Source organism: Pagrus pagrus, assembly GCF_965226575.1.
Source record: "Pagrus pagrus genome assembly, contig: HAP1_SCAFFOLD_43, whole genome shotgun sequence".
NCBI classification, from domain to species: domain Eukaryota; kingdom Metazoa; phylum Chordata; class Actinopteri; order Spariformes; family Sparidae; genus Pagrus; species Pagrus pagrus.
In genome coordinates, this window is record NW_028175420.1 from 46,553 (window position 1) to 107,500 (window position 60,948).

The 60,948-nt window shown below is 41.9% G+C and overlaps 2 protein-coding genes and 2 long non-coding RNA genes across 5 annotated transcripts in view; all 4 read left to right on the top strand.

Annotated features, from left to right (window-relative positions):
- LOC311253775 overlaps window positions 1–8,998 on the top strand; it is a 19,087-nt gene extending 10,089 nt beyond the window's left edge. Inside the window, exon 4 of the long non-coding RNA XR_014621891.1 lies at window positions 8,171–8,998. This is a non-coding gene — a long non-coding RNA (uncharacterized lncRNA). The remainder of the gene's footprint in view (window positions 1–8,170) is intronic.
- Window positions 8,999–19,244: 10,246 nt separating this feature from the next.
- On the top strand, window positions 19,245–30,649 carry LOC311253776. The gene is made up of 2 exons (XR_014621892.1): window positions 19,245–19,643; window positions 24,842–30,649. It is a non-coding gene; the product is annotated as an uncharacterized lncRNA (long non-coding RNA).
- A 5,234-nt stretch (window positions 30,650–35,883) lies between these two features.
- On the top strand, window positions 35,884–38,586 carry LOC311253772 (uncharacterized protein; the record flags this gene model as incomplete). Its single annotated transcript, XM_084384250.1, has 5 exons — window positions 35,884–36,080; window positions 36,183–36,533; window positions 36,614–36,702; window positions 37,029–37,081; window positions 37,717–38,586. The coding sequence occupies 5 exons, from the start codon at window positions 35,884–35,886 to the stop codon at window positions 37,906–37,908; spliced, it is 882 nt and encodes a 293-aa protein (XP_084240376.1). The 3' UTR covers window positions 37,909–38,586.
- Window positions 38,587–39,751: 1,165 nt separating this feature from the next.
- Window positions 39,752–41,553, top strand: LOC311253774 (uncharacterized protein). 2 transcript variants are annotated; one of them, XR_014621890.1, is made up of 3 exons: window positions 39,752–39,792; window positions 40,388–40,998; window positions 41,085–41,553. XR_014621890.1 is itself a non-coding variant. In XM_084384251.1 (2 exons), the coding sequence occupies exons 1-2, from the start codon at window positions 40,971–40,973 to the stop codon at window positions 41,438–41,440; spliced, it is 384 nt and encodes a 127-aa protein (XP_084240377.1). In that variant the 5' UTR covers window positions 40,338–40,970; the 3' UTR covers window positions 41,441–41,553. The 2 variants fall into 2 exon arrangements, 1 of the variants encoding a protein (XP_084240377.1); XM_084384251.1 differs by lacking the exon at window positions 39,752–39,792 and having other exon boundaries at window positions 40,338–40,998.
- The last annotated feature ends 19,395 nt before the right edge of the window (window positions 41,554–60,948 follow it).

A 60,948-nucleotide genomic window follows, 5' to 3' on the forward strand; every position in this document is an offset into this window, starting at 1 on the left:
TTAAGTCTGGACCTTGGAGGAGCTCCTTATTCAGAGACGTTCCTTGAAATGAGGATGTACAGTCAAACACCACCCTCAGTTTGAGTTTTCGCTTGTGGTAGATGCCATCATGTGGGATATACCAGACCCGTCCATCCCCTCTGCGAAGCTGCTGAGGTGGAACCTTCTCTCCATAACCCTTTTTGAGAATGTCCTCCATGAAGGAGGTGTATTCCTCGGCATACGTCTTATCCTTCTTAAATTTTTTCATAAGGTGCAGTGTGCGTTCCTTTACCGTATCATAGTTATCAGGCATGACCTTGTCTTTATCCCTGAAAGGCAGTGGTAAATGACAGTGGCCATCTTTAAGGAATGCTGAGCTGGAATCAATCTCCATAAAACGTTTATCCTCAACTGACATCTCAATTTTCTCCTCATACATGTTCTCAGAGAAATCCTGGTTATATTGTCTGATGAGTAGATCCTTCAACTCAACAACAGAGATTCTGTTACTTGACACTGCAATGGGCCCAGCACGTTCTGCAGGACTATTAACACTGAGTGGTCCAGTTACCACCCATCCCAGTAAGGTTTGGACTGCATATGGTCCATTATCATGACTGTTTATTATTTTCCATGGCTCCATTGCTCGAGGAACATCAGTCCCAATGAGGAGTTCAATGTCTGCCTCAATTTCCTTTAACTGAGATAAGGCCACCTCTCCAAATCAGCTTCTGTGATTATGTTTTCCTTTGAGACAGGGATTTTGTTCTGCGTGTAAACTTTCGGCAGGTCCAGATATGTGCAGCCCTCCAAGTCTCCCACCTCCAGTCCTCTGACCTCATAGGTCCCTGCAGGGTTTTCCTGTCCCATTGTTCGCAAAAGTATCTCTGTTTTGCGTCCTTTCGCATTCAACAGGTTCATTAGATTTTCTGTGCAAAATGTTGCTGTGCTGCCTGGATCGAGGAAAGGCATAGGTCTGAATATACCTGCTCCCTTTTGCCACCTTAACTCTGACTGGAACAATCGCAAGTGCACAGTCTCTCCCGGCCCCAGTTCCATCACCTGCTGAAACGAGCACTGCTTATGGGGTTATCTTCTGTCTCGGCAGTGGCTTTTGGTTGATTTTCCTGTTTTGGGCCTTTTGCACTTTGAATATGAAGTACAGTAGGATGTTTCATTTGACAAACTTGACACATTAATCTTCTTTTTTGCTTAGATGACCTTTTAGTAGGCAACCAAAGCAGTATCCATGGCTTCTTAAGAATTCAACCTTGTTGTCATGTGACTGTGTTTTGAATTGTGGGCGGTCGATCAGAGTGCGTTTTACAGCGCATCCTGCTTTCTCTGTATTCACTGCTACTGAAGTAGCGAAGCTGCTGTTTTTGCCTCTTATTAATTTTGGTTCATTTTTACTTCTTGGGATAGACTTTTTTGTTGTCATTTGGTCTTGAATGTCCCCGAACAACGGATCCAAAAGCATCTTAGAATGTTTTTCCACAAAATCCACAAGGTGCTGAAATCTGATTCTCCTGCCAGTTCTCTGTTGTGTCTCATAGGCTGTGGTTCGCCACCTTTCCCGGAGTTTGTAGGGTAGTTTGGATGCTATTCGCCTTAGGTTTGATGGGATCTCGAGTTCCTCTAAATACTGTAAATCTTGCATTACATTACAACATGCTCTCAAATACATTGCATATGCATGCAGCGTTTTCCCATCCTCGGCTTTAATCGCTGTCCAGTTCAAGGCTTTTTCCAGGTAAGCTCCAGAAACTTTCATTTCATTCCCAAAGTGCTCTTTTAAGAGGTGTCTTGCTTCACTATAGCCCCTGCTCCCATCCATGTGCAAGTCTCTTGGTAAACCAGAGATAAACTGCTCAAGATAGTAGAGTCTGTCCTGATTATTTTTAGTCTTGTCTTCAATCCAAGTGTTCAAATGCATGGATAAAAGACTGATATGCCAATGGGTTACCATCAAACACAGAAATCTCTCTTGCAGGTAACAGACAGGTTTTGCTGTGAGACAATGAGTTCTGCTAAGTCATTTGTCTTTGTCTTTGAATAACCACATCCAAGTTATCATGAGCAGCATTAGTTATGGTGTGATTATGATTTGCAGTTTCGTTTTTATGTTTTTCAGTTAAATTCTTGTTTTGAGGTTTATTTTCTGGTGTGTTGGTACCCCTTGTAGGTGGAGGTCTGTGGAGACTTAAGATGGTTTGGTGAAGTGGAGTTTTGGGTATTGCACCTAACTGTGCAAATTCTACATTGCTCTCCATTGTTTCTGGTTCATGGTGAGAGTCATAATACTCCTTCATGCCATCACCCAGAGCTTCCTGATCCACCTCATCACTTTGAAGGATTTTTATTTTAGCAGTTGATGCTGCGAGGTCTGCTTCCAGCTCCATTTGCTCCATCTTTGATTTCAGTTTTGTTTCCTCCAGTTGCAAAGTGTGTTTTTCTTTCAATGCAGCAGCTCGAGCCATCACAGCAGCTTGTTCCGCTTTGGCCTTTTTTAACTCTGAGGAGACTGAGGAAGATCTGGAGGTTGATGATCCAGTGGAAGTGGAAGACTTTGATTTGTGTGACACATTTGATATGCTGTCCAGTGGTCCAACTTTTGATTGTGCAATTTCTCTTTTCCATGTTTCAACATCTTTCATGAAGTAATTCAGGTTAGTTATTCTGGGTTCATACCAGTCATAATAATCATTTTCCTTTTCCTCCTCTGATAAGAGCTCTTGCACAGATTTGTGAGCATTTTTAAATTCATCCACAGCTCCTTTAAACGCTTCAAATGTGTCATTGACTTTATCAACATTTCCAACGTCAGTCATCAAAGCCTTTATTTCATTTGTCCTCCTCGTGCATGCTCCCAATCTGCCTCTGCGCGAAGCAATGCGCGATTTCAACATGTCCTCAGACTCAGTTGCGGTCTCAGGTGTGTCAGACATCATCACAAATAACCACACAAATTCCTTTAATTTCCGTTAAGTTCATTCTTAAACATCATTCCAACGTCCCCGTTTTATTGCAATCCACAATCCACAACTTTGCCTTCCATAGTGTTCGATTGTTTCTTTGTAGCGCAACGGCGCATTCGTTCATAGAGTCGATCAGCTGATTTTAGTCACGGCCCGCCGGCTGCTTTCTTCATCTGTCGGCGAGTGATCCGCCGACTTTCCACTTTCCTTCCTTGCATTCAAAAAAGGTAAAAAAAACCCTAGTTTCTGAGGAGGAGGTCCACGACTCACTTAATAATAAGCACTCGCGGAGATGTTTCCAGTTTCAACAAAAAGTTTTGAATTTATTTACATAAACAGAAATATTCTCCGGGTTGACTTCAGACAATGAGCAAATAAAAAACGTAATTTAGTGGTTGATAAACTGTTTCACTCCTCACTCCTTCAACACAAAAAACAGACAAAAGCACAAACCAGCTGTCCTCTCTCCCTAATCACAGGAGGAGGATGGCCTGACTAGGAGGAGGGACCTGAGCAGCAAAACGATCATAAATAATAGTTCATGTACAATATATATCCTGAATAGTCATCCTTATCATTAGCATTATTTTATACCATTACCATATACCATTTTCCAAATAATTAATACAAAGAATCAATAGGCTCCAACATATGCTTTCTAATGAGGCCAAACGCAGTGAGACAGTTAAGCCCACATGCATTTCTGTTTTGCAGACTGTGTTAAGAGTTTTGAACATGTCGCTTCAGTTTCGACCAATGCATCTTAGCAATCGAAAAAAACTAACAGTTTTTGTTTTCAGCAGGACGACATTTGCGCATGGAGAAGATGAGCGCCGCGCTCTTCTCAAGTCCTCCGCAGCCTATTCTACACAGCAGCTGTCTTGCCTTTAAGTGGTCTCGCTGGTCTGAAAAACACAAATAGCTGTGGCCGCGGGTTTTTTTTATATATCACAGAACATTGTGCCCTATGCATCTATTGTGTATGCGGATAACTGCACTAGTGGGAACATTTAATTGTATAGTTAGTTAATGTTTTTATCTGAAGCTTTTAGGCAACATTATCACCCCTAAAAATACTATAGGCCTATATATTGGTGAGAAATAAACGAGGAGGAAAAATGACGCGTAAACTTTTCTAAACGGTTATGATTTATTATCCGCGTACCCGTTTACACGTGTAGATGTTGACACCCCTATAAACCACAATAATTTAATCTTGATCTCCACCTCTGACAGTGGGGAAATGTCTTAGCAAGCACCTTACACAGTCTCGCATAATAAAATACCAAAGCTAATCACAATGGCATCCCGGCATCCCGTCATCCCTACCTGCATAGGCAGCCAAATCTAACTACTAAAAGGTACCTTGTTCCAATTCCTTGGCTTTATTAATATTAGATCACTGTCAACCAAAGCCTTACTGATTAATGATTTGATTACTGATCATAAGCTGGACATGATTGGCTTATGTGAAACATGGCTGAAATCTAATACTTTTCTGCCATTAAATGAAGCCTCCCCTCCTGATTATAACTATGCCCATGTTGCTCGGGCCTCTAAACAGGGAGGAGGCGTTGCTCTAATCTACATCTATCTATTTTCAGTTTAAGCTCCAACCAGGAAATTAAATTTACTTCTTTTGAGGCCCTGGTGTTAAAACCATCTCCATCAAGTAGTAACAGGCTTTCCCCTGGTGGTAATCTACAGACCTCCAGGGCCTTATTCCCAGTTCCTAGAAGAATTCGGTGAATTTATTGCAGATCTTGTAACTAGTTCAGATAAGATCCTAATTATTGGGGATTTCAATATCCACTTAAATAAGCCTTCTGACTCTCCTAGTCAGTACTTCTCAAATGGTGGGGGGCGCGGTGAGGTGTCGGGGGGGCGTGAGAGGCAGGTCAGGACTTTCATTTCATTTTCATTTTCCACTGTCATTATTAGTAGCCCCATTCACACTGCTGTTTGCATGCGGGGATCCTGCGCCAATTCTCCCCATCTGCCTCTGTGTGAAAGTTTCAGATGCGGCGAGGGGTGAAATTTCCCTCTGCCTCTGATGCTCCTACGGAGGTATCAGAGGCACAGTATTGGCGAACCGAACCAGTGTGAGCAGATAAGCCGACGGTGGGGAGCGGGGGGTTGTCGATCTGATGGTGTTCACTGTGTGATAACTAAACAGGTCCGACACTCAATAAAATATAGAGAAATGTCCCACAAAGCAATGTTACAGGACCAAACAACAGTAACGTGGTAACTGGTCGTGTCTTTGGCAACTTATGAGGAAAAAAATACAGCAATTATATGTGGAAAAGTGTCTGTCAGCCTGTCGGTCCAACCGACTCTTCGTCACATTTCTGCCCGAAAAACGGCGTCTGTCCCCGGCAAAAAACTTTAACTCGGCAAGTGTTTGTCGCGGTGAAAAACATCACTGCTAAGTCAGCCCTACTGACCGAGACTTCAGTGATCTTTCCTCCATAAAACAGCCTCCCTCCCTGCGAGTGACAGACGGCGTCCCGTTTACTGATGGTGATTATGTAATTAAGAGAAAAATGTAACTTTGTCATTTTCCAGGATGTTTGGTGGGTCAGGATCCCACATTAACTGCATCCATATGATGATAAGTGTGTACATGTTTAGATTTGTCAGTGCGTAGTAAAATAACGTTTAAAAAAAAGCAATATTGTTGCAAATGTTGCACAAAAAAAATTAAAAAGTCCTTTTTGAAAAGGAATAAGCTGATGAAGCTGACAAGTGACCAATGTTTACAGTTTAAAGTTTTGAATGTTAATGTGTTAAGTCTATAAAAATGCACATCCCAGTGAATCATTTGCGCTTTTTTCTCTGTTTTGAGAATCACAGTCTTGTTTAAATGTTACAAATTGAGTTAATAAACTAAACTTGGAAATTGTTTGAAGTTGTTGCAGATGTTAACAGATGAGATGAGATGCAGATGTTTTTAATCTATTTTGATAATCAGGTGATTGTATGCAGAATGCTGGTGCCAGCAACTCATACAGTGGTTTATACAGATAAATGAATAATTATTATCAGGTTCTCAATAATATTTCAATTCAGGGGGGGTGTGAAAAAATTTCTGTCCTCTAGGGGGGGCATGACAGAAAATAGTTGAGAACCACTGCTCTAAGTAAAGCTTTTTTGGGTCTGCTCGATATGTCTAGCTTTACTCAGCTCGTTCATGAACCTACTCATTCCAGTGGTAACACTCTGGATTTGATTCTTTCCCATGGATTAGATGCGTCAGCCCTGAATGTTGCTTCCGTCTCCTCTGCTGTGTCGGACCACTCTCTTATTACATTTGAAGCGTCATTAGCCTGTCCCTGTATCAATGACACAAATGTTTCCACCTCTCGTCATATCAGCCCGGCAATCATAGCGACACTCTGTGATAAATTGGCTGGGGTCCTGGCCCCTTTTGCGATTGCGACAAAGCCTGTGGAAAAATTCACCAATTAAGTTAACTCGGTAATCGTTTCTCTCCTCGATTCTGTGGCACCGGTCTCTACCAAGACAAGACGACCAAAGAAATCTTCTCCCTGGTTTACTAATGAAACCCGAGATCTCAAACAGGCCTGCAGGAAAATGGAACGTGCATGGCGAAAATCTAAATTAGTCGTTTTTCATCTTGCATGCTGTCATAGTGTACTTAATTACAAGCGTGCTCTTAATGCCACTAGAACAGCATATTTATCTGGCCTAATAAACAATAATAAACACAATCCTAGATTTCTCTTTGACACTGTGGCTAAACTTAATCAAAAAACCACAGTCTGTGAGCTGTACATCCTTTAATGCAAATGATTTCTTAGATTTCTTTTGCAATAAAATTGATGATATTAGAGCCAAAATTAATTCATCATCTCTGGCTTCCTCGTCAAAGTTGATTATAAAACAGCCTTCTGCCGATTCTCAGTTAGCCCCGGCTCTAAACAATTTTGAAGATATCTCCCCTGAGATATTGTCTAAAATTGTCTCATCCTCAAAGCCAACTACCTGCATCCTGGACACCCTTCTGGCAAAACTGTTTAAGGATCTATGGCCAGCACTGGGACCTACAATGTTAAATATTGTTAACTTATCGCTCATGACAGGTGTTGTCCCTGCTAGTTTTAAGTCTGCTGTGGTTAAGCCTCTACTTAAGAAACCCCACCTTGACCCAGGATCTCTAAATAATTATAGGCCAGTATCCAACCTTCCCTTCTTCTCCAAAATCTTAGAAAGAGTTGTGTCCCAGCAACTTTCAGGCTACCTAACTAATAACAATCTCCTGGAACCTTTTCAATCAGCTTTCAGAGCCTGTCACTCCACCGAAACTGCCCTTACTAAAGTGGTAAAGGACATCTTACTTACTTAATTTAGATTTAGACTCTACCTCAGTGCTTCTGTTACTAGATCTCAGTGCTGCATTTGACACCACAGGTCACGGCATATTGTTATATTGTATATATAAAAGTACTACATCGATATTTACTGATGTGAAGTATGGTGTTCCATACTCGGAGTTTGGGAATACAGAGTTAGGGAATACATTTCCACTATGTGGAACTATGTGGACGACACTCAGCTGTATGTGCCCATCAAAGCTGATGATAAATCTCAAATCGCCAAATTGGAGACCTGCCTGTGTGCCGTGAAGAGCTGGATGTCAGAAAATTTCCTGCTCCTAAATTCGGATAAAACTGAGATGCTGGTCATTGCTCCCCCTCGACAGAGACACCCCTTTGAGAAATAACACAACTGTCGAGAGTTACTGTCACGTGATCAAAGTTCAACTGTTAAGAATTTAGGTGTTACTTTTGACTCTAGCCTCTCTTTCCATCAGCACATAAAAGAAATTACCAAGATCGCTTTTTACCACCTGCGCAATATGGCCAAAATTAGGTCCTTCCTGTCCACGGCCTTTGTTTCGTCTAGGCTGGATTACTGCAATGCCTTATTTTCGGGTCTTCAACATGGGAGCACTAAAGGTCTTCAGATGGTTCAAAATGCTGCAGCTAGAGTCTTAACATGTACAAGAAAATTTGATCATATTACACCAATCTTAGCCTCACTGCACTGGCTCCCAATACATATGAGATCAGACTTTAAGGTGCTGCTGATGACATACAAAACTGTACACAGCCTTGCCCCGTCGTACATGTCAGATCTTATTATACTGTATTCTCCAACTCGTGCACTACGCTCTCAAAATTCAGGGCTCCTGATGGTTCCCAGGGTTAAGAAGAAGTCAGCTGGCTGCAGGGCTTTCTCCTATCAGGCCCCCTTCCTCTGGAATAAACTCCCAGCTGATATTAGACAATCTGGCTCTATTGACGCCTTTAAATCTAAACTCAAAACTCACTTTTTCTGACTTGGCCTTTAATTAGTCCTTGACATCGACTGCTAGCTTCTTCGGTGGGTCAACTCAGTCTCAGTGAGTAAGCTATAGTATTAGACGCCACATTGTCCTGCCGACGAGTAATAATCTGCTTATTCTGATTAACATTGCATTTCTATAACCTTGTTTTTCTTTCTGTTCCCACAAGGTGCAAGCTGTGTCACTTTCTCCCCCTCTTTCTCCTCCTACTCTCTTTTCATTCAGGCTCCCTTCTGATGAACTCAGGCCCCAGAGACCATCTACCTCTCCTGGCTCCTACAGCCCCACATACTGTCAGATCTGGATTGTCACACCCGGGCTCCGTTGGATCGTTCCTCTCCTTGTTTCGCTATCTCCTTATAACTGTATTCCTGTAAATTTTGAGGCCTCCTCATTCTGATCTCTCTCTCTACTACTAATTATCCTGTGTGGCCTGCCCTCTTCCAGGTCACCACGGTGGACAGGAGGTCGTGTGGCTCGGGCACCCCCTGACGATGCCTTGTCCTGCTCAGTCGTCTCCTGGATCCACATACTTTACATATATAATTTTTATCAGATTTTCTGTCAATGCAACCTGTAAACTGTGATTGCTGTTCTTTCTGTACATGCGACATCTATTGCATGACTGTCCGTCCTGGAAGAGAGATCCCTCCTCTGTGGCTCTCCCTGAGGTTTCTTCCGTCGTCTTTTTTTTCTGGTTAAAAGGGTCTTTTTTTTTTTTTTTTCCCCCATCAAGATGGCAAGTTTTTCCTCACTCGAATCGAGGGTCTAAGGACAGAGGATGTCGTTCACTTTACAGACTGTAAAGCCCATTGAGGCAATGTGATAACTTGGAACAAAACTTAATAGAATATGAACAGGTTATAGATCCGGAACATAATCTTTTTAAAAACAAACACCAGTTGCTGTTGTTATACAGAAAACAGTTTAACAATATTACTGTTGAACATGGGATAAATATTATTCATTTTAACAGTAGAATTTATATGCAAACTTCCAAAGTATAAAAGAATATCTAATGCAGTTCAAAAAGCCTTTTAACATTATAGCCATCTTAGAAACATGGCTTGACGAAGAGAGAGGTACAGATTTTGTTTTGCAGGGATAGGAACTTAATTGCATTAATAGAGGGAGCAAAACTGGAGGAGACGTGGCTCTATTTGTTGACAAAGGCCTCACAAGGTTGTGGACAATATGTCAGTAATCATGGATGATGTAATGGAGTGTGTTACTATTGAAATATGTATTGGAAAAAAAGAAAAATGTCATTGTCAGTTGTGTGTATAGGAAACCTGGTTCAAACATTGAAATCTTTATAGAAAATATGGAAAGGGTATTCGCTAAAGAAAAGCAAAAAAGTCAATTATGTCTGTGGGGATTTTAACATAGCCTTGTTGAATCCCAACAACCATAAAATGACGGATGCATTTGTGGAAGCAATGTATAGTATGAGTTTATTTCCAACGATTACAAAACCAACCAGAATAACATCTCACTGTCACTCTGATTGACAATATTTTTACAAACAATATGGAGAGTAGTACTGTTAGTGCATTATTATTTAATGACATTAGTGATCACCTGCCTGTCTTTGCGATTCATGAATGTAACTACAATAGGAACTGGGGGTGTAATGAAGTTAAATACAGGAGAGTAAGATCTGAGGAAACTATTGCTGCATTTAGGAATGATTTAATTAATTATGATTGGAAAGTTTGTGAAGACACTGATAATTATTTTTAGACATATTCAAAAATGAGTATGACAAAAGCTGTCATATGTATATATATATGCAAACAATGTAACAAGAATAAGTATTCTGAAAACCCCTGGATGACTAAGGGACTGCAAAATGCCTGTAAGAAAAAGAATACTCTGTATAGGCACTTCATAAAATATAGAACAAAAGAGGCGGAGATTAAATATAAGAAATACAAAAAGGCATTAACTAATATTATGAGAGTATGTAAGAAGGGTTATTATAATAAAATATTAGAGAATAATAAAAACAATGTAAAAAGTATATGGAATATATTAAAGGTATAGTTGGTAATCCTGTTCAGAAACACTTTTTGTTATACTGGGTGAAATGGCCTTTCCATCCTGAGAGTAGTCCATACATAATGTGTTCAGAAAAATAAACAAAATAAATCATACCTCTGTGGCAGCTGCAGGCCTGTAAAATCTCTGACCAATCCCTCCCTCTCAGTCAGAGTTTAAAGAACCGTTGCCGGATATATTCAACACAGTCCACATGAGCTGTGTCCAAATTCAGGGGCAGCATCCTTCAAAGTGCGGATTTGAAGACCAATCACAACGCTGCGCGAAGGATGTCCAAATTCGAAGGCTCCTCCAAATGCAGCCCACAAATGCAGCCTGCTTCTCCCGCTTTTTGGAGGACGGACCGCTACTATCCTTCGCGGCCTCCCATATCCCAAGATCCTTTGTGCGCCGCTGCTCAGTCACGAAAAAGAAGAGGGAAAACTGAACAATGGCGACATCAAGTGGCGCGGACTTGACATTTAAATGTAAGTTCTGGGTTTATACTCGGTTTTTACTCATTTGATCATCCATTGCCAGATATGTTAAACTTCAGCGGACTTTCAGTTAAAATACGTGACCCTGGTAATGCATTAGCATACGGCATAAATTAGCATTATGCCGTTGGAAGTAAAGCTATAAAAGCCTTCGCTTTCAAAATGTTAGACGTTCAGAAAACCATAAAATCCATTCAGTCAAAACTCTTTCGCGGGCCTGGGCGGCATCAATCATGACATAACCGTAAGGGCGGGAACATCTGGTGACGCAAACCAGGAAATACGCCGAAGGCTGGACCGTCCAATTTAACTATGGTTGACGCAACCGTCAAAGGACTCTCCGGAGGACCCGGCCTTCGAAGGATGCGGCCCCTGAATTTGGACACAGCTATGGAGTTAGCAGGAGATCCACACTCCAGTTCAGAAGGTGGCGGTAATGCACACCTAAAGTTGTTTGCCAACAGCCATAAAACAGCAGCAGAAGAAGAAGCAGCAGAGTTACCAAGAGAGAACAATGGCAGAGAAAATGCAGCCAAAAGTAGCACTTCCAGAAGTGATGCAGAGGTTGCTGTCTTTCTGTTGGACAGGTAATTAGTTGTTTTGCTTCGGGGATTTGTTATTTTCATGAAATATGTAACGTTAGCCAAATTAGCTACTTTTGTCGCTTGTCTTAGCCCAATGCTAATGGCTCTCCTCTGCCCTGCTGATGGACTGGACAACTATTCCCTTAAATAATATAATTAGAAAAAGACAAACCAAACCAGATTACCCTGAATTGTTTACGGACAATGGCATAACAATTACTGATAGGAATGAAGTGGTTGACAAATTTAACAGTTTTTTTGTTAATGGATGGGTCCTAATCTGGCCAAAGAAATAAATCCGAGAAGAAATGTGTTGAGAGAAATCCAAATTCAATCATATTGGGAACTGAAAAGTAAGGAAATTATTGATATTGTAAATAAGTGTATAAGTAAAATGTCAAAAGATTAGAATGATATCGATATGAGTCTTCTAAAGAAAATAATAAATGGAATTGTGGGTCTGTTAACACATATATGTAATTTATCATTCATAACGGGAACATTTCCAGATAAAATTAAAGTTGCTAAAGTAATTGTATAAAGATGGTGATAAACACCTTTTCACCAACTATAGACCTGTATCCTTGCTTTCTCAGTTCTCAAAAATTATTGAAAAACTTTTTGTTACAAGACTGGATAATTTCATTAAAAAAAATAATATATTCATGGACAGTCAGTATGGGTTCAGATCAGGCAGATTAACTTCTATATATTTGTTGACCTAAAAAAAGCATTCGACACAATTGATCATGGGATGCTACTTAAAAAACTGGAGAGGTATGGCATCAGAGGGGTTGCATTGGATTGGATAAAGAGTTACATTAAAAACAGGCTTCAATTTGTGCAGATGGGTCTTCACAAGTCAAAGAACCTGAACATTACCTGTGGTGTCCCACAGGGGTCAGTCTTGGGGCCGAAGCTAGTTATTTTGTACATTAATGACATTTGTAGAGTTTCAAATGTACTGAAGTTTGTTGTCTTTGCGGATGACACAAATATTTTTTGTTCTGGGGAAGACTTGCAGCAGCTCTTGGAAGTGGTCACGGAAGAAATGTATAAATTAAAAAGTTGGTTTGATATAAATAAATTATCATTGAACCCAGGGCCGCCCCTGGCAAAATTGGGGCCCTAAGCAGAATTTTATTTTGAGGCCCCCCCCCCCTTTACAAAATGACTGTATCACGGAATGCCATTTAGGTTTACAACCTTTTATAAGTAGGAACAAATCAAATGAACAGCCTCTTTCAACAATGGAACAAGCCTTTTACAGATGCAGGCTGCTTCAGTAGACATGGTGCCTGATGGCCCTTGTGACATACTGGGTGCTGGCTCCGTGTCACCCTTAGTAACAAACTTCAGCATTGACCCTGTTATGACAAGAAATCCACCATACAAGCAGATTATTAATTTTTGTTTTGGTCTTAATGGTAAATTACACAATGAAATTAATGTAAATACTAGCCTCACAAAGATTAAAATGCAATTAATGCAAATACGACTACAGCTAATAATATTCATTATGATTTGATTTGATGATATTTCTATATCTAAATATTTTTAAATACTTATTTTTACATTTAGTGCTTAGGTTCTATATTCCTACACTGCTGTTTGCTGCTGTAACGCTTTACATTTCTCCATTGTGGGTCAAGGATTATCTTAATTTTTCTTATCTAATCTTATATGACTGTTATAAATTAAATTCACCAAGAGATGGCGACATTTTACCTCCATAAAAATAGCCCAAAACTTCTATTGATAGCATAGATTGATAGGCTATAAACCTGAGCCAACATACGACCACCAACTGGTCAATTAACCGCTCCTTTTTCAACAGAGCTGAATGTATATGCAGTTAACAAGACATTCAATAAATGATAATCAGGGCCGCTGGAAAATTTCATCTCCAGTCCACATCTAGACAGAATTATCCTCTCTTCTGTCTCATGATTAGCATGCTAGCAGCTGGGGTGTTTATGCCACAAAGTTTTCTTTTTTATTTCAACAACATACCCACCTTCAAGTGAAGCACGAGCCTCCTCTTGTTTAGACTTTGTCTTTCTTTTGCTTGCTCCCGATTCATATTGCCGTTGGGAGGCCATCTCTCCACCTGCATCCAACTGCCTGTCGGCGCATCTGACCGCTGATTGGTCAGATGCTGCGTGCTGTCAATCATTGCGGCAACGTGTGCGGCGTCAGATTACTCGTCTCTTTTTTTTTCTCTCCTGCCTTTGGCTGACTTGGTGCTCTAAGCGTGCCTCACGGCAGCGATGCGCATCCTTTGCGCATTTGCGGAGAATGCGTCCCCTTGTGCAAAATGGGGCCCCCCACGGATCGTGGGGCCCTACGCACAGCGCGTGTTCTGCGTCTAAGGAGGGGCAGCGCTGATTGAACCTGAACAAAACTAAATTTATAAATTTTGGACATCGTAAAATGAATGAAGATGTTCACGTAGAAATGAATAATGTTGCAATAGAAAGAGTTTATGAAAACAAATTTTGGAGTGTTTTAATTTTTAATTTATTAATTTAGTTTTGCTGGAAGGCCCACATTAAGTATCTGTGTAGTAAGATGGCAAAGAGCATTGGAGTGCTGAGTACATGTAGATATATCTTGAATCAAGCAACACTACACTTTCTGTACTGTGCACTCATTACAATATCTTTTTTTTTTTTTTTTTTATTATATCTTTATTTGGAATGGACATAAATACACCAGCATATCAACATTGGTAAGAGTGAAAACAAGTGTCCTTCCGGTTTTGTTTGTTTGAGTCCAGGAAAAACGCATCACCAGCCGTCCAGGCATGCGAGTCCAAAAAAGGTATAGTCATGGGTCGTGGATTAAACTACGTTCGGCCTTTGTAGTACCCACTTTCCTCTAATAACTTAAATTACACAGCAATTGTAATGGAATAATATCAGTGGATACAGGTTATCCTCTTAAAAGACAGTACTGATAATTTGCGTGAGGTACACAAAGCCAGATGAGATTTACATGCTCACTTAGAGAGAACTCTGGTACAACTTACTTGTAGATCTCATCTCTCATCTCACAGTTTAAATGGAACTATGTACAGGAACCAGGGTGGTCGCCCGCTGCTGCTGTCATAGAAATAATTAACAATAACCAGTCAGAAATTAAGTAAGTAATCTAGGAAGTAATATTACCAGTGAGATCAAATGAAATCTGCTCTCGTGGGGGTTATGAATGAAATCCAGTTGTTCCAGATTTGGTAAAATTTGTCCTTTTGGATTCTTAATTGATAGCTCAATTTTTCCATCCTAAATATCTCTAGGGTAATTCCAATCCAATCATCCAGGGTAGGCTGAATCGGGCTTAACCATCTCCTTGTAATTGTTTTCTTACTAGCCACCAAAAGTAATTGCAGCAGCTTTATCTCGGTCCTGCATTTCAAAAAAGAGACAAGACCCAGGTACAGAACATCAAAAACCAGAGGTATTTGAGTGTTAAAAAACGTGCTTAAGGAAGCCTGGATACCCCTCCAGAAATCATTTAACTTGGGACAATCCCAGAAGATATGATAGTGGTTAGCAACAGTTGAACCACATTGTCTCCAGCATGCCATATGTGTGGAAAAATTCTGATTCACGTTCTGTAAGGTCGGTCAATTTACATTCATAAGCAATATATGATCGTAATTGCAGGTATCTATGAAATTTGTTTCGTGCCAAGCCGTGATTATCCCGCAAGGTCTCAAAGCTGTGCACAGGCTTTCTTCGAGTAAGTGAAAGGAGTGTTGTGAGACCATACAATGTCCATGATTTAAAACTAGAGTTGTGCCTATTGGGAATAAAATCTGAGTCATAGGCAAACCATCTGAAAATTCTCAACATTCTATGCATCTCACAAATATTAATTACCTTCTGCCAGACTCTGAGTGTGTGGGATACCCAGGGGTTCGCCGACTTTTCCAAATGAGACGTTAGACCTTATCCGCTATTACACATATTACCATATCTGATCTATTGTGTTGAAATCTGGGGTAATACTTACAAGAGTACCTTAAAAAGGATATGCACATTGCAAAAAAGAGCAGTAAGGATAATAAATCATGCTGGGTATCTTGATCATACGAATCCTCTATTTTTTAAATTACAGACTTTGAAATTTATGGACTTAGTGAAAGTTAGAACAGCAATAATAATGTTTAAAGCAAGAAATAATGCACTGCCTGAAAACATTTAAAAAAATGTTTCAAGATAGAGAAGGTAAATATCATCTAAGAGGAAAATTAAATTTTAAAAAACCTTGTGTACGTACTGCTTTTAAAAGCATGTGCATATCAGTCTATGGGGTAACATTGTGGAATGGTCTTGAAGAAGAAATCAAAGTACTAGCTCTATACAGTTTAAAAACAGATACAAGAAAGCAATTCTTGACAAATATAATAAAAAAATAAGACCTCAAAACAACTATCTATTTTCTGGATGTAATTATTCTATTACATTTCTGTTCCTTATACGAAGCAATATGTATAATATAAATATAACTAATTGCAATCACGGCTGGGTTATGGAATACAGTACTTCACTTTGGTGGTATATGGGGAGTGACTGGGGAATTAACTTTTTCGAGTTTAGGATATTGTAGGAGGCTAGTTTAAGTATGCCTTGATTTTTTGTTAATTGTTTTGTTGTATTTATCATTTTGTCATTACTTTGTATTTTACTTTTATATATTTCTTTTTTGTTGTATTTATTTTATGATGTGAGGAAGTTGTGAAGAAGGGACAGGACTAAATAAGCTTTCTGCTTCCTCCTGTTCCCTCTCGAACAGATTATTTTGTTTGTCTGACATATCATTTTGATGGCTACTTGTTGTTCAAGATAAAATGAAGAATAAAGAATGAATTGTGATTTTGGGCTATATAAATAAAATTTGATTTGATTTGATTTGATAAACCCCCCCCCACTCGCTGTTTACTACGCACAAGTTTATCTAGAGGCTGCTCTTTTAATGGTTGAAGATGGCCACCCTGTTCGGAGATAACACAGTGCCTAACCTGGAGGTATTTGAAATAATGGGTGTGGAGTAGTCCATACTGAGATGAGAGCTCTTCAAAAGTCTGAAGGGTTCCATCTTTGAACAAATTCCCAAAAGTTGTAATACCTCTTGTAAACCATAGGTTTGTAATACCATCTCTAAGGGCTTTAGGTAAAGAGGGATTGGAGTGGAAAGGGGATTTGTCATAAATAGGTTGAATACAGCCCGTTTTCTTCCAAATTTGCTGCCATATCTTATAAGTATGGACAATAACTGGGTTTGTTGTTGTAACCAAAAGAGAGCTAAGCGAGCTGTTATATTGAACTGATTCCAGTTTGAACTCTGTTAAATGGTTCTGTTCAATTTGTTTCCACTTAGGTGAATGGGATTTGCACTGTTTGCCAGACCCACATTGCTGTAATTTGTGCTGCCCAATAGAAATGCTCAAAATTGGGGACTTTTCAGTCCACCTTTTTCTAGAGGGTTTTGCAATATTAACATCTTTATCCTGGGTGGTTTGTTTCTCCATATAAACTGTGTGATGCAAAGGTTGAGTTGTTGAAAATTGCTTTGGGACCAGAACTGGTAACATCTGGAAACCTGTACGCCTACAGGTGAGAGATTGACCATTTGGTGACCTGGTGCAGCCAGAACAACCTGGAGCTTAATGCTCTAAAGACAGTGGAGATAGTAGTGGACTTCAGAAAGAACCCAGCCCCATCCGCCTCCTTCAACCTGTGTGGCTCCCCAGTCAACTCTGTGGAGTCCTGCCGTTTCCTGGGCACCATTATCACCCAGGACCTAAAATGGGAGCCGAACATCAGATCCCTCACCATAAAAGCCTGGAATGGGAAATTGCATTACTATACCATTTTTATTCATTATGTCGTCTTACATTGTCTTCACTGTGTTCTTCCCACATCCTCGAATGTTTGTACTGTCAGCACAAAGAGAGATATGTGCTTCTTGTTATGGGAACGGAGCCTGGTACAGACATGAGAAGGACACAGGGCATTCCTTTCCTTTAACAAAAAGGGTTCTCAACTGTCTCATCTTGTTCTTCTTTCTGCAGACCGCATGCCACTCTGTTGATTGATGAACCTTTTTTATAAAGAATAAAATCCTTAAAAGACAACTGGTATTTCTTACAAGTTTGTTTCAGATATCTCACAAATAAGACAAATTTCCACAACAATTTGGTGTCAGAAGTGGGATTCCTTGTGTGACAGGATCTGGAGCCTGCAGCGGACTGTGACCGGCCAGCCTGGAGGAAAACTTCGTCCAGCCTCTACCTCGAGAAAAAATCTTAAGAGACGAGAGGACTGACCGCTGCGGCCCCGGACCGTCATCACTGGAATCCTTATTGAGGGAAAAAGGACCACGTTGCTTAACAAACGGTGAGATACTGAAAGAAACGAAACTTCTTTAAGAGGGAAAATAAATGAATAAATAATTATAATTATGTTTTGGAAAAAAAAAAAAAAAATTAAGTAAATTAGTAATTTTTGCTGGATTTCTGTTGATCATTGTGATAGTTGGGCGACTCGAACCAATTCAGGGCAGAGTAATACCGGGTTCTGGGAACACCGGCGCTAATAGGAAGAAAAGGTGTTTATCCTATTAAGCTGTTTTACCGCTGGATTGGGGGCCAAATCAGGGCCGAGTGAAACCAAGCAGAGACAAGGGGTCTCTTAAGGTTATCACCGCTGGTTGGCTGCTTTTTTTCAGAATTTGTAGCGTAATTAAACTGAATTCATGGTAATGACCGGGTCTTAAGGATAAATATAAAGTGCACTGGGACAAGTGACAAGTAGAACAATGGGAGGCAAATCCAGCAAAAAAACAGGAAGCTGGCGTAGGACCAGACCTGGCTGCCCCAAACATAAATTACATAAAGGTTAATGATGGTAATGAGGCTATAGAGCCTTTACATGTCTGGGTGAGAGAGTTTGGTTTTCCCTGCGGAGGGACATTCAGCATGAGACAGCTGAATCTGTTGGAGGAGAAGATTAATTTTAGAATAAAAGAGATAAAAGCAAAAAGAAAAGTGTCACATAAAAAAACTTGGGGAGGTTGAAAGGCATTTGAAAGCCTTTAGGATGTGGAAAGTGGATGCAGGGAGAGACGTAAATGTGCTAGTCAAAATGAGAAGGAAAAGAAGAGTGCAAGTGATGAGAAAAGAACAGAGTTGTCTTCTCAGAATCGGGTTTCTTCTCTGTATCCCCCACTTCCAGGTCCTATGCCTCAGTGTCTCAGAGTGGACTATGACCTCGACGCGTCCCTCCTGTTCAACCCATAGCACCGCCGAGACCACCACCGCCACTACGGTCTCCAGCACCACCGCCATACCCGGACGACCAGAAACCGTCATCTTCTGCTTCCCAACCAGATATGAGCGCAGCGGGACACAAACAAGGGGATGCGAAGCTCAGTGCCAACAAAGGACAGCTAACCAAAACCACATCTGTTGCTGCAAACTTTGGAGAACATTCCCCTCTTACTCCTCGACCTTACACCAGAAGCAAGGCCAACAAGGAAGATAATACAGGAGCCACCGGCACCTATCCCATGGTGGAGGTGGCAGGAGCCCGGGGCGTCCAAATGGTTTTCCGCCCCAGGTCTGATACTGATGTGAAAGAGGCCATGGCACACCTGCCACAGCCGAGTACATGTGGAAAGAAATTTGATGAGGACTTAGAACTTTTCTGTCGAGAATTCAGCCCAACCCTTCCTGAACTGAAACGCCTGCTAATCCTGAAAATGGGAGCAGCAGACTGGTCAAAGCTTTCAGAAAAGTTTCCAAGTGGCGACACGTGCTGCTCACATCATGACTGGGACGACGTGGAAAATGAAGACTATAGACATGCTGTTACCGCGCTGTATACAGTAATTACAGCTGCCTTCCCACCTCGGATGAACTCTGCTAAGATCTCTGACTGCGTACAGGCGAAAGGTGAAACTGAGGCTGCATATCGAGGACGAGGTCACAGAGGATACGGTGACTGGAGACGCTCTTATTGTGATCCAGAAGTGTGTCTCCGATGTGAACAAAAAGGACATTGGGCCAAGGATTGCACCAAGACTCTAGCTGCGACCTCCAGCCAGGCGGACTGAGAGAAGGGAAGGGGGGTGCGGCCGGACAGCTCATTCTCTACTCTGACTCACCCGACGCATCTGGAGCCTGGTAACACACCCACATCGCACACTACAGATCACACGTTTGAATTGTTATGTGATGCAATAACCTTCCTTGAAACAAAATGTTCACCTCCAGCTGGTACATATGTGAAATATGAAAACAATGCCTTTAAGAAAATGCCAACATATTCTCTATCTGTGAATGACAGAATGGTTTCTTTCCTTGTTGTCTCTGGTGCCACACACTCAGTGATCAAAGGAAAGGAGTTTCTGAGCTCTCCTAAAATGTGAGTCTGCTTTGTCAACTCTGCAAGTGCTTCTGGTGTAGTAGTACGTGAACATTTTACTGTTCCTCTTAAATGTTCCGATGATAACAGCACCAACTTCAAACATGCATTTCTGTTGTCAGACTGCTGCCCTATAAATTTATTGGGCAGAGATCTCATGTGCAAACTGGGAATAACTCTTATTCCCACACCAGATGGTGTTCAAGTCATAAAACCTCATGAAAATGCACATTTGTTTGTGAAATATTGCCCTGATCAGCTGTTGTATGCTTATCAGTGGAAGCTACCGTAGAGCGATATCTGCAGTCTATTTTTGGAAGAGGCCAGAAAACACACACCCCCTGGCCCACCACACACGCACGTGCAGTGCATGCCAAATGACTCACTTCAGTGTACATCTTTTGTTTCAGTGGGTCCAGATAGACAGTATGAAAAGAAATGGTATGATGACAAATACAAAAATGAACGGTTGTGTATCACACACCTATGTTGGACAGAAAACAAATGCATTGCATCTGTGCAACTTACACCCACTCAAAAACATCAGTACTATGTAAATAACTCTGCGCCGCACATTGCACTTGAAAAAGCAAACACTGATAAATGGGAGGATTTGGGTCTTTTTGCACGTGCATGTAGATCAACCACTAAGTGGGACCCCACAGATGACCCACATGTGTTTTACAATCCAAAACTGCATGCATTTAGAAAGGTTTTTCTGCAACCACTCACACACAACGAACAGTTCAGTTAGTTCCACCTATAACATCCTCGCACATTTTTCTGTCAGAGACTGAGGCTGCAGCCATCCCAGCCCTCCAGGAAGTCCTAAGACTCTGTGGGCTCGAGGAAAACATGATGTTGGTCTAATTAAAACAGCAGAACCAGTGGTGATCACCCCCAAATCTGATTACAGACCTTGCCAACACCTTGCCAAACCTGAGGCTATTGAAGGTTTTTGAGTCCCTGAAAAAGGCAGGAGTAATTGTGCCTTGTGACACTTCTCCTGTGAGGACTCCTATTTTTTCCTGTGAAGAAAATAAGAGACAAAGGTCAACCAACTGAATGGCGTTTTGTACAAGACTTGCAAGTCGTAAATGATGCTGTACAGCCGAGAGCTCCTCAAGTTCCTAATCCTTACACAATTTTGTCACAAGTGGTTTTCGGTGGTGGACCTGGCCAATGCATTTTTCAGTGTTCCTGTTCATCCAGATAGTCAGTTCTGGTTTGCGAGTCCCGTACTGTTTACGACGCGTTGCGGAAAAGTCTAGAGCCTCTGGCTTTGTCCGAGGGCTCTGCACTTTTGCAGTATGTGGACGACCTTGTGATTTGTGCGCCAACAAAAGAACAATGCGAACGCGATACGATCCGACTCCTAAAACATATCCGACAAAAGGTCACATTTTTGGGTCATGAGATTTCCAGCGACGGGAAATCCCTTTCACCCAATCGTGTTGAGGCAATTCAGAACATTCCCAGGCCTAGAACCAAAAAACAAGTTCTTTCGTTCCTGGGAATGTGTTCTATGCAGTGTTAGAAGCACCACTTGGTGCCACGGTGCATGGTAAAAGCCCACAATCACATGATTTAGTGACATGGACTCCTGAGGCTGAAAAGGCCTTCACTGACCTGAAACTAGCTCTACAGACAACACCTACTTTAGGGCGACCTGACCCGAGCAGACCATTCACACAGACTGTTGATGAGAGGAATGCATGTATGACATCAGTGCTGCTCCAAGATCATGGGGGGAAACTTAGACCTGTGGCTTATTTCTCTGCTAAACTCGACCCTGTAGCTGCTGGGTTGCCACGTTGTCTCCGGGCTGTAGCAGCAGCTGAGAAAGCTGTTATGGCTTCGAGGGATACTGTAGGTTATTCAGATCTGACTCTCCTTGTTCCTCATGCTGTTTCTCTAATTTTGCTTGAACAGAAAACCTCACATCTCTCCACAGCACGATGGCTAAGACACAATACTGTTTTGCTTGACATGCCTAACATCAAGATCAAAAGATGTACTGTTCTTAACCCTGCTACATTGCTTCCCATTCAGGGGGAGGGTGAAGATCACAACTGTGTTGCTGTGTTGGACGAGGTGTGCACCCATTGCACCGATTTGTCTGAAACTCCACTGATTAATCCTCACTTTGTTTTGTTTGTTGATGGCTCAGCATCCCGTAACCCAGAAACCGGTAAAAAAACAGGTTGGTTATGCTGTAGTCTCACTACATGAGACTTTGAAATCAGGTTCTTTGCCGCCTCACTACTCTGCTCAAGCTGCAGAGTTAGTTGCTCTCACAGAGACCTGTAAACTAGCAGAAGATAAATCAGTAACGATCTGGACCGATAGTCGTTATGCTTTAAGCGTTTTGCATGATTTTGGTGCTCTATGGAAGCACAGGAAATTCATAAAATCTGATGGAAAGCCTATTCTGAATGGTGACAAAGTTTCTGCATTATTGGATGCTGCGTTATTGCCCAGAGCCATTGCTGTGTGTAAATGTCAGGCTCACACTAACAACAGTGATTCAGTTTCTACAGGGGGGTATTTCAGACAGTGGGTTTTGTGAAAACTCTGAGTTTGTTAACCCTGAGATGAGAGAAACTCTGAGTTTTTAGTTCCAGAAAGAGAGGTAACTTAAACTCTGAGTCTGTTACTGCGGTAACTGACTCTGTGAACATAACCTGCTCACTGGCAGGTTTACCTGAAGAAACCCTGAGTCTGACGGAGCTGTCTGACAGCAGCTGTCCTTTCCTTCAGTCCGATCATGTTGAAGCAGAAATAATTCACATAGTTTTACACCAGGAGGAGAATTTAGATTCATTTAGATGAGCTCTCACTCCCCGACGAGGACTGAACCGAACAGTAGACCGCTTCTCATCAGTCCGTCATTTATATTCTCCGGCCACACAGCGAATATCAGGCTACACATCGCTGACGTGCTCTCAGATCTGAACAATCCTCTTTGTTTGTTTTTTTTGTTTGTTTGTTTTTAATCACTTCGCAGGTTAATCAATCACCTTCAGCAACCAGAAAAAGAGAAATAACTCACATTTCATTTGACTTTCTTTATTTCCCACAGATAGCTACAAAAGTAACCATCAGTAGAGCCTATTGTATTTTTTCCAACAACGTAATTTCAATGTCCGTGTTTCTAGTTTGCAGCCGCATTGAGTATAAGATTAAATGACTTCTAGTTAAATCTGTAGACAGTAGGCTACGTGTGTGTCTGACTCCAATGTTGGGTACTGGGGGAGAGTGACGCCCTCAGCCTCTGGTCACCCAGCGACCTGACTCAGGACCAGCTCCTCTGTCTCTGGCGGACGTGGTGGAGGTGAGCACCACTTCATGTTCATCTACTCAGCAGGATGTTAGGACACAGATGTGTGTTAAACAGCATCTGTTGGTGGTAAAAGCTACTACAAGTTAAAATATCCACTGAATAAACTTTTACTTTGTTTAATATGTGAAATAAAACCAAAGTGAGGAGCCATCGTGAGACTGTTTTTATATTTTCAGCCGATTTGAATTAAATAAAATAGCCTAAAATAAAATAAAACACTGAACAACATTCAACCACTTCCTCAAAGGCTAATATAAAAGAAAGTGATGTTAAATTCAAAATGAAAAGACGGCCGCATCTAAAACTCTGTCAGTGATTTTTATTACGGCTGCAGCCGTGTTACTTTTTTTCCCCACAGAAAATGTCTGCTTCCTGTTTTCTCCCCTGTTGCCATGGTGAATCACAGTATCGGAGCTCCATTGATGATGGCTTTTTACTAGTCGTCAGGCACGAGCTCAACTCAGAGTTAACGTACTCAGAGTCGACTTACCTAACTCAGATCAGCTATCCTGGAACTGAAAACTCAGAGTTTCACTTCACAGGGTAAGTCAACTCAGAGTTCAGGGATAGACTCAGAGTTTGTTGAACCTCCTTTCTGGAATACCACTCTGGAAATGCACGAGCAGACGCAGCTGCTAAAGCTGCTGCTGGAAAACATGGAGTAAGACACACCCACACCCTGCTTCACTCTGACCCTGAAAAACACACAGACACTAGTGCTTCCAACTCTGACACACACACACAGATATTAGCGCTTCTGCTGATGAAAAAGGAATCTGGCGATCACTCGACTGCACATACACTAACGGCATCTGGCACGGACCTGACAGTAAACCATGTTTACCAAAACACTTTTTTCCACATTTTGCCAAATTTGGGGGGGAATGGGGGAATGTTTGATCTGATAAAAAAACATTGGTTCACAAAAGGCTTTACAGCCTATTCTCAAAGATTTTGCCAATCCTGTCATATCTGCACTACACATAATGCAGGTAAAACTACACGACAGCCACAAGCAGCACATCCACAACCAGAGGGACCTTTTGAACATGTCATGATGGATTTCATTGAACTAACCCCAAGTGAAGGCAAGAAATATTGCCTTGTGATGGTTGACATGTTTTCCAAATGGGTTGAGGTGTTTCCCACCTCAAAGCAGGACAGCGCTGCTGTGGCCAAGGCCCTGATGACGTGTGTGATACCACGATGGGGTATCCCCAGGAAAATAAGTAGTGATAATGGTACACCATTTGTGAGTGAAGCTATTAAACAGCTAGGAGGTTTTCTTGGGATTGACTTGAGACAACACTGCTCCTACCATCCAGCGAGTGGGGGTGCAGTGGAAAGAGAAAATTGCACTTTGAAATCAAAACTTGCAAAGTGTTGTGAAGAAACAGGTCTCTCATGGACTAAAGCCCTGCCGATTGTGCTAATGTACATGAGAATGAGAAAAAGAGCGCGCGCAAATCTAAGTCCCTTTGAAATCCTCCTTGGCAGGCCTCCCGAACTGGGAGTAGGGCCTGTTAATAGACCACTCCCTGAGACCTGTTTCTATGAAAATGATATGTTGCAATATTGCCAGACGTTGTCCTCTGCTTTATCTCAAATCCACAGACTGGTAAAGGACGCCCTTCCTGCTCCGGCCAACCATCCTCTCCACAGCCTTACTCCAGGCGACTACATCGTGATTCGTGACCTCAGGCAAAAACACTGGAGGTCCAAAAAGTGGAGCGGCCCGTTCCAGGTCCTCCTCACCACCCACACTGCCGTCAAAATCGCTGAGAGAGCCACCTGGGCACACGCCAGCCACTGCAGGAAGGTCCCAACTCCACAACACGCTGAGGACCAGGAGTGTTCATAACGCCAGGAAGAGAAGCAGACGGTCACAGTATTGACATACTGTGGGAGGAAACAACTTTTGGAGCGCCGATTGATCAAAGCACTGATTCACCTGTGTGCAACATGGAAAGACGTCAACGTCCGTGGCATCCATTCAGGCAGCCAGGCATGTGCGGTCTCCGAGGCACCTTGTGCTGTCTTGTGGGGATCGCTGTCATCATAGTGGTACCCATATTATGGCCTTCGACTCATCCCAGCAAAAGTGTCTCACAAAACACTACCACTCACAACAACACTGCCAGGGCCGCCTTAACCTAATGTTAGGCCCCGGGGCTGAGAGGTTTTGTAGGCCCTCCATCCCCTCGATTTATAGAGTCTCATTTTAAAAAAGTGTAATATCTAGGTAATCTACATCATAAAATGCATTAGTTTCTTTCCAGACATACAACAGTGAGTTTTCCTTTTTTGATCCAGAAAACACCATAATATTATTATTGTTACCACACACAGCAACTTATGGTGATAATAAAACCAAAATGTTGGAAAGTATGATTTCAAACGATATTATGAAAAACATCACCAACCATCACCGGTCTGCACAAACATTGATAATAACTAATAATAGCATAAGCAAAGAACAGCAACAGATCAAAGTAGGAACCTCTTCTCTGGCCTCAGCGGGCCCTGTGAACCAATCACATGCACTGCACTGACACACAAACACACTCCATTCAGCACCATGGATAGCAACACGGCCTAATGCCAGGTACCAAAAAGATGAAACTGAGCAACATTTATAGAAGGTTTGCAGTATAATCTAGACAAACATCTAAGCAAATGTGCATTTCTCTTAAAACAATGCACAACCACAACAATTTAAAACCTGCACAAGCTATAAATACAGCACTTTCTTACCTTTTTAGAAGTGCTTTCGTCTGGTCTTCTTGGAAGAAAACGCCCTAATTATGTCCTTAAAATCCATATCACGAAGGATGTCATGCTGAATAACAGAGCCATTCTCTGGGCACACACTCTCCGTCACTGAGTCTGCGTTTGAAATGCATTTTTGAGAAAAATCTTCTCTGCTGTTTATATTGGCGTTCCGATGCCGACATGTTAGCATCTTTATTTTGACAGGACTCCGGTCCCATTTTCGCCCAATAAGCACGCACTTTTGCGTCAATATTGTTTCCCCAGCGGCCCGGGTCACTGTTATATGGGTCATCTGACTCGTCTCCCCCTGACTGCTTTGCAGCCCGGTCCTCTCTCTGGGGCTCGTCGTGTGCTCCCCGCTCCTCCTCCCCTCCACTGCTGCGGGCCGTCCCCTGCTCCTTTCCAGCTACATCCACCTGCGCGGCCTGCGCCTCCTCCGCTCCCTCCGGTGTGTGAGTTGGCGAGTTTCCCCTGGTGCTGGGTCCATCTTCAGCAGCAGCTGGTTTAAAAAATCCGGTGAGCTTTGGGATGCTCTTCAGTAATTCTTTTTCGCGCAACTCTTTCTTAATAAGTTTTTTTCTTTTCTGGGCACCACTCTCAAACGTCCTCCCTGACATTTTCCACTTGATGTCACTCAATCATAGAGGGACACACCCCTAAACTAACTATATACATTCTGATAGGTAAGCCCACGGGCCATAGGCTATAAGGCCACGTGGGTCACTCCTAATTTGGATCAATCAGCAGCCACTAACGTGCGATTAGAGTGATTGACAGAAAACCTGACAAGTTAAAAAACAATATGACCTGAACATGGGAGGCCCCTGAACTTGGGAGGCCCCTGGGCTTCAGCCCAGGTAAGCCCGTGCATTAAAGCGGCCTTGAACACTGCACTTCTACACAGAACCAAAAGACACCTGACCTCTGACCCCTATGGACCAGACAGGGCCCCTGAAGAATCTGTGGATGCAGTATGTCAATTATACTGCACGCACAATGACAAACTCATCATGCCTCATCTGTCAAGGCTACACAGCAAACCTGTCACTGGTCAGTCTGCCTGGAAATCCTCATTGTCGCACTGAACCCAAACCAAGAGTGGGTCCCTTTGTAGTGTGTCTGGTGGACTGTTTGCTCACTAGAATATCTACACAACCTCACTGGAGGTACAGCCACTCACTGTTCAAATCTTGCCCTCCGCTGCCCCGTTTCTCAGTTCCTTCACCACCATTACCAGTTGCAGGACAAGTTGAAGTAGCATCGGGTGCTACCTTTATTTGTTTCAACCGCACCTATGGCAGTATCAGTGTTGGACAGACACGTCTTAAATGTGCAAAAACTCATATCCTGTATCCTCCTGACAGCAGCAGGCAAAGAACTAATCGAGGATGGCTCTTATGGTCGGCGCTGGAAGCGTGATGCGTTTGACTATAAGATAGAGCCATACCCAGACATCTACTGGGATTGTGGTAGAATGCGAAAATCTCTACCTGCTAATTGGACTGGTTTGTGTGCAATAACCATGTTTGCTTCGCAGGTACACCTGTGGCCGGTTGGAGAATACCATCACTCCCAAAATTACAGGGTGAAACGTTTCTCTAACCCACTTGGCAGTTTTGACAAAACAGTGTACATCGATGCTATAGGGGTGCCTTGTGGTGTCCCTGATGAATTCAAAGCTAGAAATCAGGTTCTTGCAGGCTTTGAAACAGCTTTTTGCTGGTGGTGTACACTGAATAAAAATGTGGACTGGATTAATTACATCTATTACAACCAACAGAGGTTCATAACTACACACATGATGCCCTCACTGGACTAGCTGAGCAGATGTCAGCAACATCTCTGATGTCTTGGCAAAACAGAATGGCGCTTGACATGCTGCTGGCTGACAAGGGGGGCGTCTGTGTAATGTTTGGTGACTCTTGCTGTACTTTCATTCCCAATAACACAGCCCCAGACGGATCTGTCGCCCAGGCTCTTGAGAGACTGAGGTCTCTTCGTGGAGAACTTTCTGGTATTAACAGCACCTTTGGCTGGTTTGATACAATGTTTGGTAAATGGAAAGCACTGATCTTGTCTCTGCTCACTGGGCTCATTGTAGCATTAACTCTCATGGGACCAGGGCCGCCCCTGGCCAAATTGGGGCCCTAAGCAGAATTTTATTTTGAGGCCCCCCCCCCATTACAACATGACTCTTTCAACAATGGAACAAGCCTTTTACAGATGCACACGTCTGCATTTTCTGGATGCAAAGTCATCAATGAGGTCATCATATGACAGCTGCTGTGCCACTTCTGAGTTGATGCTTATGATAGCCAGGCCACTAAAGCGTTCTTGCGCCATTGATGAGCTTCAGTTTTTGCTCAGCAAAGGCAACTGTAACAGGGAGAGTTCCTGCAATGGTGCTAGCCTCCTCACAAAGATTAAAATGCAATTAATGCAAATACGACTACAACTAATAATAATATGCATTATGATTTGATTTGATGATATTTCTATATTTAAATATTTTTATATACTTATTTATACATTTAGTAATTAGGTTCTATATTCACACTGCTGTTTGCTGCTGCAACGCTTTAAATTTCTCCATTGTGGGTCAAATAAAGGATTATCTTAATTTATCTTATTTTATTTTATCTTATATGACTGTTATGAATTAAATTCACCAAGAGATGGCGATATTTTACCTCCATAAAAACAGCCCAAAACTTCTACTGATAGCATAGATTGATAGGCTATAAACCTGAGCCAACATACGACCACCAACTGGTCAATTAACCGCTCCTTTTTCAACAGAGGTGAATGTATATGCAGTTAACAAGCAATCAAAAAATGATAATCAGGGCCGCTGGAAAATTTGATCTCCAGTCCACATCTAGACAGAATTATCCTCTCTTCTGTCTCATGATTAGCAGGCTAGCAGCTGGGGTGTTTATGCCACAAAGTTTGCTTTTTTATTTCAACAACATACCCACCTTCAAGTGAAGCACGAGCCTCCTCTTGTTTTCACTTTGTCTTTCTTTTGCTTGCTCCTGATTCATGTTGCCGTTTAGAGGCCATCTCTCCACCTGCATCCAACTGCCTGTTGGCGCATCTGACCGCTGATTGGTCAGATATTGCGTGCTGTCAGTTGTTGCGGCAACGTGTGCGGTGTCAGATTACTCGTCTCTTTTTTTTCTCTCCTGCCTCGGACTGACTTGGTGCTCTACGCGCGCCTCACGGCAGCGATGCGCATCCTTTGCGCATTTGCAGAGAAAGCGTCCCCTTGCGCAAAATGGGCCCCCCCCACGGATCGTGGGGCCCTACGCACAGCGCGTGTTCTGCGTTTAGGGAGGGGCAGCGCTGCATGGGACTGTGTGGTTGTTGCATCATTCCTTGCATTTTTTTTTTTTTTTAATTTATTTAGCACAAACAATATCATATAAAGAAAAAAACCAACATGAACAATCAACATGACAGGGATGTGCAAAGGGGAGGTATGAAACCCAAAAGGGCTTATATGAAAACCTCACCCACATATTCAAAGATCAAATTTAATACAGTTTAAAAACAATAACATAGGAAAATAATTAAACAATAATGAAAAATAAGTAGAAAAGTAAGTGATTAAACAGCAAATGTAAGGAAGTAAGGGGAAAAAATACATACATAAATGAATAATACAAAACAGAAATAATGAATGAGATGATAAGGAAAGAATAAGAAGTGTGAGAGAGAGAGAGAGACAAAGGAAAATCATGACAATAATTGTCTTATGTTTGATGGTACATGGTTTGACTGATTAGGTACTTTTTGAGAGCCTTTTTAAATGACGATAAATGAATAATTTTTTTCAGATAGTCGGGTAGCTGATTCCAGAGACGTAATTGCATTAGAGTCTTAATTGTTGGAGCCATAGATAGGTCCATCTCAACGTCAACTGGAATGGCATCACTGGAACCACCTCCATATTCAGAAGATAATTCCCTTGATCTGTTCCCTCACCCTGGTTGGTCCCCTCCTCCTTACCCTGACTCTGACGATGAAGACGTGTAAGGTGTGGTGAGTTGAAAGAACACACAGAGACTAATGAAGTCACTGTGTGTGATATCAGTATTATTTTTCTCAAGCTTATACTATTATGAAAAGTTTTGACATTTAGTAACAAGTTCACTAATCATTTTTTCTCAAATGTTTACAGCTATACTTTTATGATTATTGTTTACCCATTTCTAGTCATAAAATATGTGATGAATAAAGATCAGGGATTTGCAGCAGAAGACGACATCATACTACCTTGTGATCGTGCTAGTAACCTCTCCAAGGTAGTGGCCCCCTCTACGCTTGCAAAACACAGGGGCTGGAGAGGAGCAAGCCTGCGTCCCTGAATCTATTTTAGCATGATAAATTGAAAAATATTCTTTAAGACACATAGATGATTAAGATGTGTTGGTCTATTTTATTAGTTGATGTTTGCTTAAGAATCAAATATATGCAGTGTTCTATATTTTTGTTAGAAATAATCACATGACATGATCAGTAATTCACATGTGTTTTGCCTCCTCCCAGCTTGCAATGAATACTAGTAATGTCTATGTTCCACAAACACAGCTATTATTGATTTTACAATATGTGATAACTTAAATTAAATCCTGAGTGAATTTTTAAGTTTGATGTCTAGTGTGTAGTTTGTATATACTTAAAGTGATCAATAAATGATCAAAAGGGAGGAGTGTAATGGGAAATTGTATTACTATACCATTTTTATTCATTATTATGTCTTACATTGTCTTCACTGTGTTCTTCCCACATCCTTGAATGTTTGTACTGTCTGCACAAAGAGAGATATGTGCTTCTTGTTATGGGAACGGAGCCTGGTACAGACATGAGAAGGACACAGTGTAGGAGATACACTAGTAAAAATTGTAATTTATTAATCAGGGGCGATTAATAAAACACTCGTTAGTGGGGCACCACCTCCGATGTTTTGTCTATTTGAATAATCCGGAGGTAATTAATCAAATCCGACTAAACAAGGTTAACTTGTATCAATTCTAATCAATTTTAAATCAATTTATTCAATCTCATAAATGAAGTAGTGAATTCTACACAGTTTCCATCGGTTCTCCACATTTAAAACAAACCTGCACAGACAACGACATACGGTTAAATAGGTTTATTGACTAAATAATTCAGATTAAATAAATGAAATGGCAATTTAAATGAATAGCAACAGGTAACAGGAAATGTTACCAAATTTCTCTTAAACTAAAAGATCAGAACCCTAAGACACCACTCATTTATCATGTGTGAATCCAGCTGTTATGGGTGATGGAGAGCCTACTTTCTTAGCAGAGTGGCGGAGTCAGCGGCGGAGGGTTTCTCTCCGGTGGTTTGCGACTCTAGCCGGAAGTCCCGGTCCAATGGCCGAGTGTCAGCTCATCGGGAATCAGCCGGTTGGGGACCACGGTCCGATGTCTTAGGAAGAGTGTGGCTGGTCCAGTACTGAGCCGGTGACGATTCTGGCTCACTGCCCAGCGGGGAGTTACCGCTTGAGAGTGTGCTGTCTTTCACAGGAACTCACTTAAACTAAACTATAGTTTTAAACGTTTCAAAACTGTACTTCACCTTTCACAGAATCTCACCATGGCTCAATAGATGAACTTTGTCTATCATGAAAAAGGATTATGTCATGATTAAAAATCACTGAACAATTAAAGGAAATTAAAACGGGATCAAAATAAAAACACACTTGAATATACCGTAGAACTAGTAGAATTGATCACTTACTTATTCCTCCTGGTTCTAGCTTAATAATTGTTAAAACAAAACATATCAGAAACATTTACTGGTTATCAAGGAACTTATTACACAAAAGATCTCCTGAAGGTCTGTCCCAATCGTACCAGGGCTTATCATCAGGAGGTGCTGTGGTTTCACCGAATACAGGACACATTAAACATTAAAATTGATTTTAATCAAATTTCATCACAGAGACACGGGGAAAAGTTCAGTGTTATCAACTTCTTTAGCTGTTTCTTAATCTGTTAACATTAAGAGCATAAGTTCCTGGTTTAATGACAATTAGAACTTGCTTAAAATCTGGATGAGTGCAGAAACCATTATAGGATGGAATGTGTGATAAGAGAGGCATAGTCCTAAACCATTTGGGCAGGAGGGCTAGGAAAACAGAGGAGAGGCCCAGAGTGCTTTTACTCTGGAGGGTGTACTTGATAATTCTTGTCACAAGAAGACAAGAAGACACAGAACATCAGAGTCGTTACCTAATTTACAATTGCAAAGAAATAAGTTATAACACATGATTATGACAGTTCTTCTGTTCCTCATCATCTCTGAAAGGAGATTCATTTGATGATGAACTCGACCTACCTGAGAGAAAGGAGTGTTCATCTTGAGTGGGGGAAGAGGGCAAAAAGGGTTATTCAAGCTGTAAATAAAGAAGAGGGGTTTTTCCTGTGATGCGTCAATCTGACGGTTTCATTGGAAGCAAAACAAGTCAGGTGAAGAGGTGAGAGACTTCATAGCGTCTTTTTCCTGAAAACAGTCAGCTTGCAGATGAGAGGAGTAATTAATGCAAGAGCAGAACCTCAATGGAATGTAGAGGCGATGGACATGTGTTCCTACAACAGGGCATTCCTTTCCTTTAACAAAAAGGGTTCTCAACTGTCTCATCTTGTTCTTCTTTCTGCAGACCGCATGCCACTCTGTTGACTAATGAACCTTCTTTATAAAGAATAAAATCCTTAAAAGACAACTGGTATTTCTTACAAGTTTGTTTCAGATATCTCACAAATTAGACAAATTTCCACAACAAGCCCAACAGAGGATGTTCTTCCTGCGGCAGCTGAAGAAGTTCAACCTGCCAAAGACGATGATGGTGCACTTCTACACTGCCATCATCGAGTCCATCCTCACCTCCTCCATCACCATCTGGTAAGCTGCTGCCACTGCTAAGGACAAGAGCAGACTACAGTGTATCATACGTTCTGTCGAGAAGGTGATTGGCTGCAACCTTCCATCCCTTCAAGACCTGCACAGCTCCAGGGCTCTGAGGCGTGCAGGTAGGATTGTGGCCGACCCCTCCCATCCCGGTCACAGACTATTTGACCCTCTACCCTCTGGCAGGAGGCTGCGGTCCATCAGGACCAAAACCGCCCGCCACATGAACAGTTTTTTCCCCTCTGCAGTTGGGATCCTCAACAAGTCCCGGGTCCCCCACCCCCACTGACACTGACACTGACTCTTTCACTCCTGCACTCAAACCCACCTCTGCACTTGAATCTTTGCATTACATTAATGCAGAATTTGTACATCCTGTATTTTTAATATCTTCTATATTTTATCTTCCGTCTTTATTTATCAGCCATCCCACACTTTTTGCCTCTGTGTGTTGATAGCGTTTATATTGTTTATATTGTATATGTTATAGTCACTGTTTGTTTGTTTATTGTTTATTGTCTTCAATGCATGCACCTTATTCACCAAGAAAAATTCCTTGTCTGTGTAAAATCCCTCTTGGCAATAAATCTGTTTCTGATTCTGATTATTATGAATGCAGAATTGACTTCAACATAACACTGTAATGTATCTTATATTAGTGACAGGGGGTTGTAACTGCATGTGTTGGCATGTGTTGAAAGGCGTGCAAGATTACAAATTGTTATGTGTATGTGGATGGATTAGTATTTTGCACTGCATTGCTTTAGGCTCAAGTTCACATAGAATTGTTACGTTTATGAAATAAGAAAAAGTTTGGGAAATACTTCATACTTCAAGTCTCATGTGCTGATCAGAGTTGTGATTAAAAATAAGGGCGGGCCCCAGATGATTTCCAAATACCAATAGGGTCGCGTCATTCTTAAAGTAGGGAATGACTACACTCCCATTAAGTGTAATTGTTGTTTTTGTACACTTTTGTGCAGTTATGGTTACACATACCCTTTTTCCACCCTCCCACTCTTGTATTTCGTTTGTTATTCATTTGACATAAAAGAGAAAAACACACAGTAAATCATGCAGTGAAAAGCTGACAGCCCTATGCCAAACACATACTTTATATGACTTGTTAATATGGATTCAAATGGGCAAGCTGAATCATCAAGATACACATTTTGTAAACAACCCTAACCTGAAGCTGCACTTGTACTACTGGGATTGCTTTGAGTGTTGCTGTATATAATCTGAAACCATAGACAGCTGTTCTTGATCACGGAGACAAAGATCACAAACAACAAAGCATCAGGGTACTGTCAGTCCAATGGCCATTGTTCTCGAACATTTTTCAAAACAATTGAAGCACCCAGCCTTTACACCCACTGACTCATCCTCAGCATTTTTTTAATGTACCACAGTAATTTAATTTTTTTTAATGTAAAGTATACACTTACTTACTGGACAAAAGATTATGAGGTGCACACTCCACAGTAAACTGCACCCCAATAGACCCTAAAAATTGCTTCTTTTTTTCTTTAATGCCACCTAAAGATGTGCACTGAGCTTAAAACTCATATCTGCATATTTTGTTGTAGCCACACAGATATTGGCCGCGTTTCCCAGATACCATAATTCTTAAGGACTTAAGAAGGCTTGTAAATGACCTTTAATATGAGCATAGTATTTCTATAAATGTGTTTTTATGTTTACTTATTAACATTCTTTAAAGCCAGGCTTTTATTTTTTATATATTAAGCAGACGTTACATTCAGTGCTTTTATTTTGAAAGCGTCTCGCCGAGACCTCGTACACATCCGGTGCTTCGGACTTTACCTGCAGTAGGAAAAGTGTGTCTGCAAGGCTAAGAGTTTGTCTTCAATGCTAAAGTGTGCCTAACTCACATGAAACGCCCTAGCACCTGGCTAATAAGGGGCACAAGGTTTGTTTTGTTACCTTTTCATGCCATATTTATGTCCGGCTCGAGTTTGGTTGCCGTGGATATTTTCATGTATAGAACGTGTTGTGGTTAACGGTAGCTACTATTAGCAACGGCCAAGCTGCCGTGTCGGTCTGTATTGGAAATGAGATGAAGCTATAAGCTAACTCGTAGGTTGTTTTATTAATGCAACAGGATGTATTTTGTCTGTTTTATGTGAGGTCTGCTAAGGTTAAAAACTGTTTATTGAGTTAAAAACGAACGGTTAAAAATGCTAATTTCATGTTAAATATTGTTTTATATTTCACTCTATGGGAGGTTGTCCTTCAGTTAAAATGTGAATTTTCCTTCATGATTGTAACATCAATCGTAGCAGTTAAAATATATATTTAAATTCATGGAGTAAAACCTGTGCGTCTACAATGAGTTTATTAAAATAGATAAAAGGAGAGTCAACTTGCATGATTGTTTATGGGATAAAAGCAGTTAAAAGTAATTTCATTTAAAGGTAACTGTATTTTATTTTCTTCTTTCATAGCTCTTACGGTGTGTTTACATTGAATACGGTCCAAGGAGTAAATCATTGTGAACCATCAGTTTGAGAGTTCGACCATCATTTAGCCGGGGATGCTACAAGGCTCTTAAGAAGGGTTCGGCTAAGAAGGAGCGCTAATATACAGGTGTTTCCCAGACGCGTTCTGAACTGCCTTCTTAGGAGAACCTTAAGATCAAGCAAAAGAAGCTCTTAGTGGGAGCTGTCCACCGCAGTGGTGCTGAAACTGAATCAATCGATGCCAGGCAAATTGATCACCCACCTCTTTATCAGCACAAAAGTCACACACAGCGCCCCGTGGTCCCCCCACACAGTGCAATTAGGCTACGCATGTATCGTGTGTGTGGGGGGGGGGTGTGTGGGTGCGGGTGTGTGTGTGTGCCAACAGGTGTATCCAAGTAGTAATCAAGCCCATTAGCGCATATATACCCTCGTGGATATAGCCACACACATGTGAGAATGGAAGAAACTGGCAGCAAAAGAAACAAGCGGGCACCGTCGTTTACCGCGGAGGAGATGGGCGTCTTAGTGGACGAGGTCTGGCAGCACCGTGATGTTTTATTCGGGGGAACAAGGGGCAAAAAGAACATCACAGTGAAGAACAGTGTTTGGCAGGCCATAGCCGAAAAGATCTCCCCCTCCAGCCCATGTGGCCTGCGTGAAAGTCCTCTCCATCATCGAGAAGACGGCCTCTGAACGCATTAGTGGGGGCATCGATGTTCAGGGGGACGAGGGGCTCTCAGAAAGTGAGGATGAAGAGGAGCCATCCGGGAGCGGAGCAGGGGTGTGCCCGCCCCCAGGAGAGGACGACCCCCCACAACTGTGCCCTGTCCCTGCGTGCCAACCAGCAGGGCCTGCTGTCTGCATGCGGGGAGGCTTAACAGGGCAGCCCACAATAACGACCTGCGCCTGCAGCGAGATGCTGGTGGAGAAGCTGGTGGTGCTGCGGGGGATAGAGGGCCGACTCGAACGACAAACTGCCCTGCAGGAAGAGATGGTCCGGATAAAGCAGGAGAGGTTGGAGCTGCACCGGAGACAGCTGGCGCTTGCCGAGGCGCAGTTCAACCGTCCCTCCATCTCGGTTCCAATCATCCTTCCCCAGGATTCAGGTACGGGGCATTTCTATTTTGTATCTGCATTATGCAATGTATCCCGTTCAATTTTACTAATCAATCTCCCTTCATTGCAGGCGATGCAGACGCCCAGTAAAGACAGTGCGGAGCCATAATGCTATCCGCAGCTCGAACATCTGCATCCCAGCTGACTTTGCTATCATTAGTAAGAGGATTTAGTAAATCTAATGCTGGGATTCAAAGGAAAATATCTGTGAATGAATGTTTAATTTTCATAGTTTTGGGGGACCATTTCGATAAATTATAATAGTCTAAATAATATAATATAATATAATAGTAGTGACCAAAATAATTTTTGAAATTAGCGCTAGCTAAAAGTAAATAGATATTTTACTGATACCTTTCTAAGTTTGATATATTCCAGGTATGTTGTGCCGTTGTCACTACTAGTGAGTCAAATACAGCAGCCTGGTCAGTTGTCCTATGCTTCTGAGTATGACACTGTAGTTACCCCTCTATCCCATTGTACAGTGATTCCCAAAGTGTGGGCAGCAGCAGGCTGTGGCCCCTGGTGGGCTGTGAAGGTAATTCACAGTAAATAAATATGGTTTAAAAAACATAAACACACAATAAAACTAAAATCACAGGATCGTGACAAGAAATTTCATTAACAGTCTGATGATTGCCCTAATAGATGTGTTCAAAATACACAAATCACAATTTCCCTCAAGATACACCCTTGATTTGGATAATGAAAAACTCCCAGCTTTGAATTTACAACTGACAACGTAAGAGCTATTTGAGAAGGTGGTTACATACTAAAGTTGATACACAAACAATTACCTTACCAACATACAGTAGGCTAGCAAGGGATATTGAGCGGTAGGATAGCAGATAGGGATGCTGATTATCAATCACTGATCGAAACACCGTTAAGAATTTTTTGTTGTATTTAGTTTATTTTTCATGTAACTTGGTGTATACCTTGTCTGTTCCTTTAACTCATAATGTAGCCTTATGTTGGGACCCACAGATGAAGTCATTCATTGTGGATTTCAAAATGGACTCTGAACTGAACTCAGTGTCCCAGAATTCCCCATTCTTCACACCTAGGTGCAATATTTAGCTTTGAGCTACTATTGGTCAGGGTGACAAACCCCCCTCTGATCAGAGAGTCAAAACTCCAGCGCCTTCCTTTGTTCTCTCTCTTCTCCTCAAGCCTCTCCACTCCTTTGACTTCTTATCCTCAAGGGCTCCTCTCCATCTCCCCCCCACCGGGCTGCCTGCCCTCAAGATCTCTTCTTCCGGGCTTAACAGCTGCGGAGAGCTGCAAGCTTCATTTGCAGCAGGCCCAAAGAACTTCTCCTCACTGCAGCGACACGAGGTCCTGCCAGTATTCCTGATCAGTTAGCACCAGCAGCTGCGACACAAAGCTTGCCAGCTAACTTCACCATCTGAGGAACACCAAGCAGGTTAGCACTGAGCTGCTACCCTCGCAAAGGACAGGAGCGAACCTTTTCCTCCTCTGCTGACTTTCATCGGTCCTTGCACAGCAAGAACAGCATTCATTGGAATCCCAACGTTCTCCTGCAACCACCAACACCTTTTCTTCAAAGACTGGTAACATTGAACTGGGCTTAGATAGCATAGCATAGCACGGCTAAGCACAGGACTTTAAACTCTGATTGATGTAATGCATGTGTGTTCAATTTATGTGTGTCCACTGTTTGAGTGTTATTGTAATCTCAGGTCAGGTTATTGGTAGTTTGCTTTCCTAGACGGCTAATTCTACATTAGTCGATTGATGCTTCACACAGACTCAGGGTCTTTGCATGCAACTAACCATCTTCTATAACCTGGCATCCCGTCACACACACACACACACACACACACACACACACACACACACATTCCTTGAGCCTGGAGCATGTCAAACCCACATGTGATATCAGTGACCACCATTGTTTCTTTGTTCTGCCAGACACACACTCACACACACACACACACACACACATACACACACAAACCTGTATATAGTACATGGAAGTTAGTGTGTTTCATCTTTGTAAATAAAAGACTTTTGAACCCACATGTTGTCTATTTAATATTGTACAAGAGTGATTGTTGCCAACCTCTACTTTGTCAAGAGCTCCAAAATCCTTCAACCATTACTAGCTGTTATGGTAATTGGTTGTAGTTATTAAGTTCATTATTAATCAGAGTTACAAACAGTTTAGTACCTTTTCTGAGACTGATTTGGTGAATTGGCTTTTTTTCCCTTCTTCAAGGGTGGTGCCCCGAGGTGATCTAATGTAAATTGGAACTTATTAGTAATCATAATTTATAATTATCCCTGATAATCATTAATTATTATTGATAGCCAAATTTAACCCCAAACTCCCTATTACTGTTGCATGAAGCACTACATTATGGTGGCTCGTGTGTTGTGAGCACAACACTTATGTTTAAAGTGTTTTCCATAAAACAATATTCATATTTCATATATTATTAATGATTAATTGATAATCAGCAAAGTATCAATTAAAGAAATTGTTTAAAATGTACATCCCTAGTAGCAGATACTACGAGCAGTGTTACTTTTAAAGCCCCACTCCAATATCCAGTGTTACTTCATTATTAACAGTTTTGTTGTAACATTCTTTTCTAACAGACTATGAGCATTTCTCAATACCAAGAATGCAAAGAATGGACTTGTGTTCTTGAGGAGAATGTTCTTGCTAGTCGTTCTCCGAAGAATGAACTCCGGAGATCACAAGAATACAGAATGCTCCGTTTTCAGTTTTGAGATGATGCATTCTTGTGGAGCCAAATGCAGCCTGCACTGATTAAACAGCTGGGCGTTATCATCCAAAACAAGTGCTCTCTCTCTCTCTCTCTCTCTCTCTCTCTCTCTCCTGTGTATGTGACATGTAAATAAATAAATACACACGTACATAAAGCAGCAACAACCTTCATTCGTTGTACATAAGTATGTTATTTATTTTATTTTTAAGTGCTTCTCAATCTCACGAGCCAACAGCGGGAAAAAAACCCCGCGAAAAGGCTGTTGTTTGTAGATGATCGCCATTGTGGATTTGTGGATTGTGTAGTTAGTAGAGTATTACCACCGTTAAATATGGACCGGCAAGTGTTGCTAGCTGTCGCGGTCGGTATTCTTTACTGGGAGGCTGAGGAGGAAGCTGCTGAGCTGAGGGGGCGTCTTCAGCGGAGGAGAGCCAGGATGAGAAGGAGGAGTCTGGAGAGACCTCGCGCTATCCTAGCCTTTGCTGGATTCGTAAGTTATCTTTTCTTCGGGAGCACTTGGTTTTCCATTCATATTAAAGTTAACAAAATAAATATGGTACGGTTTAGAAGTATTATTATAAATATTAATGTATGAAACAGGATTAACAGGGTCCGCCCCAAACTGTTTAGTAATAGTAACGCTATAGACCCACCCCTTTCATTCATAAATTTCCTACTATGCTACTATACTTGATATGTGATACCTAGCACCACCTACTGGTGAAATCATGGGGGGACCCAACAATTACAGGTGAAATAGAGGAGCATATTAAGTTGTATAATTTCTTTATTTCTGATATCTGATACAAGTCTGATAAGTCTTGTGTAATGAATCAAGTGAAGCTCATTTGTATAGAACACAAAACATACATTAAGTTTCATGAGAGAACTATAAATACATTTTTACAGCATGTGTTTAAATTCATCAGTCTATTCAAATATTCATAGTTGATAGTTAAAAGCAAGTCATTAATAAATAAATAAATACATTCAAATATTATTTCATAAAGTAATAAATAAATAAATAAATTCAAATATTATTTCATAGTTTTACTAATTAAAAAATATTTTTTATTTTACTACAGGATCATTCTCCTCGAATGTATGCACAAGTTAACAACACTGTGCCCATCCTCTGCGCCTTCTTCTCTGAGGAGGCTGACCTCAAACCAGCCTTCAGGCTGTCAAGGGAGACCATCAATCTGTTGGTCCAGATGTTGCCCCGGCTAAAGCCACATGGCAGGAGCCACGAAATTGAGGTGGCTGTCTCTCTGTACTGGCTGGCATGTGGCACTTCCTACAGGGTCACGGCAGACATATTTGGAGGCCATGATGGGCATCCTCCACAAGGCTATCCATTTCCCCAAGCCTGAGGAGATGGAGGAGGTGGGAGCAGGTTTTGCTCGGCTGGCTGGGCATGAGGCTTTTCCGGCGTGCAGTTGGAGCCATAGATGGATGCCACATCCGGCTTGTCCCACCTGCGGAGCAGAAGAAGAGCAACAGGGGATTTTTGCATTTTTGGATGTTTACATCGGCAACACGGGGTCAGTCCACGATGCCCTTGTCCTCCAGAGGTCTCCTATGTACAAACAGTCCCTCTACTCACCAGCTGGCTTCTTCCTCCTGTGAGACGGGGGGTACCCTTGCCTGCAGCATCCGGTGGCCCTCATGACTCCCTACCGTCAACCTGTAGCAGGTGAGAGAATAAATTATTTATTACAGTTGTTACTTTGAATTTGAATTCCTGGATGTATTCTACATTACCTGTATTTTAATCAACAGGCCAAGTTGAGGCCCGTTTCAACAGGCATCACGCCAAGGCCCGCAACATTATTGAGCGCACCTTCGGGTTGCTCAAAACCCGCTGGAGAGCCATCTTCCTCCGGGCTTTGGAGATCCGGGCTCTGTTCGCCCCCAAGGTTGTTGGAGCATGCTGCATCCTCCACAACCTTTGCCTGTTAGCTGGTGACATCCAGGAAGAGGAGGAGGCAGAGGAGGATGACTGGGAGGATGAGGAAGCTGGGGGGAATGCTGCCCAAGGTCAGGAGCTGTCGGGAGTCAATCTCAGAGGCAGACTTGCTGCCGAAGAGTCTGCCCCTCAAGAGCTCCCGGCATTTCTGAGGGAGCATGATTACTAAAGAAAAACCCCAAATTCATAATCAGTTCAATAATTATTTGTAATTTTAATTAATGTTAATTGTAAATATTGTTTTGCTGATTAATTAAACATATAACAATGGTTAATTGTAAATATTGTTTTGTTGATTAATTAAACATATAACAGTTAGTTAAACATATAACAATGGTTAATTGTAAATATTGTTTTGTTGATTAATTAAAAATGATTGTATAGTTTATCTCAATTAAAAATGATTATATTATGTGTATAGTTAAACATATAACAATGGTTTGAAAAAACACCTGTAAGTAAAGTCAACCTCCCAATCAGATTTCAGTTTCAGAAGCGTTTGTTGTGACCACCGTTACAAGCCTTGGTGCCTCGATTTGTCTAGGAAGACGTTTTACCTCTCATCCAAGAGGCTTCATCAGTTCATGTTCGCTGACCAGGCTGAGACTGGTCCAAGGTCCGAGGACCAGTCTCAGCCTGGTCAGATGCGAACATGAACTGGCAAATAACTGACAGATAACCAAGTCCAGTTGCGTTTCGAATTTCTTTGAGACCACTTCATTCACAACTCAATACTCACACTATTTAATTGACAGAATAACAATAAAACAACAACAAAGAACTACATTTAAAAATTACCTACAACTACTACGTATATACACTATTTACATTTTCTCCACAAGCCTCTCAAAGAGAGACAAATACTTGTCAGCTCTCTGACTTGCTGCCCTCTCCCTCTCTTCTTCCCTCGCCTCTGCCCTCTTCTCCCTCTCTTCCTCTTTTTCTGCCTGCTCTCTCAGAAAGTCCATCAGCTGCCCACTGGCCCTGGCGGCTTTTCCCCTTCTCTGGGAGGGGCAGAGGACGGGAGGGTGACAACACCACCTGTAGCGGGGGTCAGATTGGCCGCAACTACCAGGGGCGGACTAATGGAGTGCTGCCCCTGGAGTGCGGCATCCATCTGACCATACCATGGCCAGATGGCAGCTGTCACCCCTCCTGCCTCCACCCCTTTCCCCGTTGGTGGGTCCCTAAGCTCCTAAAAAAATAAAAATTCACTGAATGAATGTTGCCATGTCCAACTTGTTTACTGAAAAGTAGATAGAATGGTGGTACCTTGTACTTTTCTTTCAGGTTATTCCACTTCTTTTGCGCCTGTTTGGGGGTGACAGGCACAGCACTGTCTCTCACAAAGACTCTGGATAAAGCACACACATTCACACAAAAAAGGACAACTTAAACATATTATTACACGTTGAGAACACGTTAACAAAGATATTACAGTGACTAACACACAAGCTGACAGAGACTACTGAATGTGATGTAGTTAGGATGATTGCACTTACATGCATGCAAGGAAGAGAATAGAGAATCACTATTCTCTTCCTTGCATTCATGTAAGTGCAATCATATTATATAGTGAATGTCTGTGTAAATACAAATACTTCATCAATAGTTATATTGATAATATATAGTTAATATTGTTAGTACAAACTAGTATATCACTTAGGTTGATAACTACACCTGTACTATTGCTGTTGCCCTTCACTTGTACTTTGTGGCACTTTAAGTCATTTTTGTTCACCAGGTTACAATTCACACTACTTATTTGATTTGTAGTATTATAAACATTTAGTTTAGCTTTATACTATATTTTTCTTTTATTCATTTAGGTTGCATCAAACTATTTTAAGAGGCTGTGAAGTCTGGCACAAACAAACACACCACCGGACCACTGCTCCTCGTATAAAAACACATAAAAAGCTTACTCACTCCCATCCGGTTTTAGACGAATTCCTCCATCTGGTGAAGAGGGCTTCGTTAGCGGCTCTCCATTTTATGAGAGCTGCGGTTTCGTCAGTTGTCCCTTGATTGAAGTTAAAACAATACAAAAATCAACCAAAATACAGGTCGTTAAACATTTGGCTAGGCTAAGTATAATCTCTTGAACTGACGTTAGTTTACATTATAATTACTCGGATATTAATTTGACGGAATGGCAGCTGTACGAATATGAATTGAAACCGGGGAGAACGGAGGAGCCTGATCCGGGGCCGGGGAGCGACTGAGCAGGAGAGGGAGACCAAAAAAAAAGACATAACATACACACACATGCGGGGCCGTAACACCATGCATGATGTACACTTATTTACGTTTGAAGGCACGGACCACAGCACCAAGCACGCAGCACGAAATACACAGACCACAGTTCGAGTGGACAGACCACAGAACGAGAGCACAGTATACAGTACACAGCATACACACACAGACCACAGCGTACCGTGTAGATAGATAGTTTATTTCGAACATGTAAAAACCAAAATTATCATGTACAAGGTAAACATAAACTGAAAACTATAAATTCTGTTTACATATCCGAAAAGGAATGGGAGGAAGGATAAACTTATTTTATTCCACCCCCTTTTAATAAATAATACCACTGAAATACTTAAAAACAATATACCCCTATTGATTATCAAACACCTGCCTCATTTCTGTACCTTGTAAAAATCATCTCCTTATTTTTAAAAAAAAACTGGTTTATGTTTGGACATTCCCTGAGCGTCCCCTCCAGACTGTTCCATACCGTTCTAGTTTCTTGAATAATATATCATGGTTTTAGGTCTATGAATATCTCAACTGTATACTCTTTTTGGTCTATTGAATTTGTTAGTTCCTCAACTGAATCGATTAATGCCAGTGATGTTGCTCTGTTCGATCTAAATCCATATTGACTTTTAGTGAGTAATTTGTGTTATTTATGAAACTGTCCAGTCGGTTATTGAAATGTTTTTCTAGAATTTAAGAGAATCTATAGTAATGACACAGGTCTGTAGTTTGTGAATTGGTGTTTGTTCCCAGTTTTGTACAGAGGTATGATCTTTGCTATTGTCATTTTGTCTGGAAATGTCTGGATCTGGGATTTCAGAATCAGAATCAGAATTCCTTTATTTGTCCCGCAAATGGGGAAATTTCTTTGTCACAGCAGCCAAAGGACAGTATCACACTTAAACAGTAATAAAAGTAAAAAATAAACAATATAATAAGACATAAGAAATAGAATTTAACTGGTATATACATAATATCTACAATATGAAATTGGTATTTACAATATGACATAGTATTTATTATTTATAATATGGACAGTGTAAGTTTAAACAGTTGGTATTTTTATTTACAAACAATAAATAATAAATATGGATATTAAAAATTGTCCAATTTGTGCAAAACAGAAAGTGTGTGGATATGTGCAGAGTTTTTTATTGTACAATGCACAGTGAGGTCTACTGGGAGCAGTGCTGGTTGTAGACTCTGACATCAGCAGGAAGGAAGGACCTGCGATACCTCTCCTTCACACACTTGGGGTGTATCAGCCTGTCACTGAAGGAGCTGACCAGTGCTGTGATAGTGGCCTGTAGGGGGTGGGACTCCTTCACCAGCAGCGATGATAGCTTGGCCATCATCCTGCTGTCTCCCACCACCTGCACTGGGTCAAGATTTGTTCTGCTAGGTCAGGTCCAACACTAACAAAACATTTATTAAAGCTGTTAACTACTTCATTCATATCGTACTTTTCAGTGTTATTGATAATAAAATACTTAGGATAACTTGATTGTTTAGAGCTATTTTTTATTACAGTCTTCAGTATGTTCCATATACCTTTAATGTTATTCTTATCATCTAATAGTTTGTATACTATTCTTTCCGAGCTCTTATAAAAAATATAAAAACAAGTTAACTAATATTATATTTTTTTTCTGCCTCCTTGATTCTCTGTCTCATACTTTCTCTGTACAGTATATTTCTCTTTTTGCAGGCATTCTGCAAACCCTTTGTGATCCAAGGATGATCAGCATATTTTAGTTTCCTATTAATTTTTATCATAGTGTTTTAAATATTTTTAAGAATTCATCATATGCACTATTTATATTATTGCTATTGTATACAATATCCCAGTTTTGCACCATTAGGTCATTTTTGAATGCCGTTATCGATACTTCTGTTCTCACTCTCCTGTACACAGTTTTATTGTCAAGTCAAGTCACAAGACAAGTCACAATTTATTTATAAAGCACATTTAAAACAACCTCAGTTGACCAAAGTGCTGTACAATTGCAAAAGCACAACAAAGTTAATCACAAACACTACAACAAATAATTAAAACAACACAAGGGATAGTAGTCAATTTAAAACAAATTTAGATTAAAAAGAGAGAATAAAAAAGGAGTAAAAAAGAGAGAGAGAGGGAAAGAAAAAGAGAGAGCCAAGATTGCTTGCTTTGCTGGGAGTGAACGCCAAGGAGAAAAGATACGTTTTTAGGAGTGTTTTAAAATGTTCAACGGACTGTGCAGCTCTAACATGGAGAGGTAGGCTGTTCCACAGCTTAGGAGCCGCGACTGAGAAGGCTCTGTCTCCACGAGTGGAGAGTCTGGACCTGGGTACTGCCAGGAGCACCTAAGTGCCCTAGCAGTGGTGTGCAACTGTAAAAGCTCAGATAAATAAGGTGGTGCCAGACCATTCATACATTTAAAAGCAATTAATAAAATTTTAAACTGAATCCTAAAATTAATAGGCAGCCAGTGCAAAGATGCAAGGACAGGAGTAATGCGCTCGCGTTTTTTCCTTCCAGTCAGCAGGCGGGCAGCCGCATTTTGAACAACCTGCAAGCGGCGCAGTGCTTTCTGGTCAAGGCCAACAAACAAGGAATTACAATAATCTAAACGTGATGTAATAAAGGTGTGAATTAATCTCTCAAATACATTTTTTGGGAGATAAACATTTGCTTTTGCCAACAGCCTTAGTTGGAAGAAGCTTGTTTTGACTATGGAGGATATCTGCTTGCCTAAAGTCACTCTCTAAAATAACACCAAGGTTCCTTGCAAAAGAATGACAGTAAAACTTAAGGGAGCCAATGGCGCCGTCACATCCATCAAGCAGATTTTGTTGACCAAATAAAATGATTTCAGTTTTGTTTTTGTTTAAAGACAGAAAATTAACTTCCATCCAAGTTTGGATATCTTTAAGGCAGTCTAGTAGAGTCTGAACAGAGGCTCGCCCATTTATCTTTAGGGGTAAATAGATTTGTACATCATTGGCAAAACAATGAAAAGAGATGTTGTAATTTCTAAATATGGATCCCAGAGGCAACATATATATCGAGAAAAGGAGTGGGTCCAAAACAGAACCTTGGGGCACTCCACAACTTAGAGGGGAAGTGGCTGAAAAATGCTGGCCAAGCTGAACAGAGAAGCTCCGGTCTGAGAGGTAGGACTGAAACCACTTAAAAACAGTGCCCCTAATGCCCACACAGGTGTTCAAACGTGACAGAAGAATTTTATGATCCACTGTGTCAAAGGCAGCTGTCAGATCTAAAAGGACCAGGACAGCAGAGTTACCAGTCAGCTGTCAAAAGAAGGTCATTAAACATTTTTAAAAGCGCTGTTTCTGTGCTGTGGCGTGACTTAAACCCAGACTGGAACTTCTCTGAGATACCATTTTGATCAATAAAAGACTGAAGCTGTTCATATACCACCTTCTCCAAGACCTTAGAAAGAAAAGGAAGCTTGGAGATGGGCCCTAAAGTTTGATAAAACTGTTTGGTCAAGGTTATGCTTTTTGATGAGGGGCTGGACCACAGCATGTTTTAAAGCAGCTGGAACACAGCCGGTCATCAAAGATAAATTCATCAGGTCCATAACACGAGGGCCAATGATATGGAAAACCTCCTTGAAAAGGCAGGGGGGGGGGGGGGGGGGGGGGTGCTGTCAAGAGGACAATAGAAAGGCCTGAGGTGCTGTACAATATCAGTTAAAGATGGGAGGGAGACTTGCTCAAAATTCTCAAAGACAGCAGGGCATATAGGAGGGACAGCAGGATCTGATGCAGACGGCAAAAGAGAGGACCTAATAACAGAAATTTTATCAATAAAGAAATTCAAGAAATCTTCACACAGTTTGGATGAAGGAATAATAGCACTGTGATCACAGGGGGTTCAAAATATTATTCAAAGTACTAAAGAGAAACTGAGGCTTATGGTTGTTAGCTGACACAAGATTGGATAGAAACTGACTTTTAGCAAATTTGACAGCATTTTGATATTTGATCAGACACTCATTTAAGATTTCTATGGAAACTTGTAGATGATCTTTTTTCCACTTTCTCTCAGCAGGTCTGCATGTGCGTCTTAACGTGCGAGTGGTGTCATTAACCAAGGCTCTCCTACTCGCTTAGAGCGTTTGCACCTAAAGGGAGCCACTGACTCTAATATGTCAATACAGGTACCATTAAACATGTCCAAGAGCTCATTAAGAGTGAGACCACAGTCGTGATCCTGCAGTAGAGTCGCAAAAGGCTGCAGAGAATTCGCAGGCAGTTGAAGGGTTAATTGTGCGCACACGGAGCTCCGTGGCGCACAATTTAACCGGGGGATGAGGCAGTGTGATATTGAATAAAACAGCAAAGTGGTCGGAGATGTGTGTGTCAACAATCTCAATGACATTTAACTCCAGACCGAATGACAATATGAGGTCCAGTGTGTGTCCCTTTTCATGTGTTGGGTCAGATACAGACTGAGTAATATTAAGGTAGATTAGTCTTGTAGTCATTGTCATACACTGTAAAAACTGGCAGATGGTCACTGATGTCACTAAAAATCTCACACACACACACACACACACACACACACACACACACACACACACACACACACACACACACACACACACACACACACACACACACACACACACACACACACACACACACACACGTAGATGTTGCTCGCTGCACTATACTGTATAGTATACTGTAATACATACAAGCAATGATATATACCTATAAAGTCTCCCTAAATGTCCCACCCACAGCACTCTTTGTATATATAAACTGTATACACACAGTCCACATACACAGTATACGTATACAGTCCACAGGATATGAAAAGAAGGATTGGCTGACTGTGGCTATCCTGAAGAGACTGTTGCCGGTGTGGGGAAACGAACCCACCATAGATGATCCGTCAGATTCATAGTCCAGTATTTCAGTTTCAATTAAATTCTTTATTGGTGATTGAGCATGATTGCAAACTTAATTAGGTGTGGTTTTCCTATAAAAGGAAATAAACAACAGAAATAATAGCGAAGGCTTTGACCATCTGGAAGCCCCCGGCAAAGGCACGGACCGCCGGTGGCGAAGGCTCGGACCCTCTGAAGCCGGAGGCGAAGGTGGCTAGAACCCTCTGTAAGCCGGCAGCGAAAGGCGGCTGGAACCCTCTAGAGGTCGGCAGCCAAGGCTCAGACTCTCTGGGAGCCGGCGGTGAAGGCAGCTGGAACCCACTGGAGGCCGACGGCGAAGGCTTGGACCCTCTGGAAGCCGGCGGTGAAGGGGGCTGGAACCCAATGGAAGCTGGCGGCAAGGGCGGCTAGAACCCACTGGAAGCTGGCGGCAAGGGCGGCTAGAACCCTCTGGAAGCTGGCGGCCAATGATCGGACTCTCTGGAACCCAATGGAAGCCGGCGGCGAGGGCGGCTAGAAACCTCTGGAAGCCAGCGGCCAAGGCTAGAACTCTCTGGAACCCACTGGAGGCCGGCGGCCAAGACACGGACCCTCTGGAAGCCGGCGACGAAAGTACGACCTGCAGCGTGAAATACACAGACCACAGAACGAGTACCCAGTACAAATGCCGCATACACAGACCACAGTACGTACACCGAATACACAGAATAGAGTACACAGACCACAGTACATAGTATACAGCATACACACAGACCACAGTAAAAATCCACGGTATACAAAACAGTCCACGGTATACGTATCAATCTGAAGTGCACATACACGGTATAAACAACAGCCCACAGAATACATACAGTCCACATAATAGTCCACAGTATGAATACAAAGTATATATAACAGTCCACGGTATCAATCCACAATATACATAACAGTCCACGGTATACACAAGAGTCCACGGTATACACAAGAGTCCACAGTGCACAGACACGGTACACATAACCGTGCACACAACAGTCCACAGTATGAATACAAGGTATATACATAACAGTCCACAATATGAATCCACAGTACACACAGTCCACATAATAGTCCACAGTATGAATACAAAGTATACACAACAGTCCACGGTATAACTCCACAATATACATAACAGTCCACAGTATGAATACAAGGTATATACATAACAGTCCACGGTATAAATCCACATACAGGGTATACATAACAGTCCACATACAATATACATAACAGTCCACACAGTCCACATAATAGTCCACAGTATGAATACAAAGTATACACAACAGTGCACATAACAGTCCACGGTATAAATCCACAATATACATAACAGTCCACAATATGAATCCACGGTACACACAGTCCACATAATAGTCCACAGTATGAATACAAAGTATACACAACAGTCCACAGTGCACATACATGGCATAACAGTGCACACAACAGCCGACATAATAGTTCACAGTATGAATACAAAGTATACACAACAGTGCACATACATGGCATACATAACAGTGCATACAACAGTCCACAGTATGAATACAAAGTATACACAACAGTCCACAGTGCACATACATGGCATACATAACAGTGCACACAACAGTCTACATAACAGTCCACGGTATAAATCCACAATATACACAACAGTCCACATAATAGTCCACAGTATACACAACAGTCCACATAATAGTCCACACACAGTCTACATAATAGTCCACAGTGCACACAACAGTCCACATACATGGCATACATAACAGTGCATACAACAGTCCACAGTATGAATACAAAGTATACACAACAGTCCACAGTGCGCATACATAACAGTGCACACAACAGTCTACATAACAGTCCACGGTATAAATCCACAATATACACAACAGTCCACAGTATACACAACAGTCCACAGTATACACAACAGTCCACAGTATACATAATAGTCCACACACAGTGCACACAATAGTCCACAGTGCACACAATAGTCCACACAACAGTCCACAGTGCACACACATGGCATACATAACAGTCCACATAATAGTTCACAGTAGGAATACAAAGTATACACAACAGTCCACAGTGCACATACATGGCATACATAACAGTGCACACAACAGTCCACATAACAGTCCACGGTATAAATCCACAATATACACAACAGTCCACATAATAGTCCACAGTATACACAACAGTCCACACACAGTCCACAGTATACACAACAGTCCACACACAGTCCACAGTCCACATAATAGTCCACAGTATACACACCAGTCCACAGTATACACACCAGTCCACAGTGCACACACCAGTCCACAGTGCACACACCAGTCCACAGTGCACACACCAGTCCACAGTGCACACACCTGGCATACATAACAGTCCACATAATAGTTCACAGTATGAATACAAAGTATACACAACAGTCCACAGTGCACATACATGGCATACATAACAGTGCACACAACAGTCTACATAACAGTCCACGGTATAAATCCACAATATACACAACAGTCCATATAATAGTCCACAGTGTACACAACAGTCCACACACAGTCCACAGTCCACATAATAGTCCACACACAGTCTACATAATAGTCCACAGTGCACACACGGCATACATAACAGTCCACATAATAGTTCACAGTAGGAATACAAAGTATACACAACAGTCCACATAATAGTTCACAGTATGAATATAAAGTATACACAACAGTCCACAGTGCACATACATGGCATACATAACAGTGCACACAACAGTCTACATAACAGTCCACGATATAAATCCACAATATACACAACAGTCCATATAACAGTCCACAGTATACACAACAGTCCACACACAGTCCACAGTATACACAACAGTCCACACACAGTCCACAGTATACACACCAGTCCACAGTCCACATAATAGTCCACACACAGTCTACATAATAGTCCACAGTGCACACACGGCATACATAACAGTCCACATAATAGTTCACAGTAGGAATACAAAGTATACACAACAGTCCACATAATAGTTCACAGTATTAATACAAGGTATATACATAACAGTCCACGGTATAAATCCACATTATACATAACAGTCCACATACACGGTATACATAATAGTCCACAGTATGAATACAAAGTATACACAACAGTGCACATACATGGCATACATAACAGTGCACACAACAGTCCACGGTATAAATCCACAATATACATAACAGTCCACACACAGTCCACATAAGTCCACAGTATACACAACAGTCCACATAATAGTCCACAGTGCACACACATGGCATACATAACAGTGCACACAACAGTCCACACACATGGCATACATAACAGTCCACAGTGCACACAACAGTCCACAGTATGAATACAAGGTATATACATAACAATCCACGGTATAAATCCACATACACGGTATACATAACAGTCCACAGTATGAATACAAAGTATACACAACAGTCCACACACATGGCATACATAACAGTCCACATAATAGTTCACAGTATGAATATAAAGTATACACAACAGTCCACAGTGCACACAACAGTCTACATAACAGTCCACGGTATAAATCCACAATATACACAATAGTCCACACACAGTGCACACAATAGTGCACACACAGTGCACACAACAGTCCACAGTGCACACACATGGCATACATAACAGTCCACATAATAGTTCACAGTATGAATTCAAAGTATACACAACAGTCCACATAATAGTTCACAGTATGAATATAAAGTATACACAACAGTCCACAGTGCACATACATGGCATCCATAACAGTGCACACAACAGTCTACATAACAGTCCACGGTATAAATCCACAATATACACAACAGTCCATATAATAGTCCACAGTATACACAACAGTCCACACACAGTCCACAGTCCACATAATAGTCCACACACAGTCTACATAATAGTCCACAGTGCACACACGGCATACATAACAGTCCACATAATAGTTCACAGTAGGAATACAAAGTATACACAACAGTCCACATAATAGTTCACAGTATTAATACAAGGTATATACATAACAGTCCACGGTATAAATCCACATACACGGTATACATAATAGTCCACAGTATGAATACAAAGTATACATAACAGTGCACACAACAGTCCACGGTATAAATCCACAATATACATAACAGTCCACACACAGTCCACATAATAGTTCACATTATGAATACAAGGTATATACATCCACATACACGGTATACATAACAGTCCACAGTATGAATACAAAGTATACACAACAGTCCACAGTGCACATACATGGCATACATAACAGTGCACACAACAGTACACATAACAGTCCACAGTATAAATCCACAATATACACAACAGTCCACACACAGTCCACACTATACACAACAGTCCACATAATAGTCCACAGTATACACAACAGTCCACACACAGTCCACAGTATACACAACAGTCCACACACAGTCCACAGTATAAACAACAGTCCACACACAGTCCACAGTATACACAACAGTCCACATAATAGTCCACAGTATACACAACAGTCCACACACAGTCCACAGTGCACACAACAGTCCACATAATAGTTCACAGTATACATATAGTCTACATAAATTGCATACAGAACAGTCCAGTCCACATACAGTCTACAGACCACAATAGACATAGCACAGTCTACATACCACCGACCATAGTATACATACCACAGTACGAGGATCTTCTGGAAGCCTGCGGTGAAGGCGGCTGGAACCCCTCTGGAAGCCAGCGGCAAAGCAAGCAGGAACCCTCTGGAAGCCGGCGGCAAAGCCAGCAGGAACCCTCTGGAAGCCGGCGGCAAAGCCACAGACCCTCTGGAAGCCGGCAGCAAAGCTGGCTGGAACCCATTGTAGGCCAGCAGCGAAGGCTTGGACCCTCTGGAACCCGGCTGGAACCCACTGGGGGCCGACGGTGAGGGCTTGGACCATCCGGAAGCCAGCGGTGAAATCAGGGACCATCTGGAAGCTGGCAGCGGAGGCTCGGACCCTCTGGAAGCCGGCTAGAACCCACTGGGGGCCGACGGTGAGGGCTTGGACCATCCCGAAGCCGGCGGTGAAAGCAGGGACCATCTGGAAGCCGGTAGGAACTCGATGGAGGCCAGTGGCGAAGGCTCGAAACCTCTGGAGTACACAGACCAAAGTATGAGTACACAGCATGCAGACCACAGCAGGAAATACATAGAACGAATGCTGAGTACACAGTGCAAATACACAGTACCAAGTACACAGACCCTCTGGAAGCCAGCGGCGAAACTGGCAGGAACCCACTGGAGGCCAGCGGCGAAAGCTCGGAACCTCTGGAATACACAGCACGAGTACACAGCATACACACAGACCTCAGTACGAATACACAGTATGAGTATACAGCATATATACAGACTGCAGTATCAATACACAGTACGAGTACATAGCATACATGCAGTCCACATACCACAGAACATAGTATACATAACATAGTATACATACCACAGTAAAAAAGGATTGAATCCTCTGGAAGCCAGCGGCGAAACTGACAGGAACCCACTGGAGGCCAGCTGGGAAGGCTCGGAACCTCTGGAAAACACAGTACGAGTACACAGCATTCACGCAGACTACAGTACAAGTACACAGACCACAAAACTAGTACACAGATCACAGAACAACTACACAGTACGAATACAGAGTAGACAGGCAGACCCCAGTACCAACAAAGAATACACAGTACGAGTACATAGACCACAGTACATGCAGTCCACATACCACAGAACATAGTATACATACCACATAAAAAGGATTGAATACTTTGGAAGCCTGCAGCAAAGGCGTGGACCCTCTGGAAACCGGCAGGAACCCACTGGAGGCCAGCGGCGAAGGCTCCGAACCTTTGGAATACACAGTATGAGTACACAGCATACATACAGACCACAGTACGAATACACATCATACATACAGACCACAGTACAAGTACACAGCATACACACAGACCACAGAACAAGTAAACAGCACAAAATACAAATTATTATTATTATTATTATTATTATTACATAAGTTTATGATGAAACCTAAATGCAGTTTAATTCATGGTTCTGCCATCAGACTTTATTGAAATGTTTAAGTTAAAATAGTGGTGAGAGATTACTTCCTGTCGGACTAATGTAAGACGTGAGCCGGAAGTTGTGAGTGAGAATTGAGGAAGAGAAAAAGAGACGAGAGAAACTACTGGCTAATCAGGCACACACGTTAATTATTCTGTATATTTGTGTACGTTTTGTATGGTAAATAATTTCTGAGAGTGATGTATGTGAATTGTGTTTGTTGCAGTTTTCACAGTGCTCCGTAACTTTCAAAGAGAGAAAATAAATTGATTGTGGACATCAGTAAGAGGCGTGATTCCTTTAACCAGAGTAGATACAGTGAAAATGTGTCCTAATCCATCACAAGGCTTCAGAGTTTCTCATCCGACTACGGCTAAGACGAGTGGCAGTGCTTACATCCTGCAGCAAGCTACAGGCAGTGGTGCTACACATCCTGCAGCAAGCTACAGGTTTCGGTGGGCAGCAGTGCTTCTCATCCTGCAGCAAGCTACAGGTTTTGGCGGGCGGTGGTGTTTCTCATCCTGCAGCGAGCTACAGGCATCGTTGCTACACATCCAGCAGCAGCTGCAGGTTTCAGCGGACACGCCGTGGAGCAGTTTCGGGCTACAACGTGAGTCCTCAGGTCAGACTGCAATTATTATGCCTCAGGAAATCGATGGATAGAACATAAACTACCGTTTAATCTCGACAAACAGGAGTAAAGGGATCCTGAACATCAAAAAAAAAAAGGGTTCTATTGAATGCTTTAAAAATAACTGCTATTGTTTTGCCGAAAAGACTGCTCAATATTACTTGATTTCATCAAGTTGGGAAAGTTAATTTCAGGTACTAACTAAATATTAAGGTGTCACTTTTGAGTGAAAGTTCAAAATGTCTCAAAATGGTGATAGTCAGTCTAATGTCATGTCACAAGGGCAAGATGCAGGAGAGTTAGATGAGGAAAAAAAGAAAATCCTCTCGTGAAAGACGATTAACACCTAAAATGCAAGAACTGAAAGAGTAACAGTTAATTCAAAATAAGAAATTTAAAGTAACATGAGAAATGGAAAAATATAAAGGAGGTATTAAGCTGGTTTAGATCCTACCTATCTAACAGAACTCAGTTTGTACATGTTAACGATGAATCCTCTTTGTACACCAAAGTGAGCTATGGCGTTCCACAAGGATCAGTACTTGGTCCAATTCTATTCATTTTATATCTGCTTCCTCTTGGTAGCGTTATTAAAAAATATGACATTAATTTTCATTGTTATGCGGACGATGTTCAGTTATACTTATCCTTTAAACCTAAGGCAACCAACAAAATTTCTAAACTTCAAGCTTGTCTGCAGGATATTAAAATATGGATGACTCGTAACTTTCTGCTGCTCAACTCAGATAAGACTGAAGTTATTGTACTGGGTCCTAAACATCTTAGAAAACATCTAGTCAATGATACTGTTATTTTAAATGACATCTCTTTAACTTCAGCCCTCACGGTCAGAAATCTTGGTGTTACTTTTGATCAGAATTTATCATTTGACTCTCACATTAAAGAAATCTCAAGAACTGCCTTTTTTCATCTGCGTAACATTTCCAAAATCAGATCCCTTCCATCTCTAAAGGATGCTGAAAAATTAATTCATGCATTTGTGACTTCACGACTTGACTACTGTAACTCTTTACTGTCGGGTTGTCCGAGTAAGTCACTAAGGACACTCCAATTAGTTCAAAAACACTGCTGCCCGTGTCCTGACTGGGACGAGAAAAAGAGACCATATCTCTCCTGTCTTGGCTTCTCTACACTGGCTCCCAGTAACTGCTAGAATAGATTTTAAAGTTGTCCTCCTAACATATAAAGCACTACATGGTCAGGCACCCTCATATCTTTAGGACCTTATAGTTCCCTACCACCCAAATAAGACTCTGCGATCCCAAAATGCAGGCTTGCTGGCTGTGCCTAGAGTATTAAAAAGTAGTATGGGAGGCAGGGCTTTTTGCTATCGGGGCCCAACTTCTCTGGAATCAACTCCCAATTCAAATTCGTGGGACAGATGCTCTCTCTATTTTCAAAAATCGACTTAAAACATTCCTTTTTAAAAGAGCATATAATTAGGGATCCGAGTATGGTATCTTATCTTTTTATTTTTTCCTCAAATTGATTTGTTTTTACCTTGGCCTAATTTTATTTGTATGATTGTTTTTTTGTTTTATCACTGCTATTGTTTTGTTGTCACTGTGTATTTTTACTGCCTGACTGTTGATTAATACTGTTTTTAATTGTTTGATGATTTGTTTAAAGCACCTTGAGATGCATTTCATGTATGAAAGGCGGTATATAAATAAAATTATTATTATTATTACTCGTACAAGGTTGAAGCAAGAGTGCTCTGAGGGCGCCATGTATGATATGTTGGATAGAGCTGAGAAGCTTGGTTCCCAATTAAAGGAGCTGTACGATACCATCCGACTCCAAACTACACCAAGTCAAGAAATTTGGAGGAAAGTTGATGCATGCTCAGCTGTGACAGCAGACTTACCGCAATTAATGAGTACGCCTCACTGGAGGAGGAGATGAGTTTGATGCTCAGGCAGAAAGATCAAGGTTACACATGCTACTTGATAACGACTATGCTAGGTCCATATATGGATCCGCAGCCTCCAGAGTTACTGCAAGCAGCTGCCACCATTCTGACCATCTCTCAGAGTCACCTAGCATTTCGGCTAAGAGGGCAGAAACAGCTGCTCAGTTGGCTGCAAAGAGAGCTGAAATTGATATGGAAGCTGCCATTGAAGCAGGTGAAAAAAGTGAAAATCAGAGAGACATTGATGTTATTCAAGCAAACTAAATGTTTACACTGAAGAAGAGACAAAAGGAAAGGATGGATCATGCAGTCCTGTATGCAGCAAAGTTAATGATACGAACCCACTCACTCACTCACTCCATCCCAGGCCAAGAACAGCAAGCTGTAAAAAAAAATGAGACATCCCTAGTCCAGGCATTACAAGAGTCATTAGCTCTCACTCGCCTTCCAACCCCAGAACCTACCGTATTCTCAGGTGATCCTTTGAAGTTCACAGAATGGAGTACAAGCTTTAAAGCTCTTATAGAAAGACGATGCTCTAATCCTGCAGATAGGCTGTTCTACCTGCAAAAGTACATGGCAGGGGAAGCTAAATCTTTTCTTGAGGGCAGCTTCTACAGAAAAGACGAAGAAGCCTATCAACAAGCATGGAATAGGTCGAACGCCAGATATGGCCATTCCTTTGCAGTGCAACGGGCTTTCAGAGAGAAGCCAAAGATCGGTGGAAAAAGAGTGTCAAGCTGAGAGAATTCTGTGATTTTCTCCAAACATGTAGTAATGCCATGTCCCATGAAGAGTTTACAGGTTCTGAACGACTGCGAGGAGAACCAGAAAGTGCTGGTCAAGCTTCCTGAATGGGTGACATCCAGGTGGAATTGCGTCACAGAGCAGCTGGATCAAGGCCGTGACTATCCAAGCTTTCATGAGTTTGCTTCATTTGTCGCTAAAGAGGCACATATTGCATGTAATCCAGTGTCATCCTTACATGCTTAAAGGCACTCTGCAGAGACACCAGCAAGAGAGATGAAGCGCTCAAAAGCGAATACGTTTGAAACAAATGTGAAGGCCCCAGTTTCATCGAGCTCCACATCCAAACCAGACCTTAATGAAATCCGGTTGAAAGATGCTGGAAAATCAAAGCAATGGAGCACACCGCTACAAAACTCAAACATAAGCAAGTGTATTTGCTGTGGAGAAAACCACTCCATACATAGATGCAAAAAGCTAACAAATGTCTGCAGGAAAAGAAAAAAAATTATACATGAAAATAAACTGTTTTGTGTGTCTGAGAAAAGGTCACAATTCTAAAGACTGTAGAAACAGAGCCATGTGTGGAACAGGCCCGGACTGGCCATAGGGAGAACCGGGAGTATTCCCGAAGCGCCGGCCTATGATTGGCCTGCTGGCCTGCATCTCTCTCTCTGGTACCTGCTGCGGTGTGTGTGTGTAGCGAGTGGACCGGGAGAGGAGATGAGGCTTCGTCGATGATGGACCCTAACCCGGGTAAAAAAAAGAGGAAAGGCGGTGCCGAGAGGGAGAGAGAGAAGAAAAAGAAAGGCGCTGGAGGATGACGCGGCCAAATGCCTAAAATTGACTAATTTATCCCCCCCCCAAAGCTAAGTTATCTAAAAAAAACACTGGTTCTTGTCAAAAGCTACAGGCAGCAATGGAACCAGTAAAGCTGAAGCTCTCCACCATGATGGGGAAAGATTCAATTGTGCAGAGTCAAAGAGTATGTGATCTCAAAGTCAGAGGTCTCTCCTCAAACATTTCCATCAACTTACCTCCAGCCTACACGAGAGACTTCATTCCTCTTGACCGCGCACATATCCCCACTTGTCAAACAGCCAACAAATGGAAACACCTGGTCAACATAGCCCAAGAGATACCCCCATTAAAGGACTGTGGTGTCGGATTATTGATTGGCTATGACTGCTCCAGAGCGCTAATTCCAAGGAAGGTCATCCCTGGGTGTGACTGAGCCCTACGCTATTAAAACTGACCTTGGTTGGAGCATTGTGGGAAGCGCACCACAGCGTGCGACTGCTAAAGAGGTGACTGGTCTTTGTCATCGAGTATCTGTCAGAGAGCCACCACCTATAACACCATCTTCTGAATATTTGCTTCCTGCAGATTTTAAAAGGGAAGAATCAAGCAAAACAAGCATGGTCACCTTGAGATGCCTCTTACCTTTAAGGTACGTCCTCACCTCCCAGACAATAAGAAGCTGGCTTTGGCTCGGCTGAAGCACCTCAAAAGGAAGCTGGACAGGGATCCCAAGTTTCAAAAACGACTATGTGAGGTTTACGGAAGGCGTTTAAGGATGAGGATGCAGAGAAAGTAGACACCCAACCAGAGCCTGGGAAAATCTGGTATATCCCACATCAAGGGGTTTACCACCCCAGGAAACCAGACAAGTTTCGGGTTGTTTTCGACTGCTCTGCAAAGTACAAAGGCACCTCATCAAATGATTATCTGCTAACAGGACCCGATCTTACAAACGGTCTCACAGCTGTACTGTGCCGTTTCCGTAAACATCCCATTGCAGTCATGTGTGATGTGGAAAAAATGTTCCACAGGTTTCATGTCAGCAAAGAAGATAGACTATTTGCGGTTTCTCTGGTGGGAAAACGGGGATACAAACTCAGAACCCACAGAATACCGCATGAAGGTGCACCTGTTTGGAGCATCATCTTCCCCTGGATGCGCCAATTATGGCATGAAACACCTCGCTAGTCAAAATGAGAAAGAGTGCCCCTTGCAGCTAGCTTCATCAGGAAGCATTTCTACGTCGATGATGGCCTCATAAGCGTGAAATCGGTTGGTGAGGCAATTGAGTTAGTGAAGGAAGCCCAAGTTGTGTGTGCTAAAGGACAGTTGCACCTTCACAATTCCTTTCAAATAGCCGAGAGGTACTAGATTCCATTGACATTGCAGAACGCGCTGTGGAGATAAAAAATGTTGATCTCAACCATGATGACTTACCAGTGCAAAGAGTGCTAGGTGTAAGATGGAACATTGAAAGCGACAGCTTCTCCTTTAAGGTGATACTTGATGAGAAATCAGCGACATGACAAGGGATTCTTTCAATCGTGGCCTCTTTATACAACCCTTTGGGGTTTCTAGCTCCATTTATCCTTGAAGAAAAAAAAGAGTACTGCAGGAGATGTGTCAGAGAGGTATGGGGTGGGACGATTCACTACTGGATGAAGGATTTGGAAAACCTTGAGAAGATCAAGATTCCAAGATGCTTCATACCTGATAGCTTTGGTGAGGTCCAGAGAGTTGAACTGCATCATTTTTCTGATGCGAGCAGTCAAGGATATAGCCAGTGCTCTTACATCAGGTTGTTGAGCAAAGAGAAAGTGCACTGCTCCTTGGTCATGGGCAAAGCGAGAGTCGCGCCAACCAAAATAGTCACAATACCAAGGTTGGAGCTAACTGCCGCAGTAACCTCAGCAGCCGTAAGCAACATGTTAAGGGAGGAGCTGGAGCTCACGATCGATGAGGAATATTATTGGACAGATTCTCAAGTGGTTCTTGGCTACATCAATGAAGCACAAAGGTTTCATGCTTTTGTTGCGAACCGTGTCCAGAGAATTCGAGAAACCACTAACAAGACAGTGGCACTACGTCGACACAGGAGAGAATCCGGCTGACGATCCCTCCAGAGGCCTCAAGGTGGCCGACCTCATCAACTCAAATTGGCTCTCTGGTCCTAAGATTTTATGGGAGAGAGATAACCACAAACCAGGTCACATCAGAGCTGTTGGTGGGAGATCCGGAGGTGAGGATTACACAGGTGCTGAAAACTGAGGCTATAAGGCAGTTTGACATC

Bases quoted from the DNA above. Each gene is read 5' to 3' on its own strand.
- LOC311253774 (XM_084384251.1), top strand. From the start codon at position 40,971: ATGACTCCCTACCGTCAACCTGTAGCAG. The intron at 40,999-41,084 runs GTGAGAGAATAA...TTTAATCAACAG, and splicing joins CTACCGTCAACCTGTAGCAG to GCCAAGTTGAGGCCCGTTTC.